The sequence below is a fragment of the Gymnoscopelus microlampas genome (assembly GCF_963454915.1).
Source record: "Gymnoscopelus microlampas genome assembly, chromosome: 23".
NCBI lineage: Eukaryota > Metazoa > Chordata > Actinopteri > Myctophiformes > Myctophidae > Gymnoscopelus > Gymnoscopelus microlampas.
In genome coordinates, this window is record NC_139960.1 from 32,357,476 (window position 1) to 32,418,423 (window position 60,948).

General features: G+C 42.0%; 2 protein-coding genes across 2 annotated transcripts; both read right to left on the reverse strand.

The window, feature by feature from the left end:
* Window positions 1-11,278: 11,278 nt before the first annotated feature.
* LOC311039626 (DNA excision repair protein ERCC-6-like) lies at window positions 11,279-17,803 on the reverse strand (the record flags this gene model as incomplete). The annotated part of the gene is made up of 7 exons (XM_084049564.1): window positions 17,436-17,803; window positions 14,614-15,404; window positions 14,203-14,317; window positions 13,573-13,761; window positions 12,553-12,896; window positions 12,223-12,412; window positions 11,279-11,581 (listed from the first exon to the last, which is right to left on the reverse strand). Exons 1-7 carry the CDS (start codon window positions 17,772-17,774, stop codon window positions 11,279-11,281), a joined length of 2,271 nt encoding a protein of 756 aa, XP_083905690.1. The 5' UTR covers window positions 17,775-17,803.
* A 13,122-nt stretch (window positions 17,804-30,925) lies between these two features.
* LOC311040205 (ATP-binding cassette sub-family D member 2-like) lies at window positions 30,926-60,039 on the reverse strand (the record flags this gene model as incomplete). The annotated part of the gene is given in 13 exon segments (XM_084050329.1): window positions 30,926-30,983; window positions 30,985-31,131; window positions 31,904-32,029; window positions 32,382-32,466; window positions 33,694-33,839; window positions 36,266-36,411; window positions 38,948-39,042; window positions 41,185-41,347; window positions 49,843-49,961; window positions 54,535-54,715; window positions 56,833-57,186; window positions 58,813-59,263; window positions 59,703-60,039. Coding segments are annotated over 13 exon segments (2,220 nt in total). The 5' UTR covers window positions 59,852-60,039.
* Between the last annotated feature and the right edge of the window lie 909 nt (window positions 60,040-60,948).

The window sequence follows — 60,948 nt, forward strand, 5'->3', positions numbered from 1 at the left end:
TAAGATTGCATTGGGAAAACATGTCCACAGGCTGACATTTTAAGCGATTTAAACGCTAAGTAGTTAAGGTTCCGATTGCAGCTAGGCTGAAAGGCACCAAATTAGAAGCCTATTGATGAGCCTCCGTCTTCTTGGGTCCAGTAATTACTGGAACCAGTCCAGACTAGAGACAGGCACATCAGAACTCTGACTGGTCTGAGGCACCAGGACCAAACATTCTTCACATAATTAAAATTATTAAATGCACGTACAGTACATAGACTAACAGACATGCACTCGCTCTGTTCTCTCTTGACGAAATTATCTTTTGAATAACCAAAGGTGCAGATCTTGCAAACAGTAAAATACACAGAAGACATGCTCGCAGGAGAATAACTCCCAAAACTTTAATATGAAAATATCAAAAATATATTTTTCAAACTGTTGTGTGTATAAGGGGTGTGGCCTGAGGTTGTTCATCACTGAAGTGGGAGGGGCTTAGCAGTGCCCGCCTGTCTGCTGGCATGTTCCATCGTTCACCTGCAGCTTTTAGGGGGACAGGGACAAATACATAGAAAAATGAATAGAACTACGATCCACCATTACACAAGTATATTTTTGAGTCTACACTGATCTCATATTTGGCCTCAATGGAATCCAAATGATGGGAATCCATCACCACGACGGAGAACTTTAATCCATTCGGAGGAATTTGCCACTGAAGACGGAAATAGGCATTCTAATGTGCAGTTAAAAAATAAAACCCTTTTTTATATGCAGACAACATGCATTTTATTATTTCAGCCTTTTGTAGAAAAGCGCAGGAGACAGTATAAGGGAGAACAGCTTTGAGAAACTAAAACAAAAGCCACTACACCTGCTACATCATACAATGATATCAGGGTTTATTTATCCATCTGTAATTCTGCACAAAAAGAGTGCACAAATGCAACCAAATGGACCCATAAGGGTCCATTTGGTTTCATTTGTACACTCGGTTAAATTAAAAGGGCAGGATTTTACCATGTACCAATGTCTATTACCTGTGCGTGTGTATCCTTCCGCAGCCTGAGAGAGACACACCTGAACCAGCCGCGACCGGTGGGCATCTCTTCCACAATTTCCCACGTGTTCTTCTCGTCGTCGTACTGCTCGATGGTACGGTCATACCTAATAGCCATGAGAGAAATATCTGGTGACAACGAGCGCAAAAGGTAAAGATCCCACACACCGTCTTGAACTTGTAAACATATCTTTTTATGTATGTATTTTATTAAGCTTGGACAGATACAGGCTTTATTAATAACATTCAAAGAACCTATCACTGATCTGCAGCTACTCAGTCGGGGCGGGGTACTAAATGTTGGATGATTAAGTGTCCTTGAGCTTTATGGGATTACAGTCACATACTGAGGAGGTGTTAGTTCAGCCTCTTCTTAAAGGCATGAATCTCATGATGTTTCGGTCCTCATGCCATGACATGTCATTGTTCTGATGTGTGTAGGATCGTTCCCTTTTGTGTAATTGGACATCCTTTTTGTCCTATGCACCCGTCGTTAATGTTTTTAGGCGTGCATCTGCCTTTAATCATGATGTGAACACCTATTTCCAGGCTTTCATGGAGCAGCCGCCTCTTACCTGAATTCCTTCAGCCCTCCTAGTACATAGATCTTTCCGCACATCACAACCACGGCAGTAATGGAGGTTTTTTTTATCATGGGGCACACATGGTCGATTGGTTGGTCTTCGGGTCGTAACACTCCACCTGACCACCTATAAGATGACCACCTATGAACAGGAATTAACAGGATAGTGACTTGACACCTGCATTTGAAGTGAGTATATTATGGAACTAAGTTTCATTATGAACAGGTATGATACCTATAATGTAAATCTTTCCGTTGAGTGTACAGGCAGCTGAATAACGTCCAACCCCAAGCATACGTCCAACCCCAAGCATAGGAGCAACGTTTCTCCATACAGACGTTTCAGGGTTGTACGAGAATATTTGGTCAGTACCTAGGCCCCAGGAGCACAAAACATTCATTGTCAGATGATGGATTAGTATGTGATAACAAAGGCTTTTTGACATTTTCAGTTAACCATTGCTTTACGTATAAATTACATTTAAAAAAACATAATGAAACATAGCAGGTTGAAGCTGCAGACACATAAGCCATACCAATAGCATAGATAAGTCCATCTAGAACAACCACAGGAAAAAGACGAGGAAGGTGGTTGAATAGTGGCATTCCGACAGACTCCATGAGCTTCCAGGTGTTGGTAATGATGTCATAGCGTTCCACCGAGTCCAAAGTCCCATTCTTGCCCATGCCACCCACAGCAAAGACATATCCACCCAATGTCACCAGATCTATGGACCATAAATAAATACAAATAAACCCTCTTCATTAGAACTGATGCTCTTGGCCCTATGCAGCCTCTCCTTGGGTAGCCAAGGCAACAATCCATAGCGGTTATTCCAAAACAAACATCATTTGACAGCCTTACCGAAGCAACGGCGTGCCTCATTCATGGGAGCCATCTTCAACCATGAGCCATGGGAAGGGTCATAACGCCACATCTCCCTACTGACTGATGCATCAGGTAATTTTCCTCCGGCCAAATACACATTAGAGCCTGAAGTGGGAGAAGGGCAGAATTAGGTCTCCTAACACCTTTTATCCTTTGGTTCAATATTGAACCTGATTATAATTTAATTTTTTTACCATAGTTTCAGGTACTTTGTTGACTACATCCTCCTACTATACTCTGCTAAAGTTGCTGAAACATTTTTGCGCACACTCAGATAAAATCTAGAGGTGCTGGAGAGTAAAAAAAAAAAACAAGTTCAGGGTGGCGTCATTTTGTAGTAATCACCTAACTATCCTGTCCGAGAAAAGTTCAGACTTTGGATGGAGCGTGCATTGGCCGTAAGTTGATTGACCTCTACTCCAGTCGATCTGGTGGTATTCCTCACCTGATACAACCAGACTATGGTCAATTACAGCAATAGACAGCTGTGCCAGGGTGTTCCACTCATTGGTCTGGGGATCAAAGCTCTCAACGGTGTCAAGGAAGTTACGATCGTCATCCAATCCCCCCACGGTCAGTATCACTTCACATACAGAGGAATAGAAGATAAACACAGAACCAGGTGCAAAGCATGATAGTCACAGCAGAATAATGCGCGCGCATGTGAAATGTTATATGTTAGCACAAATTTGCATTCACTGAATGAAGACTTGGTATACATTTTTAGTTAGTTAACTAAAACTTCATATACACGTGCCAAAATTCTAAATCTAAACTTGAACTGTAAAATAAAATAATGAAATAATAATGATTATGCAGCCCGGATAGCAAACTAAGCTCTTGAAATATCCCCAAATACTGCACCGAAGCAAATATTATTGTCGGGTATGTCTGCACTTTTGAGAATTTGTCTCAGCACTGAAAGATGCTTCATGTATTTTTTCCATCATCAGTTACAACATGCATGTGTGAGGCAGGGTACCTGGGGACCTGCGTGGTTGAGCTCTGTGGCAGTCGTCCTTGGCCTCAGAGATGAGCCTCTGACAGCCCTGGGATTCTTTCACCACATCCAGAGTGTCAATCACCTCCTGGAGGTAGGAGGGATTGATAAGACGCAAACGGATCTGCTCGAAGACCTTAAAGACAAAATAAAACAATTTACCAGTCAAACTGGGTATTGGGTGAGCAACATGTAACATCGTCTCCAGTATCTGCCTCAAGATAAGTTGAGGAAACAAACGTACATACTGTACGCCACCTTTTGTGCCCTATACCTTCTCAATAAAGATCTACTTCTATTCACAACTAGTAGTAACAACAACAGGAGTGTTTAATCCTCCAGATTTATGGAGAACTAAATGACTGACAGCCATGTCATTAACCACCTACAGGATATGATAGAAAACGTCAAATAGTAGCCTATTCTACACAATGTCTGTAGAAAATAGTAAACTCCCAGTGCAACCATTTGTTTACAAATGTAACCAAATGGACCGTTAAGGGTAGGTCACTTGTTTAACCACAACATGGCAGCCTCAAACACCATCTCCTCCTTGGGCACAACGAGGTAGTCATTGGAAAGAATCCCTGTCAGTTTTTCCAAGGAGAGAGACAGGAACTCATCCTAGCGGCAGAGAAAATACACTAGATTAGTTCATAGTTTACTAGGCCGGTGCACCCGGGAACGCTGCAAGTCAAGAATGCATGCCTCACCCGGTTATGCAATATCAAGTACTTGTCAGAGACAGTACTCATACCCATTATCAGTTGTGACTTAGGGTCAAACAACACAGCCATTACCATTGGGATGGCGAGACAGAACAAATTACATTTCTTTATTATAATAATGATTATTTTATTAATATATTTGCAATATCAAGTACTTGTCAGAGACAGTACTCATACCCATTATCAGTTGTGACTTAGGGTCAAACAACACAGCCATTACCATTGGGATGGTGGGACGGAACAAGATACATTTCTTCATTATTATAGTTTCGACTGTTATCCCTTCTAAATAGTCAATTTCCTCTGTATGAGATATTTCTGAACCATGACGGCGACCTGGCCTAATTATAGCTCTGCACACACGTCATGCGAAGTCCGGCCTCTCCTCTCCTCTTGTCTCCTCTCCTCCCCCTCTAGTGCCATCTTCCCAACCTTGGTCATGTGATAAAGAGGTCAGACTTCCTGTATCTGGTTGCTATGGTTGCTAGTTTTGACACCTTCATTTTAATCAGCATGGGGGAAAACTTGGGAAATGTATCGTCAGTGTCGGGTGGAAACCTTGCATGTCCAAAACCATTCCTTTTTATTATTGTAAAGAAAAAAAGAGAAAAGGAAAGGAAAATTGTGAAAATATTTGTCACTACTTTTGTGCAACACTCTTGTATAATGGAAGTAGGGCATTCAATTACAGAATTTGTTTTATAAAATAAAATGCTGAAATATGGAGATAGGTTTGTGCCTGACAGCAATGGTATGTATATTCCTCAATCACTGACCTGCTGATAGACATCACTGAAATTTTCCAGGATGTAATCCATGCAGTGTCGCTCCAACGTCGTACAGGAGTGGGCCTCTGCAAAGCAATGAATCCCCACACAGCTCCGCTCATCCATGTTACACTCCAAGAAGCGACAGCAGGCCTCCCGAACAGCCGTGACATCCAGCATGTTTGCTGCTACTAGCAGGGCCTAGACCAAAACAAACAACAAATCAAAAGCACTGTCGGGCAGAAATCTATGTATCCCTCCCCCCGTAAATTAATGCCCTATTTCGTCATACTACAGTGTCACAAAAGTAGCAAAAATAGCAGATCTACATGCTCAAAACGTTTTCCTTTTTTAGTTTTATCCTGAAAAGTAACACGTTTTGGACATTTCCACCCGACTAAAGCAATGCAGGTCATAAAGTGGAGACAATGAATAAGACAATACATCACCTGCACATTTCTCACGGAGATGACCACCTCCAACGTGTAGGCATATTTGACCAACATGCCGATGGCCTCGGGCTCCATTTCCTTCAGCTCAACCGTTTCCTGTCTGGACTCCGCCATGCCACTTGTAAACATTGCCTGTGCAGGTTGAAAGGTTGAATGGTTGGCTTCCAGTGTTGATGGTTTATGCCGTACATCGGCAACCCAGGGGCCACATGGCTCCCACCTTCACTTAAAATCGTCCCACAGGTCAATGTAATACTGATATATTAGTGATTTCAGCTGTTCCCATTTCAAACATGCAAGTTTACCCGTTCTAATTACTACAGTCCATTGTATTAAATTGTATTGTATTTTTGTTTATGTCCACAGCCTGAAAACTGCCATAGATGTTAGCAATCTATGGTTTATCAGAACCACTGCCATAGACGATGACATGGAAAGTTGAGCATCTGCGTTTACCTCAAAGTACGAGCTAAAGGAGGCGAGCACCACACGATGGCAGGGGAACTCCAGCCCCCCACAGAACAGTGTAACATCACACAGTTCCCTTTTGCGCCACAAACCCACCAGACGCTCAAACACCTTGTTCATGTGCGCGGTGGGCTCGCTAAAGATGACATCCATGTTTGTCCTATTAGACAGGAGAGGTGGAATACTTATGGTCAGTCATTGCACGCTATACTGAACGCAAAAATCATGTAGACAAAAGAAAAAGACAGTATCACATTGACGCAATCACATTAGAACAGTGCTTCAGAAAGTGGGGTCCAAGATCCTTGGGGGAGGGGGGCTCCAGCTAAATGATTGCCAGGTAGGAACCAAATAGACCCTTACAGGTCTGTAACTCAGAGAGTGTGCAAAAGGAACCATTTGGTTCTATTTATACTCACTCTTGAGTTGTAGGGGTCCATGAGGGCCTATATGCATAGGCTTATACCCGTCAGTTTGAGAAGCACTGCATTAATTAGACTAATACAGCATTGGTTGATTGAAATTTTGATTAGGCAAAAGAATGTAAAACAACACAGTTACATTTATAATACTTTCGTCTAAAAGGTCCAACCAAAAAAGTCCTTGCGGACTTTCCGTTGGGGTCCTTGAATTAATTTCATAGACATATATAGTAGCAACTAGCCCCTACGGAACCTCTCCCTCCGCTGTACGCTGTATAGCTCCGAGATGAGGTCCCTCGTTAGTTACTGCCGTCTGTTTTCGAAATGGTCGCACGTCTTCCACTTTACATGTTTCTTACCCCTTTCTGCACATCGTATCCAAAAAGTAAAGCATTTCCGCCACTCTCTCAGATGTTTGAAGTTTTAACGCGCCATAAAAGCTATCCAACGGGTTGAAGAAAGTATTTCATTTGCCTCGGTTTTCATCCGGTTCCATAATATTTTGCATTAGAAGATGCAATTCAACATTTGACCAGTAGGGTAATCAGTAATGTTATCTCTACGGGCGCAACTCTTGCGCAATGTCTTAAAAACCATGTAACCGGATGAAAACCGAGGCAAATTAAATACTTTCTTCAACCCGTTGGATAGCTTTTATGGCGCGTTAAAACTTAAAACATCTGAGAGAGTGGCGGAAATGCTTTACCTTTTGGATACGATGTGCAGAAAGGGGTAAGAAACATGTAAAGTGGAAGACGTGCGACCATTTCGAAAACAGACGGCAGTAACTAACGAGGAACCTCATCTCGGAGCTATACAGCGGAGGGAGAGGTTCCGTCGGAGCTAAGTAGCAACCAAACAGTTCAAAAATCAACATAAAAATACAGAGAAAAAATACCACTATGTACAAAAAAAAGCATGAAAAATAAAAAATATATACCAAAAAAAGGGGAGGGGGGTCGCCTGTCTGTCGTCTGCATTAACAAGTCAAATTACTATCTTATAGGCCTATTCTGTTGCAAATGGTCGGTACATTTTTGGAAACGTTACGACCCGTCTTACTAACTCAATGCTCCTGTGTTGCTTGTTTACAGCTTCAAAGCGCCCCAATATAACGCATACCATGTCTCTAAGACTTATATAAACATAATAAATTAAGCACAAGATATGATATAGCCAACATGCACACACCTGTCAAAACAGTTATCATGCATTCACACAATTAACAGTAAGCAATGGTAACGTAGGCCTATAGCAGTGGTTCTCAACCTGTGGGTCACCCATGATTGGGGGGGGATCCCAGATGATAGTGATGTGACAATTTAAGCACTTTCAAGACCTTTTTAATACCTCAAAGAAATAGAAGAAAAAAAAGACCATTACTGCATAAAAGTTATCAACAAACTATACAATAAAAACTGGTCAAACATTGGCCAAATTGTCAATTAATATAAGAAAGAGGCAAAGATTGTGAAAATAGCAGATCTACAGTACAAGCTCACAACGTGGGGTGTTGTGAGCTTGCAGATCTGCTATTTTCACAATATGCATCTGTGGAAGTCAAACTAAATGTTATGCCTCTATTCCTTCATTCCAAGTGCTTGTCAGGGTGGGGGCCTGAGGGGGTCCCCAGTTCAAATATGATTATTTTGGGGGGTCACAGCCTGAAAAAGTTGATAACCACTGGCCTGTAGGGCATAGCAGTGGCCATTTTGTGGTTCTACAAATAGAAACCCTATTCATTTTCCCACAGAGATTTCTGAAAATATTTATATTAATTATTTTAAGCCTGGAACCAAGCCATCCAGGCTCCTGGTAAATCATGATGACCATAAACATATTCAAATAATATAATATATGACATAAATATTCAAAAAAGATTAGAATATTTAATTATACACTATATTTAATAAATACCCTTTTTTTTGCGGTTCAAATATGTTTTGACACAGAATCTCTATGTTTTATCGACATGATTCACCAGGGGGGTAGAGGCAGATGTGACTTATAAGAGCAGGGGTGTATCCTCCCCAAGTGACGGTTGTAATGGAAATAAACAAACTCAAACTATACACACTAATTCTAAACAGCAATCATTAATATATTCAGACATGACTGTAGCAGTAACATGTCTGCAAAATGTCTGGTTCTAAACGGGATCAGACATAAAACTACAGAAGGCGCTGCTAATCCATTCACAACTCAGCAGAAACTTAAACCTGATTCCTGGTTTTCAACGCTATGGACCAGAGCTTAGTTTTCCAACCAACTTCGTCTATGCAGCAATAGCATAGCCTACTGGTGATGGACCTGTTAACCTTTCAAGAGACCAGATTTTAAAACACATTTATCTTATTTAACACAAGCCACCCCTCTCCCTCTCTCAACCTTGTGTCTTCGTTGCAGTTACTGGCCGTCTTCCTCCTCTCGTGTTGTGGATGTGACGACTGATGAGCAGAAGTCCAATCCAGGTGGTACACCGATAGCCTGGTAAACCCTCCCTCCGGAAATCTCATTTCAATTCGATTAAATGAGATTTCCGGAGGGAGGGTTTACCAGGCTAGTACACCGATTGATAACTACCCAATTTTGTGACCACCAGATGTCGCCTTTTTCAGAGGTGTACATTTACTCAAGTACTGTACTTAAGGTAGGGTAAGTGATATTTGAGTTAAAACAAAAAGTATTGTTAAAAGGTTAAAGCACTATATTCTGATAGTAATCATTGCTATAAAGTGTTTGTTCAGTAACCCCGTCTCTCCAGCTCTTTAATAAACAGAAAATACATTTTCCAGTAGGTGTCAAAATCTAGGCCAATCAGGAGAAAGTACCCATTTTAAGCTTCATTTTTATTGTGTTCCAGTTCCAATTTTGCCTGCTCATTTCTTAGTGTCATCACTTCCAATTTCACTTGTTTAATCTATATCCTGATTGAGATCTCTATCCTGATTGGATCAAATTGGAAATTAAACTGAAACAAAAATGCATTTTGTTTTATAAAGAGCTGGAGAGACAAGTTGACTCCTTTTACTGAACAAACACTCTATAGCAATGAGTACTATCAGAATATAGAGCCATTTAACACTTATTTTAACCAAAGAAAATCACTTACCATACCTTTAAGTAGAATATTGAGGTACTTTTACTTTACTGGAGTATTTCCAATCGTCTATACTTAACATCTCAGAGGCAAATATTGTACTTTTACTCTACTACAATTTGAAAACTAGCCACTTTGCAGATATAAATTACTACATTATGAAACATTAACCACTTTAGCCCCATTTTATACCTAGGCCATTTGAAAAAAAGTTGATCAAGTAGATCTACTATTTTCAAACGTTTTAGTACATTTTGATTCCAATACTTTTGCTCAGGTAAAACATTTGAGTACTTTTTCCACCACTGGCAGTTTTGCATTTAAGAGTCACAGCATGTGATGGGAAAGTATTTTTGAAACACTCATGCACATATTTTGTGCCCCCACTGACAAATTTACTAGACGCCTACACTCACACTGTTGGGTTATGTAAAGTGGTTAAATTCTTAATGTTCACAATTTTACCCTCTCAAAAACACTAAGACCTACAAACATAATTACAAAACACGACTTTTGTTTTCGCTTCACAAACAAGACAGAAAAGGACTTAATGCAAATATATTTTATTGCATTAAAACATAGTATTCAAAAAATGTGCAAAATACTTAAACACTTTCACAACCTCGTATCTTGTCGATCAGCCATTTCTGCTGGTTTATGAAAGTTAAAGTGTCGTTATTGACAAAGAATATGGCTGGTTGTTTAGTCCATGTCATCGTCGGAAGCTGATTCTGCCTCAGTGCCTTCATGGTCCTCATTAGAGCCTTCACTTGCATCTTCCCACGAGCCTTCACTTTCATCTTCCTCAGACTCTTCAACCTTTTCTCCTCCAACGCTCTCTTCCTCGCCCTCTGTCGTGCTGCCCTCTTCATCAGCCATGTCTTCCATCAATGACTTCCTCAGAGAGCGCCTTGAGGCCACAGAGGTGTTACCTCCAGAGCTCATCCTGGACGTTGAGGCGAGTGGGGCGGCTCTGAGTGGAGTGGCTCTGAGTGGAGTGGCTCTGAGTGGAGTGGAACTGTAAGCTCCCAGTTCCGGAGCAAACGTGTCATCCAATGGGCCAATAGGGGGCTGGTGTATGTGGTCAGCTTCCTCCTCTTCACTGTCATAAATGACAGCTGCCTTCTTCTTCTTCTTCGTTGTGAAGTCTGCAGAGGTCTCAGAGACACAGGAGCCATTGACAGTCATATTCTTTCTTCCCACATTTAGGGACTTCTCGACATCGAAACTGCCCTCTAACTGAAGACGGGAGAGCAACTTCCTCACCTGGGCTTCAATTTTCTCTTCGCCAGCGAACATGTCGTCGCAGCTGTCCTCCAGCTCAAGGACGAAGTCACCATGCTGGGGGGACTCATCATATGAGGGCAGTTCACGGTCTTCATTCATACACGAAGCAGCAGACAACTGCAGGACAGACAGTCTTTTATTCTTCAGAGAGATGCCAGGGCCGATGTCCTTGGGTCTTGGGGAGTCCATGACCTCACTAATGGAGGCATCTCTTCCCTCTAAGCCACACGGAACCCCATTCAAGGACACATCTCTGGCTGAAACACCGCCAAGGCTAGCATCCTTTGTTATTGAAGTGTCCATGACCTCACTAAAGGACGCTTCCTGTGCCTTGACCCCACACAAGGACGCATCTCTGGGTGAGTCATGTTTCTCTTCAGCCCGGTTCTTCTCAGCAACACTATCATCCAAAGTGAGGTTGACCATCTGCACGCTTCGATTTTGACTGCCGTCATGGTGCTCCACAGCAGGACCAGACTGGAACGCCACATCTGTCGGATCAGTGGAAGAAGACAAACTGTCACCAACAGCCTGATTCTCTTAAACACTGTCGTCGATCATCTGTACACTCCCATCTTGTTGTTCTTCTAGAGATCCAGACTGGTCGAGGTCCACTACAGGAGAGTGTGGCTTTGCCCTCTCGCGTTTGTCATTGGACCTTGCAGCTCCAGTCTGACCCATTTGTCTCAACCACGCTGGCTCTGTGCTTGCACCCATGCTCTCCGCCAGCTGGGCATGCAGCTCAGACTCGACCCTCATCCGTTCCTGTGGCTTCTGGACTCTTGTCTCGATGTATCGCTGGGACTCGTCATCTTCGGGGTCCTCGTCGTCGCAGTTCACCACCTCAAGAATAAAGATAAATAACGTTTATTGTCAGTACCTATACAGGTTCAAGCAGTGACGCGCAAGTGTGGATGTCCACAAATGACCGGGAGACAAACACAATAAAGCAAGTGTGTATGCAAAATTCTGTGCATCATCAAAATAATAAAGCTAGGGTAACAGATGGGGGGCTAGGGTAACAGATGGGGGCTTGTCAAGGATGACAGCAATAGCAACATGAGAATATCAGCTATAAAAATGGTGCGATAAGGAATAACCATTATACAGATACCTTGTACCTTAAACAATTGGTTCGCAAAGTGGCCCTTGGGGGTCCCAGCTAAGTTAGTTAATATAGCGTCATAATCATTTTAACCATATTTTATACTTTGGCCGTTAAAACAAAAAAAAAGAAATCAGATTTACAAGCTCCATAGCGTGGCATCTTTGAATATATTTTTTAAGCAAACATTTTAACTCAAATCTTTGCTTCTGGAGGTCCCTGGCACAAAACATTTTCAGATGGTCCACGGTCAAACATATATCAATTTGGGGGTCCTTGAATTGAAAAAGTTTGCGAACCACGTCCACCGCATTAAACATACGAGTTAAAGCTCCGCATTAAACAGACGAGCTAAAGCAATCTGTACAGGAATAACTACCTGCGAGAACATTAGGTCGTGGTCCGTGATGCCAAACATCTCCATAGCGTGCAGGTGCGCTATGTGTTCATCCAGCTCGGGGTCTGTCATGCGGTGGCTGGAGTGGAGGGTCTGCAGCTGAAGCTGAGTATTGGAGGAGCGTGTCGACTCCAGGGTGAAGAGCTCCTTCAGCTCCTGCTTGCTGAAGTACCTGTGAAGATAAATACATTGAAATGCATTATCTTACTGTGTTATTCAAATGAAGTGCCTGTGAAGGTAATATATCAAAATGAGAACTTGTGATTGGCACTATAATAAAATTGAATATAAACATATAATCCCACAGCATACCTGAATGGGTCCTTCTTGTCACCCGTTGTCTGTCTGATCAGGGAGTCTTTGAAGACCTGACGCCTGTAGATCTTCTCCTCTACTGTGCCACAGGTAATGAGCCGGTATATGACCACATTTTGCGTTTGCCCAATGCGGTACGCGCGGTCCACGGCCTGGGCGTCAGTGGCAGGGTTCCAGCTGGGGTCATAAATGACCACGCGGTTGGCAGAGGTCAGGGTGATGCCGACGCCGCCCACTTGGGTGGTCAGCAGGAAGACTGAGTAGCGTCGGTCTTTCTGGAACTTCTGGATGAGCCCCTCCCTCTCAGCCATCTTGTTAATCGTGCCATCAAGCCTCATAACCTTACAATAGAGGAAGCGGTTGAGTAATTAGACCCGAGCAGTGGTTCTCAGTGGGGACCGCCCAGTGGTCCCCCAATGAGTTTAAATTTCACCATTAGAATTAAAGTTATAAAAATGACTATTCAGACTTCAGAGCTTAATCACTCTACAAGCTGGATCTACAAGCTCGCGTGTCACATTGCAACATATTGTGAGCTTGTAACGCTGCTATTTTAGAAGATTTTATTTTTTAATTTGTTGCATAATAAATCTGTCAGTTAGTGGGTCCTGGACATGAAAATGGTTGAGAACCACTGAATTAGAGTACCAAGAAAACTAGAATAGCCAGTAGACATACAACCTATGGTGAACAAAATACCTAGTACTTATCTAAATAACATGCATCTATAACTATATTTATGAATATCGGGATAAGATATGGGATTTTGGATATCTTAATATGGCATACTATATAAGTTTTCCCTTTCCCTGGTTTTAATCACTTGGGCCTTATATTAAACAGTCAACAATTCTACAAGCCATCAGCTTGTAAATCTTAATTTAACATAATTTTTTACATTATTGCTACAACACAATATTATCGTCACAATACTGATGGAGTTATTAATTTGGTCAAATAGTCATATTTGATTTCGTCCATATAGCCCAGCAACTATCAAAAAAGTCTAGGCCATACCTTGAAGCCACCGTTAGTGAGGACTCGCTGGAGAATGTCCAACACCTTCCGGAAACGAGCAAAGACGAGGGTGCGGTGACCTTCCTCCCTGAGCCTGTGGAGGAGCTGGAGGAGGAACGTCATCTTCCCAGACTCGGAGATGAGTGTTTCATCCGAGATGCCCTCAATGCCGCTTCCTGCAACTTCCTCCTGGTAGGGCCATCGACATCATGACATTTTAGTGGACCATGATTTTTTATTTAATTGTGTTTTTAGCACTGAACTGTAACATTTCCATTTGCTTTGTAAACAGAAGATTGCACAGGGCAGATACAGTATGACAAATAACTTCAATATACATCAAAGCCCATAATAAAATTCACACAAAAAAGACAATGACGATAGAATAATCAAAATAAATAGATAATGTACTATGGAAAAAGCCAACATTTTAATGTTCAATTCGAAATGCCCAAAATAGGGATGCCAGGTTGAAAGTGGTTAAAAGAGCACGGACAAATATGTTGAAATAATGATCATAGGAAATATGACATTTCAGGAAGGTGTTTTATACTGATTAATAGAAACGTGTCTTAATTATGCAAACATGATTGCGACCAGGAGATTATGAAATAATTATGACCGGCATACCTGCTGGTCCTCAGATAAGCATTCCTGCAGGCCCAGCTCAGCCACAGCTTTGGCAGAGAGCAATCTTGGATGGTCACACACCTTCTTCAGGACATTCAGTTCAGCCAGAGGTGACCTGTTAGTAGGGTTGTAGAGTAACTTAGTAAACCCTATATACACATACTGCCCAATGTCCCCCAGGGTCTGCTCCTCTACACAAAAGCTCTTTGGTGAAAATAGCCAGTCTGCAACACAACGTGTGACGGTTCAAGTGGCAAACTGGTTTCCAGCTGGACCAAAATAAGGTGAAAAACTAAATTTAAAACACTTGCTTCTTTTTAGCCTCCAGTGTCACATGATGAATAACCCAAAAATAAACATAAAACTGACACCGTAAAAGTAGCATCAAGATCTCAGTGTGGACAGGCCTACCTGGTTGTTGTGAGCAGCTCTTTGATGTGGTCAAGGGATAAGAACTGGGTGTAGATCTCTTCCTGTACCTTGCTCAGGTACGTCCACACAACCAGGTCATTCTTTCTTGTCAATTTTGGCATGACTGCACCCGAGTCTGTGTGTTCTTCTCCAGTCCTTTCTTCTTTAGGTGCCTGTTTTTTCTGGACCTCCGCTTTCGTCCTCCTTAGAAAATAGGGCTGGATGGTCGTCATGAGGTTCTCAGACATCTTCGCTCCCAGGGCTTTCTCTCCTGGAGTGGCATCCTTCTCCCTGGCCCTGGAGATGGGGTTCTCATACTCTGATTTGAAGGTCTTGGCCGTTCCAAGGAGAGCGCCCTGGATGGCAAAATCAAACAATGCCCACAACTCTGACAGGTTGTTCTGGACAGGGGTTCCTGTGAGAAGAATGCGGTTTTTCGCAGGTATAGCATGGGCACTTTTGGCGGTTTTAGTAGATGATGACTTTATCTTATGTGCCTCATCCAGGATCACATAGTCCCACTTGAACTCACGGCCGTTGTAAGATGCCAGCTGCTCCCAGTTGTTAATCAGCATATTGAACGTGGTGATGACCACGCCGCCACGTCTCTGGACCTTCTCCAAATTCCTGCTGCGCTTCACTTTGCTGGAACCATGGAACTCCTTCACCCTCATTCCAGGGGTCCACTTGGCGAACTCCTTTGTCCAGTTGGTGATAAGGGAAGTGGGCATAACGAGGAGGGTATGTTCGACATGCCCGGCATCGTACATGCCAGATAAGAATGAGATGATCTGGATGTAGGGGTAATAATAATAATAATAATAATACATCAGACTTATATAGCGCTTTTCTGGTACCCAAAGTCGCTTTACAAAGCAGCTTAAAAACAATTTTATTAGGAGCAAAAAGAAAACAAAAGAAAAGAAAACATTAAAAGGCTAAAACAAAAGGCTAAGACTTGTCATAGAGGACGAAAGTGAGGTTTGGTTAGGACTGGGCAGGGAAGGCGAGTCTAAAGAGGTGGGTTTTGAGGGAGGCTTTGAAAACGGCAAGAGTGGGGGCAGCTTTGATGTGGGAAGGGAGTGGATTCCAAAGGGTGGGGGCCGCAACTGAAAATGCCCTGTCACCCCAGGTGCGTTTTTTTATTTTTTTGGGGAAGTCCAGGAGGTTTGCGTCGCCAGACCTGAGGGAGCGGGAGGGTTCGTGGCGTTGGAGGAGGTCAGAGAGGTAGCAGGGGGCCAGGTTATTGAGGGCTTTGTAGGCGGTGATGAGTATTTTGAAGTCTATTCTATGCTTTACTGGGAGCCAATGAAGGTCATGGAGTACTGGGGTGATGTGGTCTCTGGATCTGGTTCTGGTGAGGAGGCGGGCAGCAGAGTTTTGGACATATTGGAGTTTTTTGATATTTTTTGCAGTGGCACCGTAGAGGAGACTATTGCAGTAGTCGAGTCTGGAAGTGATGAATGCGTGGATGAGTGTTTCTGCAGCAGTTTGGGATAGAGTGGGACGGAGGCGGGCGATATTTCTGAGGTGGTAGAAGGCTGTTTTTGTGATGTGATTGACGTGGGATTGGAATGAGAGGGTGGGATCCAGGATGACACCAAGGTTTCGGACTTTGGTGGAGGGGGTGACAGTGCAGCCGTCAATATTGAGGGAGAAGTTATGAGTGGGGCGGGTGAGGGCATCTGGTCCGATGATGAGAATTTCTGATTTATTGCAGTTGAGTTTAAGGAAGTTTTTTTGCATCCAGGACTTTATGTCAGTCAAACAGGAGGTGAGGGTGGAGATGGTGGTGGCAGTGATGGTTTTGGAGGGGAGATAGAGCTGTGTGTCGTCCGCGTAGCAGTGGAAACTGAGGCCGTGGTGGCGGAGGATTTGTCCGAGGGGGAGGATGTACAGGATAAACAGGAGGGGGCCAAGCACTGAGCCCTGAGGGACACCGTGGGTAACAGAGGTTGTGGTGGATTTGGAGTTATTGATAGAAATGAAATGATGTCTGTCGGAGAGGTAGGATGTGAACCAGGAGAGGACGGTACCGGTGATTCCAAGGGTGGTTTTGAGGCGTGAGAGGAGTATGGAGTGGTTGATGGTGTCAAAGGCAGCACTGAGGTCAAGGAGGATGAGGATGTTGAGAGAACCAGAGTCGCAGGAGAGCAGGAGGTCGTTGGTGACTTTGATGAGGGCAGTCTCTGTACTGTGTTTGGAGCGGAAGCCGGATTGGAAATTTTCAAAGAGGTTATTGGATTCAAGGTATGTGGTGATTTGCGTGGCGACAACGCGTTCCAGGACTTTTGACAGAAAAGGTAGGTTGGATATGGGCCGGTAGTTGTTGGGGGAGTCAGGGTCGAGACCGGGTTTTTTTAAAATGGGTGTGACGGCGGCAAGCTTTAGGGGAGCGGGGACAGAACCAGAGGAGAGAGAGGCGTTGACAGTTTTGGTGATGAGTTGGGAGAGAGTGGGGAGGCAGTCCTTGAGGAGGGAAGTGGGGAGGGGGTCCAGTGAGCAGGTTGAGGACTTCATGCTCACTATAACAGAGGAGAGGTCAGATGGGGTTATGGCGAGGAATGTGGAGAAGGAGTGAGGTGATCAAGTGGGGTGATAAGATTACATTTTTTATTTCAGTAATTGAATAATCAGTTCAGTGATGTATCATGTCAACATTTCTGGTAGGCCTATGCATGGAATGCATATGACAGGAAAACATTAAAGTGGTTCAGAAAACTTGTCTTGACATATCAGCATATTAGTATTCTAAATTAATTGTATCGATTACATTTTATTTTTGATTATTCAATTATGAAAATAATTAGTTGCAGCCGTACCTGGATGGTCTTTCCAAGACCCATGTCATCTGCCAGGATGCCGCCTTTAAGTCCATCCCGGTACAGACCGTAGAGGAACGCTATTCCCTCCCTTTGATAGTCGTACAGCTTGTCATGCAGGTCTTTGAACAGCGCAAGGCCATTGATTGTCACAAAAGCGTCATCTTCACTAACATCCCCTTGTTCTGCCAGGACGTCCACTAGTCTATTTATTCTCCCCATGAGCTTTTCACTGGGAAGGATGTTGTGGGCCTTCTTGAACTCCTTCAGGGCTTTGGCCATATCTCCAGCTCTGGCGGCGGCTTTCCCGTCCTTCGTATGCCTGGAAAAGCAAAGCATATTAGTTAAGCATCATCTATTCACCAGCATGTAGTATGAATCAGTGGTTCCCAATTGTTTTCCTTCTTACATCTGACCAACACACACGCACACATGCTTTTCAGACATGTTAACCCCCTACAATCTACAAGCTCAAAACGTGCCGTTTCACAACGTGCTGTGAGCTTGTAGATCTGCAGTTTTTTTTAAATTAGGGTAAAAACAAAAAGACACTTTACGTATCCTACCTGGGTCACGGTTTTGTTTCCCGATAGACGTTTAATATTGCGGCACATAAGAACTGTGTACCAAAAATAAACAAATGAGCTGGCCCGTTTGTTTATTTTTGGACCACAATTCTTGTATGCCGCGATATTAAACACGTCTATAGGAATTCAGAATGGGGAAACAAAGCCGTGACCCAGGGGATGAGTGAGGGACATCAGAAGTTCTGTGCTCTATATTGACATACCCCAAAAAAAGGGATGCCAGGTTTAAAGATTTAGATGCTACTTGAGACCACAGCTGTAATAACGCCCCTCAACTGGGAAAGTCTGGTTCCTTCCGTGACCTCTAACCAGGACACATCCGTACCTTGTGCCACTCTATACCACATTCCCTGGAGACCTGGTTTCCTTTACACTACAGTCATGTTATAGGCAAACTTTTCCAAATATATATTCTAAAATATCATATACAAGCTCAGAATGCATCGCAACACGTGAGCTTGTACATACACACAATTTTTGAAAAATCTACTTTTTTTATTTCTACGTTCTCAAATAGGGGTTTTCAAATTAATTTGACTTTTCACAAAATATTGGTAAGCAGCGGTGGTCTAGAAGACTAGGACTCTCCAAAATCAGGAGCAGACCCAAAAATCTGGTGTCGGTTGGGCTCTAGCCTTAGTTCACAGCTCTTTATGGAGGACAGTTTTCTTCCTAGGTCAGGTATTTATTTCTAGGTTAGAAATGGAAATTGATTTCATAGCTACCGATGATAGGCCTCCTCCATTTTCTCATCCAAATTTAATGACCTGTCAAAACAGAGAAGAAAAACTATAAGAACAATGTCAGTAATATAGTTGAACACAAAGAACCATTCGATTCTGAATACTGCATTTCATCCCGAGATTTTCTTTCATTTTGCTATTTGAAGATCTGGATCCGGATCCGCCGATCCAGTCCGGGTTTTCTACTTGTTAAAAATGGCAAAATCAACAGGAAGTTGACATTTTTATTTAAAAAAAAAAACAGTACTGGGTTTGGTGATGTTCTATATTGTCTGAATCAACTTTGTTTGCGTTCGTTTCTGTGCTAAAAGAATGACTTTGAGAGCAGTTTTACCGTACAATGTAAGTCAATGAGGAGCATATTTTGAATTATCAATTTCTAATCAATGGAGCAATTTTTTTTTATTTCTTGCCCACCTTTGGAGTTACATCATGGCAAGGTAACCACACAACCCAAACCTCTACCAAAGTGGTCTTACCCTTTAAGGCTGTAAAGGTGGTAAGAACATGATAGACAAACTTTTGAAGGAATGCACCTAGTCTATGAGATATGGGTGCTTTTGTCTTTGAATGATGGGACCCATGTAAAATAATAATATCAGGAAAAGACAGCGCTACCAACTGCGCCGCCGTGCCCCCCATAGTGCAGCTTTAAGTGGTTAAGTTGTTCAGTACTACTCACTTCTCCAGCCTGGAAGAAATGCCATCCATGTATGAAGCCATCTCGCTGTCCGTTGGTCTGTTTATCCCGCTTAGCAGTCTGCTTCTGTAAACCCAGAGGCGGCAATAGCTCTACAGTTTATATGCTGTGCGTTTATCACTTAATTTATAGGGTGGGAGACCAAGATGTAATTTATTCAGTTAACTTCCCCAAAATGTTGAACAAACAAGGTTGGTCTTGGAATGGGGGGGGTGGGAACAAATGAGTAGAATAGAATGCATTAAACATTTCATTATTAAGAACAACATCTACAGCAGCAGTGCTGACCAATCATAAGTGGACTTAAGGAGGAGTTCACCCCAAAAAAATGACTTATTTTCTATCAATTGCACACCCCTTGAAGCCTTGAATTCATGGATTTATTTTCGTTTGAGGCATTCCTAAGCCAATAATTTGATGACCGGGTGTGTATCCGGTAGGAGACACAAATAATCACTTTGTGTGTCCTACCGGATACATTAGCCGGTAGGAGACGGGAATCAAATTATTGACTTAGGAATGCCACAAAAACAAAAATAAATCCATGGATTCAAGGCTTCATGGGGTGTGCAATTGATAGAAAATAAGTCATTTTTTGGGGTGAACTACTCCTTTAACCACAGCAACTTGGGGAAACGTTTGCCAAAAATAGCAGATCTGCAAGGCTCGAGTTTGTACATCAGCAATTGAGATTTGGTACAGCGGTTCTCAATCTTTTCAGGCCACGACCCTCCAAAATAAATCATACCCCCACCCCCACCCTGACAAGCAATTGGAATTGTAGGAATTACATTTAGTTTGACTCGCTTCCACAGACATTGTGAAAATAGCAGATCTACATAAGTCCACAAACGTAGATCGGCTATTTTCATTTGTTGTGCCTGCTTATGTTATTTGACAAATTTCTCGAGATATTAAAAGTCTTAAAAAGTCCTTAAAGTCACTTTGTCATCATGGGGACCCTTCAAAAAAAATCTGTGAGGACCACCTGGGGGTCCCGAATCCAGACCCACAGGTTGAGAACCACTGGTTTAATACATACACATTAAGTTTCAACAACAGTTCAACTTTAGCCTTGGATCAAGAGTAACACATATTAGTAACAATTACTTAAATTGACCAAAACAAGTGGTGCAAAGTAACTAAGTACATTTACTCAAGTAGCCTACTGTGCTTAAGTACAATTTTTACTTTACTGGAGTATTTCCAATTTTCAGTAATTTTACTCCACTACATCTCAGAGGCAAATACTGTACTTTTACTCCAAAACTTTAGTTACTAGTTACATTGTAGATTTTGATTATTATTACAAAACATACATTAACCATGCAGCCCTATATACATTTCAATCATTTGAAAATAGTAGATCTAGGCTTACAAGCTCACACAATGCCTTGCAATGCAATGCATTTGTGAGCTTTTAGATCTGCTATTTTCAAATGATTTTTATATATTTCATACATTTGAAAACTACATTTTGATAATAATACTTTTCTACTTTTACTCAAATAAATGTAGAATTCCGGACTTTTTTCTTTCTTTCTACATTGCAGTATTGATACTTTTACTTAAGTAAACAAGGAGTACTTTTCCCACCACTGCATTTACTTACATTGACCAAAACGCACCGTGAAGATAAACTTTGAAGCACTAATAACGTGAGATGATGACCGCTCTGCACAGTGCAGCATAGCATATTTCACAGGTGTTACCAATGATAATAATGAAGGCTCTGTTCCATCCTGGTCAATTTCAAATCATAGACAAACAGAGTCGGTGTTGGCTCACTGGAAACACTTAACCCACCCACGGGTGCTCCTTCCATTCCGACATCTCACCACTCCGACTAGTGGCTTCCGCGTGCGGTTAAGGTTAGGGTTAGGTATAGGGTTAGTCAACGTCGGAAAGGCGACATGTCGGAAAGGAGAAATGCACCCTGCTACGTCACCAGTGGGTCTCAAAGTGTGGTCCACTCTGGTTCCTTGAGGGGGTTCCAAATGGACCCTTATGACAGCTGTGTAACTCTGAGAGTGTACAAATGGGGTCCATTTGGTTCCATCTGTGCACTCAGAGTTATGGGGGTCCTTGAAATTAAAAAGGTTTGAGAACCTCTGTGCTACACTAAAATGGAACAGAGCCTTCATTAGTATCATTGGTAACACCTGTGAGTGTGAAGGATTAAGGAAGAGGCCCAATTTCTTTACAATATGGCTGCTGTGCAGAGAGCCTATTAAGCTTTAAAGACGCACTGAAGTGACATTTTCGGGCATTTTATTTTGAAGGTTCAGCCTGAAACGTCGGCTCAACGACTCTAAACCAATCGGAAGGTCCCATCCCTTCAGGCTATGGGACGTTGGATCTCAATCACTTCAGCCGTGGGCAACACGGCTAGTGTTTGTTTACAAGTGAGAGAGAGACGGCCAGTGAAGCGCGTTTGCTACTACCTGGCTTATTTCTAACCTATAATGTTTTCAGATACATATTTTAGTGTGCAGATGAAGTTTAAAATGAGTAATACACTCATCTTCAATCAGATTCAAAACGGAGTATCTCTGTAATTAAAATCAGCTGTGTTTGAAGAACGTGCAGCTATGGGAATCAAACAGGTGCATGTAATCAAGATTCATTTATATTCACGAAGGTCGAGTTATGTCATCACGCAGCACGTTTTCGTTTACAGGAAGTAATTAAGATTGGCTTTTTAGGGACTTTAGATGTAAAAATACACAAAAATGTTTTTTTTTCATTTTTTTTGGCATCTATTGTTAGGTATGCCCATATGATGACCACGGATATGCTCTAAAAGTGTGAAAAACATATTTTTCATTTCACTACACCTTTAAATATACAGGCGTGCAGCAGGGAATTGGTTCTCAAACGTTTTCATATCAAGGAACCAGTGGTGGAAGAAGCACTATTTATTTTTTTACTTAAAGGGGAAATCCACCCATTTTCAATATTTAACTATGTCATTAATATAGCATAAAGGAGTTGTGTGGAAATAAGAAAAAAGTTCCCCCCTTTTCTTTTTGCCTTGAACTGGAGGATTGATTGTGAGTTTAACATTGCAAATTACAACGTGATGACTCATCATGTTGTAATTTGCAATGTTAAACCCACAATCAATCCTCCAGTTCAAGGCAACACAGAAAGGGGGGAACTTTTTTCTTATTTCCACACAACTCCTTTATGCTATATTAATGACATAGTTAAATATTGAAAATGGGTGGATTTCCCCTTTAAGTATAAGTATCAATACCACAATGTAGAAATAGTCATGTTACATGTAAGAGTTTGGTATTCAAAATTTACTTGAGTATAAGTACAGAAGATATTACAAATGTTTCACATACTTCCAAGATTTTTGAAAAATAGCCTATGTCTATACTATATTGGCTATTTAAAAAAAAACTAGGCTCTATTAACACATTTTGCTGGGGACCCCCTGGAACCCCCTCAAGGACCCCTGGGGGTCCAACCACTGTTGTACAAAATACACGTCATCCATGAATGGCCAAAGTTAAACCACTTTAATAATTGTTTTCCAAAAAAAAAGCTTATCTACAAGCCCATGTACCTGTCAGACTTCAATAGCGTAAAAGACACACACAGGAGGACACCAGAAGGAGCCCCACTGACAAAAATGGGGTCAAATTCGTTCTACTGCTATGCCGCCAGAATGTGGAATGCCCTACCAACAGGCATAACTCTCCTTAAAAAACGCTCTAAAAGAGCACTTACAGGTGGGCTGCAAATTGTAACTGACCCCTGTAAAGTCTAAGCTTATCACTTGAAATGACCCCCCCCCCCCAACTGTTTACTGTACATATATTTCTTAAAACTACTCATATATATGATGTTTCTTTTACATATTATTGTATATTATTGTTTGTCTTTAAATGTCTCGATGAATTGAATACACAGGACCTTAATGGAAACAAGCCCTGAGGGCTTATCTGGGTTATTCTTTTGTATAAATCTGTGCCACCGTGCCTTGTTTTTGCAAACTGCTAATAAAGTATTCAATCAATAAAAAATAAAAAACTACAATGGTCATTTTTTTAGGGCTAGTTCTTTATGTGTTTGTCTATCCATTTTGTATGTCCATGGCAAAAATAAAAAAATCACACCATAAGCCAGCATGGCGATGACCCCTGTGTGATAGCTGTGTGTTGTTAGCATTTCAGCTAACCCTTTCAAGTGGCAAAATAAAAATAATACACATCATCCACTGAGATAAAAATATGAGACACCATACTTTTGAAATCCTATTTTTATTTGAATCAATTTAGTCTCCAGTTCATGTAGAATGATCTTAAAACAATAATAAAACAAATGTACATATTGTTCTTCAGGAGACCGGGGGAGTCTAAAGAATGATATATACTTAGTTGTGCGAGGCTGTGTCACATACCTAAAATAGCAGATCTAAGCTCACAAGGCATCGCGCTGCACACATCTAAGTATAATTTAACCACTTTATCCAATTGTATGTTGGCCATTCAAAATAGCAGATCTACAAGCTCACTGCGCTTAGTGCCGCGCTGCGAGCTTGTACATCTGCTGCGAGAATACTTTTTATTTTATTTTATTTTTTTCACATAAATCTTCTCTTCTGGGAGGGTCCCTGTGAGCCCCATATGAAAAGGTTTTGTGCCAGGGAGTCCCTGGCACAAAATCTTTTCATATGGGGCTCCGTGGAATACATATCAATTTGGGGGCCCTTGACATGAAACGGTTTGAGAACCACAATTAGGCTTAATGGGAGTTCAGCAAATAACTCTCCCGACACAGGAAAATGCTCAGTGTTAATGTATCCCTTTGTACAGTCTCAGAGTTCAATTAACACTTAAGATTTTTTTGCTGTCAAGAAGGGAAACAAGTCTCACACAACATAACTTTCAATCTTAATGGGACCCAAACTAAGAAATAACATGGAGTTGAGTTGAGTCATTCAACCTTGACATGCATGAGCATTTTATACAAGTCTGTACAGCAATTGTAGTTAGATAACTAATTACATATTTAAAACATGACACTTACTGCCTTTCTATTCGTTTGTCTAAAACAAGTGTTTCCCAAACAGTGGGTCGGGACCCATTTTTGGGTCGCGGGCAACAAAAAAAGGAAAAAGAAAAAAATGTTGTTTCAAAAAACGATCCAAATCTTTTTCAAAAGAATTTCATATATAAAAAAAAAATCCAAGAAATTCTATAAATAATCATATTAAATAATAATACAAAAAAAACTTTAAGAAGTAGTGGAAATAGCAGATCTACAAGCTCACAACTCGTCGCATCGTCGCAACTCATTGTGAGCTTGTAGATCAGCTACACTAGGTCGCCGGGTCCCGGAGAGACATGAAATTTCTCTTTTGGGTCTCGAGCGAAAACGTTTGGGATCCACTGATCTAAGACAAGAAACGTTATTGTTGGTTAAATGTATTTGTCAACAGTTCAACCGATATTGCCGCCAAGTGTTCTCCAACACAAGGCAGACACCGTTAAAGCCCCATTTATACTTCGCTGTACGACGGTGTCGCACACAGCGTGATCTCACAGACCACTGATCTACAAGCTCACAACTGCTGTGAGCTTGTAGATCGACTCTTTTTGGTGCAACACCATCGTACGATGGAGTACAAATGAAGCGACAACATGTCAACCCTCTTGTACCATGCTGGGGAGTGTCAGTGACAGAGTCCTACTGTAATATGCAGAACAGGGAACTGTTTTTTTCTTTTTACATGTGTGCGTCCGAGGCCGATTCATCGGAAATCCTTTGAGAGCAGAACGGAGAAGGGCGGCCGTCTGGGAGCCAGAAGGTCCCCGGTTCGATTCCTTCAGGCTTTGTGTCGCCTGGTTAACTGTCCCTGAGCAAGACACTGAACCTGCGACTGCTTCCCTGTGCGCTTACTCTTGTGCGAGAGCCACTGCTGGATCAATGCATTGAAGTCATTTCCACATCTGTTGTAGACTGAGTATGTCCATGTCTGCCCTGAATATCATTACCAGGCAATCTATACAATGATATATGACATATTCAAATTACTGGGATTACAGCAGAAATGAAATGCAACTGATGGAGATTTTGCAAAACAGCTAATTGTAAGAGTTTTTTGTTGTTATCTTTTTTCATGCATCAGCAACTTATTTGGCAATGGAGGATTAGTCTTTCGGGACTTTCGGGGTGCTTTATGAATGAGTTACTTAAATATGACCTGTCTGTCCGGTCTATGTTCAGGACACGACGTCTGAACAACCACAGGAAATACTGTAAAGACACCACAGTAACATGGACACATACCACATTTCTGAAATCAACCTCCTCCCTACTAACTTTGGATACATTTCTGGTAACCGACATACAGCACTATGCTGTTTGTTAACCGCTTAAGTTGACCGGGAGCTCTATTATTTATTTCCCTCTACATCAAACCTTTCATCGAATGTTCAACCCAGAATCGGTACGCTAGGCCGGGTTCAAGTTGATGTGAACATCAGATCCGGTTTCCAATAAACCCAACTATCTTCCAAAACATTAAACCCTGCAACTAAAATATCAAATGCCATGAGTGATTAGCGAGACAATCAAGACAATTCGGTGCCCTACACCAACGATATCCAGGTGTACTAACAGACCACCACATTCGCGCGTCGGCTCATTGTCCAGCACAACGTAACGTGTACGTCTTCTCAATACGTTCAAAAGCAGAGTGTGTTATATCTGTCTACACAACCAAGAGCTGTGTACTGCACTGTATGTGTGTGTGATGTGTGTGTGATGTGTGTGATGTGTGTGTGTGTGTGTGTGTGTGTGTGTGTGTGTGTGTGTGTGTGTGTTGTGTGTGTGCATCTAGAAAGCACACTGTTTGCTATGGTCAGCTTTGCTAGCTCCACTGGACTCATTATATTTGTTCAACAAAGCACAAGGCTATAGTTTTTTTGGTTTAGGTTTGTCACCCACGCCTAACCTGCGACCTGCACTCATATACGCAGATTACGCAACACTAGCACATCTGTCCCCCCCAAAAAACACGCTGGGCGATCACACACTTACGCATGAGAGTACATCTAATTCTTTAGGGTGTTTCTGATTAACACACATCTCCCTGTCAGGCCATCAAGTAAATGCAGGAATAATGGTGTCACTGCAATCGATTGCAATATTGATTCAAAAAAAAACGTTATATACTAAATGTATCCACTAGATGGCAGTACACCACAGAGATGACTCATACTGCACTGTTCCAATATGTTGCCTGAGTGAGCAAACATGGCATCTCTCTTGATACAACTAGAATGTCCTCTTGCACAGATTCAGCCTGTGCAAGAGATGCATTATTTATGAGTTTGAATGTCTGTTTGACGGAACTTTATTTCTTCCCTATGAATACGACACAAATAAAACTATACTGACTGATTTATTGATTGATTGGTTCGTTCGCATGGTTCTGTTAGAAATTAGGTGATGTGTGCATGGGGTCATGTCAGTGGCCCGAATGCCATTGTCCTCCCTAAAGACTTAAGCCCTGAACCCTGGAATGTGCTTGAGTGTGAGAGGGTTCCAAATGGTATCAAAGGAATGGGACAGCACTTTCAAGACGAATGCTTCAGCTTCATCTATGACACTTTCCATTACTTTTAAAACTCTTACTGTCCTTATTTACAGCGCTTTAAAGGCTGTGAGTGTTTGTTATTAGTATTATTCCATGTAGGTTATTCTGCTCATTTTGATTGTATTTAGTTATTGGGTTTGTATAATATACTTACTCTACTCATTTCTTATCTCTTGTCCCTCATTTGTACTAAATAGTAACTGTATATTTCCTCTCTCTTCTTGAGAATGGTGAGAAAGCACTGCTGTTTGTTGTCCAACAGGGCTGCATACTTAATGATTGAAGTTTGGAGGATACCCAGGTATTTTATGTTATAACACTACGAATTGTGGGTAATTCCCTTAAGCAGAGTCTGCATCGATGCAGACTTACGGAAAAGGGTGCATAAAGGGCTCCGCCAGAGCCCTCACAAACTTAATGCTTTGACAATGAACACAGCCCTAGGCTCCCACTGACTTAACGTGAATGCACGTTCAAGTCAGTCTGTAAAGAGGGGACTGTGGAACTGGGCCAGAGTGATCTGTGTGATGGGAACGTTTTCCACTTGCTGAAAACATTCCCACACTTGAGATCTCTTTAAAGGCCAGTCCACACCAATGCGACTCCTTGCATTGGTGTGGTCTGGCCTTTACTCGAAGTCTCCCCCCACCACTAAAAGCTGATGCTTACTGAAAATAAGCATCTTGATACACAAATCCATGTTAACAATCCACAACTATGAGCCACCATGGGTAATGGTCTCTACTCAAGATGTTTTGAAAATAGCAGATATATAAGCTCTATCTACAACGCGCCACATAGTGACGTGTTGTGAGCTTATAGACCGGCTATATTCAGTGAAGAGATTTGGTGTGATTTGGTGTGAGATTTGGTGTGGTCTTCAACACACAGCCATAAAAACATTGCTAGTTCTGAATGTTTTGGTGAGGTGAAATAGATAGATTTGATTTTACAAAACACTACGATGTGATGTGTACCGGGACGAACGCATGATTTATACCTCAAATAGCAGATCTACAAGCTCACAATGCATCACAGCGTGTGAGCTTTGTGAGTTTTTTTTTCCTAAGAAGAGTGCCTTGGACTTTCTTGATCAAAGTAATCCTTTATCTTTTGCAATAGACATCCACAACATGACTGACCTACCCACATCAGGCCGGGAACAAAATGGCAGTGCATCTCGCTTTCCATTTCATATGGAAAGTACAAAACCATACATTGTTAACTTAAGTCTTACAACCCAAAAGTAGCATTAAAAAAAAATCCAATTTACAAGCTCACAATGTGTTGTTGATTAGCTATTTTAGAAAATGTAACAATATGTCATTTCGGAATCCCCCCCCTCCCCCAGATTCATTCAAATCGATTAGTTTGAATAACTGTTCCACCCCTGCCCAGACGTTTTTGGGGAGAAATGTATCGACCATTTCATTCATATCGATTTGCATCAGCGGGGGAACGGTGCCTTGGACCAAAGAGAAATGTCTATTTTGTGTAAATACAATAAATAATGAAGCAGCAAAATTATTATCCGATCTTGAGCAGAACGCACCACTTTCAAACGCACAAACCTCAGCATTGCTATGAAATGTTATTGGACTCAGAACACGTTAACCTCACATTGCATTTACTGTATAATTGTCCCTGCAGCAAAACACGTTAAAACCGGGAAAGCATCTCTGTCATTTTAGCTATATATATAGCGACATAAGTTTTTCAGAGAACTCTTAGGATTTAGAACACTGGTTCTCAAAAATAGCATATACTGTACAAGCTCACAAGCTTGTATATCTGTTCTTTTTTTAAATCGGAAAAGTGAATAATTTTGCATTTTTCAACACAAATCTTCTCTTCTGGGGGTCCCTGGCACAAAACATTTTCAGGTGGGGGTCCGTGGCCATATATATATATATATATATATATATATATATATATATATATATATATATATATATATATATATATATACATTTCGGGGGCCTTGGCACGAAAAAGTTTGAGAACTACTGATTTAGAAAGCCTTTTGTAGAGCCAGCCTCAGGGCTTAACCCATTTAGAACGGAAACCCTTATACGCAGCGGTCTGGTGGCAGGACGGTGTTTTAATGACGTCACGCGCACACACGCGCGCACGGCACGCGCACACCGCGCGCATTTTATTTTACCTTAAATTAGGAAACATGTTTGTAAAGGAAATGTTTTTTGGCTTAGTTTTAGTCTTTTTTAAACTAATACAAATTCAAGGAATGCCATGAATTATAGAGCTGTAACTAAAAGTTTGCTTTGAAGAATATCTTTCTCTTCTTCGACGGTGGCTGAGGCATTGCTGCGTGCAGATATAGGTACAGTAGCAGCCCAACTGAAGCCAACATGCTGTGTTGATTACCGTGTAGCCTATAGATGCGAGGTGTGAGGAATCTGAGGAAACATTTTCACACTCACTTGTAAACCTGTTATGCAAAGTAGCCATTTGGGTACTTAGCTTGTGAATCTACGGGGTTCCAGCATGCACGTGCGTGAACGCGCATGCACTGTACTGTACCGTGCCGTACCTTGCGCGTGAAAAAATGACTGGCCACACGCCGTTCTACTCCGTGTGGCCTCCATGACAGACACCACTGCTTATACGTAACTATACCCTTCAATCCGGGAAATAGCAACATACATTTTTAGTAATTTTTGAATAAATATTTGAAGTTTTTCGAAAACTTAGGTCAGGATTTAGAAGGCGTTCTTAGAACCGGCCTCAGGTCTTAATTTATATAGATCCTTTTGTCGATTTTAGCATAATTTTGTATGGTACACACCCTTCATATATACATTGTATGGCTCCAGGTACTTTGTGATACACCGTTGCTATAAAAAGGATTTCAGTCTAAAATAAATGAAAGTGAAAGTCAAACTGCTGCCTTCACACTGAGGTGACACTGCCATTGTGTACCAGGCTTATGAACTCGTCACTCAAACCACCAACGATGGTTGTTTTCCAACAACCAATTTGCTCCAGCATCTCACGACAAAAAAAACAGACATTTTCAAAAAACACATCTAAATGGTGGCAAGACAAACAATGCTAAACCCTGTACAATCAAAAGAGAAATAAGTAGAGGAATGCCGCATTTGGGACCAATGCAAAATGGTTCCAGATTAAAAGATAACAGTTTCCCCCCGCTAAGATACAGCTAAAATATCATTGTGACCTGAACCACAACAACAACTTAAAACAGCCTTATAATGCCGAGTAAAGTGCTATAAAAATAAACTATTGCGTCGTGTTGTTCAAAATATTAGTGGTTTCTATGAGCCCCTGTGACAAATTGAATGGGAAACACATGTAGGCTAAAAAATAAAAAAAAATAGGAACAATAGGTACAAACTGGGAATGCAGCCAGCAACCTGGTCGCCAAAGAAAAACGGCAACAAAGATGCTGTTGGTTTTTCATTGGTGATATAGTTGCAGCCAGTGTGCGTTACGACGACATGGACATAATACTTGTTGTTCCTCGTTTTCCGCCGCCGATTCTCTCCATGGAGAATACAGAGTGGAAAACGAAGGGATTGAAAAGAGAAGAGGAATATAACGGAAGCCTGTAAAGCTCCACACAGTAAAATCCAGGGTGTTGTTCATTCCACTTTTGATGTGTAAAAACTCTTTTGCATTTAAATGAACCCTCTGGATTTCACTGTGTAGAGAGCTTCATTAACAGGGGCTGAGAAAGGATCTTCCTCTCCTCTCCTTTCCTCTCCTCCGCTCCCCTCTCCCCTGTTCTCCTCTCCTCCCCTCTAATCTCCCCTGTTCTCCTCTCCTCCCCTCTCCTCTCCCCTGTTCTCCTCTCCTCTCCATCACTCCTCCTCGGTGGTCTTGAGGACTGAGTCCTCTCCTAGGATCTTGCAGAGTTCGTAGGCGGTGTTGCATCTTGGGAATGCCGGCCAGCTGGGTCTCCAGCCGCTGTTTCTCCTCGGTGAGGGAGAGGCGGGTGGCCGTGTCCAGCTGCTCGAACCGCCAGCCGCCCTCGCCATCAAATTGGAGCAGGTGGGTGTGGTACTTCCTGTGGTTTTCACAGAGAAAGGAAAATAATGTTCTTGATTTTTTTTTCTTTTTACTTTGATATCAAGTAATTTAATATACCAAGCTCCAATCCAATATATATATATACACACACATACACACACGCACACACGTACACACACACACACACACACACACACACACACACACACACACACACACACACACACACACACACACACACACACACACACACACACACACATATATATATACATACATATATATATATATATATATATATATATATATATATATATATATATATATATATATATATATACATACAACTGCTCAAAATAATGAAGGGAACACTTTGATCCCTTAATTCTTTTGAGCGGTTTGTTAGCAGTATGTACACAGTTCATGAAAACTCAAAATAATTAAGGGATCAAAACACACGTGCTGTATATCGTTGCTGAAACCTATGTATGTCTTAAACTGTTACTTATTTTTCTGAATGTTTAAAAAAAAACGTGATCTACAAGCTCACAACATAATGCTCGGTACATCCCTAGAAAACAAACTGACAGTAGAGGAATGGAAGCAAGTCTGAAAGGATGGGAAGAAATAGTATTGGTTTAGAAGAGAAGTTTAGAGAAGAGAAGTTTAGAGTAGAGGAGAGGAGAGGAGAGGAGAGGAGAGGAGAGGAGAGAGAGAGAGAGAGAGAGAGAGAGAGAGAGAGAGAGAGAGAGAGAGAGAGAGAGAGAGAAGGGGAGAGAGGAGAGAAGATAAGAGAAGAGAAGTTTTACCACAGGGAGGGTCTATGTGTGATGGAGAGGAGGGATATCCCAGCATCCTTAGCAGCCTGGAAGATCTTTCCCTCCACGTCGATGCTGACAGCGCTGGTGCATTCGTCCAGCAGGGCATATGTAGGCCTGTCACACAGAATAATATATATATTCTTTTGTAACGCACTTTATATTTGAACAAAATTTCAAAGTGCTACATATTAAAATAATAATCTAAATAAAACAGTGAAAATGATACACTTTTCATCAATTAAAAACAATTCCAAGATTTTTCAAAAGTATTTCATAAATAAAATCAGAACATTTAATTATTTCCATAATACATTAAAAAAAACGTTGAATAAGTAGTAAAAATGGCTTGTAGATCTGCTATTTTCACTAGTTTGGGTCCTGCGGGCAAACTAATTTCTCTTTTGGGTCTCAAGATAAAAAGTTTGCGAACCACTGGTCTGGAGGACTAGGGTTGTTTCTCACTTACTTGTGGTAAAACATTCGGGCCATTCCCATCCGCTGTTTCTCTCCTCCTGATAGGACATCCTTCCAGTCCAGCTCAGCATTCCAGCCTGGGAACACACAATACACAACCGGTAATACACCGCAATACACAACATTACACGACCACAACAACACAGAGACTGAATCGGTCAGCACCGAGACTAAACCTCACACTAAACTTTTAAAATAAGAGCGTACTCTTGATCTGTACTATGCTCCAGGTCTTCACTGTTGATACACTTAAAACTAATTATTAAATAAGTCATGTTGTATACTGTATCGCTGTTGAGATATTTGGCATAACTAAAGATGGTAGACTACTGACGGTGAAAAAGTACTAATTTACTAAGATTTTTTCTTTCTTTCTCCAAACACAGACATTATCAAATGTAACTCAATATCATAAACGACACAGAGTCACATACCTGACAAAATCGCCCGGATAGTTTGTTTATTTTTGGAACACAGTTCTTATCTTTCACTGCTATCCGGTTACATGTCGGGAAGACGACATGTCGCCTTTCCGACGGTTACTAACCCTATACCTAACCCTAACCCTAACCGCACGCGGAAGCCACGTAGTCGGAGTAGTGGGATGTCGGAATTATGAGCGGTACCCCTACTATCCATGTTGAAATAGCATGAGAGCGTGTAGCATGTTAGCTATATTTACTATTTAGCTATAGCAACATAAGCTAAGCACAATTACTCTGCTTTATAGCACTGCTTCTCAAAGCCGGGTCCTTGGTGGGTGGGATTCCAGGGGGTTCCCAGCTAAATGATTGATAGTCAGGAGCCAAATGGACCCTTACAGCTCTGTAACTCTGAAGATTTCACAGTGTAGATTGGGGGTCCCAGAGATAACAATGGTATCAAATGGGGATCCGTGGGCTAATGCATATCAAACTGGGGGGTCTGTGACACTAAAAGGCTTGAGAATAACCGCTCGCTAGATCAGTGATTCTCAACCTTTTCAGGCCGTGACCCCCCCAAAATAATCCTATTTGAACTGGGTTTGACTCGTTTCCACAGATAAATATTGTGAAAATAGCTGATCTACAAGTCGTTTTTGCCCAGTCTTTATCGTATAGTTCTTTTTTTTTGGTATTAAAAGGTATTAAAAAGGTCTTAACATTTTTCACTTTACTGTCATCTGGGGACTCTGCCCCAAAATCACGTGGGGACCCCCCTGGGGGTCCTGACCCACAGGTTAAGAACCACTGAACTAGATAATCATGACAATAATTGTTTTTTTTCCCCCAGCAGTTTATTTGGTGACAGGTTCACAGTCTTACCTCCCTCCCTGGTGACGATGTGGTTCAGGTTGACTATGTTCAAGATGGCCTCCAAGTCCTTGTCTCTGAGGCCCCTGGAGGACATGTCCTCTACTGTGTCAGGATAGATCACCTGGTCCCTCAGAGATCCAATAGACATGTAGGGCCTGAAAACACAATCACACATGCACACGCGCACACACACACACACACACACACACACACACACACACACACACACACACACACACTTTTTTTACCATACATGTTGAGAGTTCAAAACAACAATGTACTGTGACACATTATAGATTCATAACTGACAACATATGCACTACAGTATATCGTTGCTGTAGGAATCTTATCGCTGCTGTAGAAAACTTTTTAATGTTTGTTGGTCAAATAAATCACTACTTTGTCATGCTACAGTGTCAGACAAAGGTTGCAAAAGATTGCTTAAATACAAGCTCACAACGCGGCTAAAACCGACATATCGGTCTGGCTCTGAAAAGCAACATATGATACATGGCCGAGACTGTGAATAGATAATGGCGGTATGGACCTTTAAGCCTGGACACACTGTCTTTCTTTTTTTGTCTAGCTTTGTTGCTGTTATATGTTACAGTTTGTGTTGCAACTAATGTGTTTTGGTTCAAAAATGTCACTATTGTTGTTCATGATGTATGTGATGCTACATATAATACTGCAACACAACTGACAATAAAAAAAAGCCTGGACACACTGTGGAATCAACAATTGACCTCCTCCATCCATTAGGGGCTGTTCTTCTCACACCCCACCCTGACCCTCTCATTATCTGAAGTGTTTCAGACCAGAGGGAAGCTCTGACAGCAGGTCAGTGTGTTGGTGTAGAAAGGAACTCTTCCTCCAGTAACTGGAGAAGAAAAGCCACTGTTGTACTGGTGTTTGTATCCGCTGAGTGTCGTATGGACCCAGTTACGTCCTACAGATGGCTCACTCCATACATTAAATATTAACCACTTAAACCCTGTATGGTTGAGCAGAGTCCCTCAGGGCTCTATACTGGTGTGCTTTCTGTTTTCTGTTATTGTGGGGAAAGCTTTCGCTGAAAATAGTCGATCTGCTATTTTCTTCGAAAGCTTTCCCCACAATACGGGTGCTGGGGTCTAAGTGGTTAACTGCACACCTAGGCTAATGTCACTATTTTATATGTTGATATAAACTTAACTGGGGTTTAGCTCTGCCCTGTTCATGTTAATTTGAGTCCAGTTCAGATGAATTTGGTATACTTTACTTTGGATCAGTGTATTTATAGGGATGCATACCAATACCGATGTTAAAAATTATAAATTGTCCAATAGCCGATAGCCAATCAATCTCACTATGTTTTAATGAGCACAAATTCAATTAACTCGTTCAGTGCCAAGTAAATAAATAAATAATTGCCTATAAGCGATTTTTCATTTTTCTTACCTTTTCAAGTAGTCACAGAATATTTATCTCCAGTATGATCGATCCCCCCAACGTTGCTAAACACGGAGGCTTTCACTGTGCTTCCGCGAAAAAAAAGAAAATGTCATCACAACCTCTCGTTCGCTTGTTATATGCCGTTGAAAATGGCATGTCTCGTCAAAAAATGCAGGGGAAAAAAGAACTCAAGATACAGCCGTTTCCCCAAATACACCAACCAGGCAGTGGATGGAGCATTAAATCTTGTGATCACGTGATCTCCTAGATCTCTCAGTGACTCAGCCTGAAATAGTGGCTCATAGGTTGCGGAACAGCGCCATCTAGTGGTAAACACTGAAAACACGGTTTGGACATGTTACACGTCTTTGGCACTCTGGGCCTTGGAAAAAAATAGAAGTGTACACGTCAATGGCACCAAATGAGTTAAGTAGACTTATGAGAACACAGAAGTGTGTGTGTGGGGAGGAATCATTTAGCATAACGACTAAATTGGGGAGAAAAATGCAAAAGAAAACTGACAGAAGCCATCGCACATCTGCCGAAAGTGTCCCACCCATCTGGCACTTCAGGAAGGATAAAACAAACGTCCTAAGTCATTCAAAGGACTTGGATTGCGGGTCTGTGTGGTAAATATTTCACTGAGGACACTGCTTTGGTTTCACACACACACACACACACACACACACACACACACACACACACACACACACACACACACACACACACACACACAGCTCCTGTTACAGTGGATTAGATTACGTTCACTGTTCACTGAACAATTGAACGCACTGGTTTTAATCCACTGCACCACTGTGAGATAGATACTGGGATATGGGTTGTCTGATGTACTGTATGTTGGTGTGTGTGTGTGTGTGTGTGTGTGTGTGTGTGTGTGTGTGTGTGTGTGTGTGTGTGGTCGCACAGCATGCACACGCGCGCATGCACCCTCACAATTTTCAACTGCACCCTCAGTCATTTCATCCTGGCACCGGGCCTGGTGTGTGTGTGTGTGTGTGTGTGTGTGTGTGTGTGTGTGTGTGTGTGTGTGTGTGTGTGTGTGTGTGTGTGTGTGTGTGTGTGTGTGTGTGTGTGTGTGTGTGTGTGTGTGTGTGTGTGTGTGTGTGTGTGTGCGCGTGTACTGTACCTCTGGGGGATGTAGAACATGTGTTGAGGTGAAGGTTTGTGCAGTGATCCGCTGTAGACGGGCCACAGTCCGCTCAGGATCCTGAACAGAGAGCTCTTCCCACAGCCGTTGGGCCCTGTGATGAGCAGGTGCATGCCCTCGTCTACCTGCAACGCACACACACAGCAGGCCTGGGATCAGTTTCACTCACATTGTATTTGACATTTCAATAGAGATCGACAAAATCGACTCAGAACCTGAGCACACTGTGCGATCACGATTTTAACCACTTAGGCCATGTTAGATACTTCGTCGTACTGTGGCGTTGCATGGTGAAAAGAGCAGATCTACGCGCTTGCAAGCAACAGCTCGTTCTGTGAGCTTGTAGATCCGCTATTTTGGGAACTGTGCGCCTATAATGAGAGCTTAACAACAAAAGAAAATTAGGAATTTAGGAAAGAAACATTAAGAAAAGGCCAACACTAAGGAATAAACACAATAAAAACTGTGGAATACTGAGACAGGGGGGTGTGCAGTTAGCTGGGGAAAGACATATTGAAGAGGTGGGGTTTGAAAGCCGTTTTGAAGGTTTGGAGGTTGGGGGGCTTCTCTGAGCGTATTGGGGAGTGCATTCTACAGGGTTGGGGCAGCAAAAGCCCCGTCGCCCCAGGTACGGTACTTGGTCTTGGGGACCGCAAGGAGGTTGGCATCACCAGGCGGCACAGGGGCCGGTTGACACACCCAGGAGATGTGTGTGTGTGTGTGTGTGTGTGTGTGTGTTTGTTTCCTAATGAGCCCACACGAGACTATAGGCCTAAACACTGACAAACAGCAAAGCCCCCAGGACTCTAATGGTGATGCATGGCTCAGGGAATAGTCTGTGCATGTGTTCCCCTCAGTGTATTAAAAAGGCTGTCCACACCAAGCACTATACTGTAACCAGAACTATAATTATAGTTGTTCACCACTGGCACCATTATTGGTTGTGGCGTGGACTCTGCCATCCACTTGAGTTAGAACGATTTTTTAAGCCGATATCTTTGTAATGTTATAGTTAAAACCGGGAGAGCATCAGTTTCATTTTAGATTTTTGCTATATATATATACTGTATTATAGCAACACAAGTTTTTCAGATAACTCTTTAGAACAGTAGTGGTTCTCAAAAATAGCAGATCGACAAGCTTGCCAATCGGCTATTTTCAGCAAAAGCTTTCCCCACCATAACAGAAGAGAGACTAACATTGAGCCCTTAAACCATACAGGGTTTAAGTGGTTAACCCATTCAATCAGGGAACGCATCTGTGTCATTTTAGATTTCTTTGGCTATTCAAAAATAGCAGATGTACAAGCTCATAGCGCGGCACTCGGTGCCGCGCTATGAGCTTGTATATCTGCTATTTTTGAATAGCCCAAAGTGTAAAATAATGCTTTTTAGCTCAAATCTAAAAATGACACAGTTCCAGGTCTTAATGGGTTAACAACAAAAGAAAATCAACTTTTTTAGGAAAAAAAACACTAAGAAAAGGCCAACACTAAGGAATAAAATCAATAAAAACTGTGGAATACTGAGACAGGGGGGTGTGCAGTTAGCTGGGGAAAGACATATTGAAGAGGTGGGGTTTGAAAGCCGTTTTGAAGGTTTGGAGGTTGGGGGGCTTCTCTGAGCGTATTGGGGAGTGCATTCTACAGGGTTGGGGCAGCAAAAGCCCCGTCGCCCCAGGTACGGTACTTGGTCTTGGGGACCGCAAGGAGGTTGGCATCACCAGGCGGCACAGGGGCTGGTTGACACACCCAGGAGATGTGTGTGTGTGTGTGTGTGTGTGTGTGTTTGTTTCCTAATGAGCCCACACGAGACTATAGGCCTAAACACTGACAAACAGCAAAGCCCCCAGGACTCTAATGGTGATGCATGGCTCAGGGAATAGTCTGTGCATGTGTTCCCCTCAGTGTATTAAAAAGGCTGTCCACACCAAGCACTATACTGTAACCAGAACTATAATTATAGTTGTTCACCACTGGCACCATTATTGGTTGTGGAGTGGACTCTGCCATCCACTTGAGTTAGAACGATATCTTTGTAATGTTATAGTTAAAACCCGGGAGAGCATCAGTTTCATTTTAGATTTTTTTAGCAACACAAGTTTTTCAGATAACTCTTAGGATTTAGAACAGTAGTTTAGAACAGTGGTTCTCAAAAATAGCAGATCGACAAGCTTGCCAATCGGCTATTTTCAGCAAAAGCTTTCCCCACCATAACAGAAGAGAGACTAGCATAGAGCCCTTAAACCATATAGGGTTTAAGTGGTTAACCCATTCAATCAGGGAACGCATCTGTGTCATTTTAGATTTCTTTGGCTATTCAAAAATAGCAGATATGCTTGAAGATCTGCTATTTTTTGAAAAATCTTATTTTTGTGCAAATCTTTGAATACATATATTTTTGGAAAAAACGTTTTTAACTCAAATCTTTGCTTCTGGGTGTCCCTGGAACAACATACTTCGAGATTGGGGTCCGCGGCCAAATACATATCATTTTGGGGGTCCTTGACACGTTTTTGCAAAAAAACATTAGTCGACATTTGTAGAATCGGCCAAATTTCACAAATGTTCACGATTTAAAAGAAATCTACAAGCTCATAGCACGGCACACACCACAAATTGTTGACAGCAGACAAAAAGCAGATAGAGCAGTGCAGGCTCACCTTGAGGTTGAGGCAGGAGACCACCACGTCTCCATTAGGTGTAATGATGGGGACATTCTCACATACTATACCCTTATCCACGTCTATCACCTGACCTACAGACACACACAGAGAGGGAGAGAGAGAGAGAGAGAAAGAGTAAACAAACAGTACAGTAGAGCAGTGTTTCTCAAACTTTTTCATGTCATGGACCCCCAAATTGATAGGTATTTGGCTGCGGACCCCCATCTCAAAAATTGACCTGGCCAGGGACCTCCTCCAGAAGCTTTGATATGAGTAAAAAAAAATAATTGCTTTAGATATATTCAAAGATGTACAAGGATGTAAGCTCATAGCACGGCACGTAGTAACGCACTATGAGCTTGTAAATCTGCTATTTTTGAATAGTATAAAATATGGATAGAGTGGTTAAAATTGTGATACTATATTAACTAATTTAGCCCGCGCCCCCCAGACCTCACTTTGAGAACCAGTGCAGTAAAGATAAAGAACCATCCTGGTTACAGAAACAGGATGACATATTGGATCCTGGCCAGCAACAGAGATGGTAAACATTGAACTGCTGGTGATAAACATTACACAACAAGGTCAAGTTTACTAAGTATTGACAGTTTAAGTGGTTAAATGTGTTGAATGAATCCAACATACACTGATGACAGTGCTGTCAAACGAGTCTATGATGCTATCTATGAAATCTATGAAAAATTTTAATCTGCAACACAATTTTATACAACATGTAGTGGGGGCTCCTCTCAGCATTCATCTCTCTCAGCAAAGGGGTCCTGGGCTAAACATGTTGAAGAACCCTGGTGGAGAACATTGGTTTTCAAAGTGGGGTCTGGGGACCACCAGGGGTCCTGGAGGAGGGTATATTACTTAATATAGCATAAAAATAAGTTTTGATGCTATATTAAGTATTATATTAATTAACTATTTAAAAATATCTTCTCTTGAAAAATCTTGAATTGTGAACATCTTTTTTTTTTATCATTTTGAAATGTTTTAACAAAAAACAAATCATATCAGATATGATACTGTACATATTGTTTGTTTTTTTTTGGGGGGGGGGGGGGGGTCCTTGACATTAAAAAGAGAACCACTGTACTATTAGGGTCCACTCTGGCATCGTCCATCAACTGTGCTGGTGGTGAGTTAGTGACACAGCTCTACTGGCGCTACCAGTTTAAAGATGCTAGCTAAATGTGTGTGTGTGTGTGTGTGTGTGTGTGTGTGTGTGTGTGTGTGTGTGTGTGTGTGTGTGTGTGTGTGTGTGTGTGTGTGTGTGTGTGTGTGTGTGTGTGTGTGTGTGTATGTATTGACCCGTCGCTCAGTGGTCCTTCTGGCCGTTCTACCCGTCACATCTTTTTTTCTGTTCTGGCCCCACAGTTGTGGAATGAATTCCCCACTGATGTCAGGACAGCAGAGTCACTGCCCATCTTTCGCCGCAGGCTGAAAACCCACCTCTTCAGGAAACACTACCCTGACCCTTCCTCTTACTGTAGCCTTGCCTACTTGTTGTCAATTACTTGTACGAGCTCTTGTTTTATTGGATCTTGTTTATTTGATACACTTATTTGCTTTAGCTCTTGCTCATTTGATTTTCCTATTTGTCTCATCTGTTTAACCCATTAAGACCTGGAACTGTCTCATTTTTAGATTTGAGCTAAAAAGCATTATTTTACACTTTGGGCTATTCAAAAATAGCAGATCTACAAGCTCGTAGCGCGGCACCGAGTGCCGCGCTACGAGCTTGTAGATCTGCTATTTTTGAAAAATCGGGGAAATGTGTGCAAATCTTTGAATAATATATTTTTAAAGCGAACATTTTTAACTCAAATCTTTGCTTCTGGGGGTCCCTGGAACAACATATTTTGATGGGGGTCTGCGGCCAAATACATATAGTTTTGGGGGTCCTTGACATGAAAAAGATTGAGCACCACTGATATAGAAACATACGTTTTTCAGAAAACTGTTGAGATTTAGGAGACATGTAGAATCGACTTCAGGTCTCAATGGGTTAAGAAAGTAGGTAGCTGATACAGTATATTGCACTTTTACCTTAGCGCTAGGTATACTCTTAGTTGCCTGTTTTAGAAGAGAATGCACTTAAGACTTCTGGTGATTAGACTAGTTTTCTTGCCTACCTATGTTGAATGCACTTATTGTAAGTCGCTTTGGATAAAAGCGTCTGCTACTGTAAATGACTGTAATGTAATGTAATGTGTGTGTGTGTGTACCTCTTATCTCCAGCGGTCCGTCTATGTGCATGTCCAGTCTGCTCTTCTTGTCCCCAGCAGGGGTCGCTGTCACGGAGGAGCGCTTGTACATGCCCTTCTGCACCTCCGCAAACACCAAAAACATGTTGTGCACCCGCGCCGTGTAGCCAGCCAGCTCTGTGATCTGCGCGCGCACACGCACACACGCACACGCACACACACACACACACACACACACACACACAGAGGGTTCATTTCTCTGGACTAATTGAAAGTCGTATGCCTGTGACTGTCACTTGCTAAAAATAGCCGAACTACAAGAGCACAGAGCGCACAGTAGATCGGCTGTCCGAGTCTGTCTGACAACGTCGTACAACAAAGTATTAGAATGAAGCATTACATCTGCAACGTGTCAAGGAGGGGAGTCTGTTCAATGTGGGTCATCAGAGCAATAGGCTCTATGCACAGCAGCCATATTGGACAGAAATTGGGCCCCTTCCTCGCTTCCTTCACAGGTGTTACCAATGACACTAATGAAGGCTCTGTTCCATTCTGGTCAAACAGAGTCAGGGTGCTGATATTGTGCATGTTGGCTCACTGGAAACACTAGTGGGTCTCAAAGTGTGGTCCAGGGACCCTCATGGTTCCTTGAGAGGGTGTAACTCTGAGAGAGTACAAATGGAACCAAATGGACCCTCCCGGGTCCATTTGGTTCCATTTGTACACTCTCAGAGTTATGGGGGTCCTTGAAATTAAAAAGTCTGAGAACCACTGTGCTACACTAAATGGAACAGAGCCTTCATTAGTGTCATTGGTAACACCTGTGAAGGAAGCGAGGAAGGGGCCCAATTTCTGTCCAATATGGCTGCTGTGCATAGAGCCTATTAAAAATGTAATGATCATTTCGTCTCTGTCGGGTGGAAACCTCATACCTCATACATACATTCAAAAATATCAAAAGTAGCAGATGGACAAGCTCAAAACGTGTCGCTTTGCGGCGCGCTTCGAGCTTGCGGATGTGCTACTTTTGATGCTTTTGCGTGACGCTGTAGTGTGATAAAAGAAATACACACAAAGTTAAAATGTGGAGATAAGCGGGGATACGCAGCAAATGTACCGTCCATATTCAGTCTGGGACAGCTGTTCATCATTGCTCTGTCGCTCGGTTGTAAATGTAATGAATTACTGTTTTGCATTATTGTTTGGTGGATTACTGTTTTAATGGTTCAAGCACGTTGTAACATTGTCTAAAAAAGTGCTATGAAAATAAAGTTGTATTATTATTACATATGAAACTCATTGAGCACAATATCCTACACATGAAACTCAGTGGTGGAAAGTAACTAAGTACATTTACTTAAGTACTGTACTTAAGTAACATTTTTAGGTATTTGCACTTTACTTGAGTATTTCCAATTTCCAATACTTTTACTTCTACTCCACTACATCTCAGAGGCAAATATTGTACTTTTACTCCACTACATTTATTTGAAAACTTTAGTTACTAGTTACTTTTCGGATATAAATTATGATATAATGAAAAATACATTAACCACTTCAGCCCTATTTTATACCTAGGCTATTTGAAAATAGCCGATCTACAAGCTCACAACGCGTCGCGATGCGACGCGTTGTGAGCTTGTAGATCTGCTATTGTCAAATATTTAGTACTTTTACTTTTGGTACTTTAAGTACATTTTGATGCCAATACTTTTGTACTTTTACTCAAGTACATTTTTTATTCTGGACTTTTACTTGTAACGGAGTATTTCTATATTGCAGTATTGGTACTTTTACTTGAGTAAAGAATTTGAGTACTTTTTCCACCACTGAGTAGCAGACGCCTGAGCATAAACATCAGTCTGAGCAACTCGCGGGTATTTCCTTCACCATAGCTACTAGCTAAAAGGAGCACGAGCCGTATCAGCCCTCGGGGGTTGTATGGCAGGACGTAATGCCCTCAACTCGCAGTGCCAGGTCAGAGTGTGCCAGTAAAACAAAAACTTAATTCAAAGCTGTATTTGTTATCTCAGTCTTTGCTGAAGCTGAACATGTGATGTCCCATAAACTTTGTGCTGCTTGTAACCGAGTTAGTGACAAATAAACCCATCTTGATTCTTGGTAAACTAGTTATTCTAATGCCTTAAAGCCTCATCTAGCCCAAGGGTTCCCAAACTTTTCAGGCCGCGACCCCCCCAAAATAATCATATTTGAACTGGGGACCCCCCACCCTGACAAGCACTTGGAATTGTAGGCATTACATTTAGTTTAACTCGGTTCCACAGGTAAACAATATATAATATAAGTATATATATAATAGAAAAATATAATAATAATAATTTGGGGACCCCCCTGAGGGTCCCGACCCCCAGTTTGGGAAACCACTGACCTAGCCTATAATCTGTAGTACGATGGTGTTGCACAGATCTACCAGCTAACAACGTGTCACAATCGGGATGTGTCGTTAGCTTGTAGATCCCACAGACGCATCCATTTCCCTGCTACAGTGCAGCCATGATGATTCATAGTTAATTTAAAATAGATATTACATGTATTACATTGTTACGTCTAAAGCAGTGGTTCTCAAACTTTTTCATGTCAAGGGCCCCCAAAATGATATGTCTTTGGCCGTGGACCCCCATGTCAAAATACTTTGGTCCAGGGACCCCCAGAAGCAAAGATTTGAGTTAAAAATGTTCACTTTAAAAATATATATATTCAAAGATTTGCACACATTTTCACGATTTTTCAAAAATAGCAGATCTACAAGCTCGTAGCGCGGCACTCGTAGCGCGGCACTCGGTGCCGCGCTACGAGCTTGTATATCTGCTATTTTTGAATAGCCCAAAGTGTAAAATAATGCTTTTTAGCTCAAATCTAAAAATGACACAGTTCCAGGTCTTAATGGGTTAAAAAAGTATTATATTCAAAGATGTGCACAAATGTTTTAAATGTTTCAAAGATCTACAAGCTCATAGCGCGGACCCCACTTTGAGAACCAACAATCTAAAGGGATGACAGGCTTTGTGGACGATTCTTCAAGTTACTTTCTGATTCATCCAATCCCAACGGGAATCATTTTATGGTCTGTCCTTTATATTCATAACTTTTTGCCATGGCGTTGTAATCCTGCCGCAGACCTCCGGGAGCGTGTTCACTCATCAGCTGAGCATGTTCACTTTATAATTGGCTGCTCACAGGTGAATTAAACCTTATCTATGCTGCTGTAGTGCTGAAAATAGCCGGTCTACAAGCTCACAACAGTATAAGTAATTAAGCCTCTGGGGTCAACACTGGCACTGGCTGGCAGAGGATCTCATTGGTCAATGCTTGCCTCAACTAACGTGTTTTGAGCTTGTAGATCAGCTATTCTCATTAGTTTGGGTCCCGGGGAGACATCAAATGACTCTTTCGGGTCTCGAGCTAAAAGGTGGATAATCACAGTCTTTCATTTCCGAATGAAAAACACACAAAACTGTTTATTTTGTGTGTTTGCAACCCCCGCATGTTATGTTAATATTACACAGATACTGTTTGGGTCAGTTTGACACACACACACACACACACACACACACACACACACACACACACACACACACACACACACACACACACACACACACACACACACACTCTTTCTCTCTCTGTTCTACAGAAAAACTGTTACACTTCTTTTTTTAAATGAAAAATGAGTGAACTATGGACTATGAGCAGTGAGAAACACCACAACATATTGTTTGAATTGTTAGTAATTGAGGTGAGAACATGTTTATGAGGCTTCTCGTTGATTCTGACAACTTGTAGATGATTAAACGTGATGCACCAGGTCATTCTGACCCGGGAACATTTCTTGCCGTTCCTGACAGTTGAACAAAAACAGTGAAGGTATCTCCCTTTAACCCTTTAAGACCTGAGGCCCATTCTACAAATGCCTTTTAACCCTTTAAGACCCGAGGCCCATTCTACAAATGCGTTTTAAATCAGTGGTTCTCAAACTTTTTCTTCGTGCCAAGGACCCCCAAATTTATATGTATTTGGCCGCAGCCACCCATCTGAAAATGTTTTGTGCCAGGGACCCCCTAGAAGAGAAAATTTGTGTTAAGAAGTAAAAGTATCGATACTGCAATGTAGAATTACTCTGTTACAAGTGAAAGGTCTGTGTTCAGAATGTTACTTGAGTAGAAGTCCAAAAGTATTAGCATCAAAATATACTTGAAGTACCAAAAGTAAAAGTACTACGCGATGCGACGCGTTGTGAGCTTGTAGATCTGCTATTTACAAATAGCCTATATATAAAATAGGGCTAAAGGGGTTAATGTATGTTTTATGATATAATCATTTATATCTGCAAAGTAACTAGCAACTTAAGTTGTCAAATAATTGTAGTGGAGTAAAAGTACAATATTTGCCTCTGAGATGTAGTGGAGTAGAAGTAATAGTATAGACAATTCCGGTAAAGTAAAAGTACCTCAAAATTGTACTTAAGTACAGTACTTGAGTAAATGTACTTAGTTGGTAGTTACTTTCCACCACTGAATACAATATCACTAATACATCTGCAGTGGATAGAGGTGGTCACCCTACTCTTCCATTGAGACATCTAGACCCTGGTGTCTGGCAGGACACATACTACATTAGACCCTGGTGTCTGGCACGACACATACTACATTAGACCCTGGTGTCTGGTAGGACACATACTACATTAGACCCTGGTGTCTGGTAGGACACATACTACATTAGACCCTGGTGTCTGGTAGGACACAGACTACATTAGACCCTGGTGTCTGGCAGGACACATACTACATTTGACCCTGGTGTCTGGTAGTACACATACTACATTAGACCCTGGTGTCTGGTAGGACACATACTACATTAGACCCTGGTGTCTGGTAGGACACATACTACATTAGACCCTGGTGTCTGGTAGGACACATACTACATTAGACCCTGGTGTCTGGTAGTACACATACTGGTGGACAAGGAGCTCATAATAAGCCCTATTATCTCCCCTGGTCAAGCGGGGATTGCCTCTTAGGTGAGCAGTAGATCTCAGTGGTTCTCAAAGTGGGGTCCTTAACCCATTAAGACCTGAGGCCGCATCTAAAAAAATCTAAATCCTAACAATTTTTCGGAAAAAAATATAAAAAAATAATTTTCACGATTTTTCAAAAATAGCAGATCTACAAGCTCGTAGCGCGGCACTCGGTGCCGCGCTACGAGCTTGTATATCTGCTATTTTTGAATAGCCAATGAAATCTAAAGTGACACAGATGCGTTCCAGGTATCAATGGGTTATGGTTAACGATTGAGTTCCGTTCCATACCGGTTCCATTTCTACATGCAGTAGATGTCTCTCTCGCCAAAGAGACCGGGGGTTTGAATACCGGGCAGGAACATGATTGTTACAAATTGCAGCGTTGACAAAGCTTCAGAGACATACTGCATGACATGTTCTTCTAAGAGGCCGTTGTGTCGTTAGGGTCACAAGTGGATCATCATCAGAGGCTTATAATCATGTAAAGAGACAAACCTTTCCTTGTCTAACAGCATGACTGCACTGTGTTGTGGTTAAACTCCTAACAGCCTGTTGCGTGGCGCGTGTGTGTGCGTGTGTGTGTGTGTGTGTGTGTGTGTGTGTGTGTGTGTGTGTGTGTGTGTGTGTGTGTGTGTGTGTGTGTGTGTGTGTGTGTGTGTGTGTGTGTGTGTGTGTGTGTGTGTGTGTGTGTGTGTGTGTGTGTGTGATAAGTGTGTGTGTGTGTGTGTGATAAAGAAGTGCTTGGCGAGAGGATCAACAGATGGAGGATTATTCACAGCTATGCTTAGCCCTGGATATGCACACACACGCGCACACACCCCCACACACACACACACACACACACACACACACACACACACACACACACACACAGCAGTAAAATGTGTACCGTATTAGGAGTAATACATACAGACGGGTGACAAATTAAAATCTGAAGAACCGAGTGAAGAAACATAAATGTGTCTGCTTCCATACAGGTGTATAGATTTTGATATCAAATAGATTTTGATATCAAATCTTGTTTATCTCTAAATGAGCCTGATTTGGCTAAAGGTCACAGATAACAGAAGATAACTGCGTGAAATGTGAATGATTGATTTTCTACATCCAGGTATCGCACGCCGTCTGCCCTCGCAACGAGAGCTCGTATCAGTCAATCATTCGGAAGCAAGATAAAGTATTTTCAAACAAAAAGCTGACAATGCCGATATCATGGATCAAAGCTAAATGAAATCTCACGCCTGAACACGTTTGTATGACCATGTCATGATGTGTGATTTGTGCGAACAGTATGAAAGGATCCCCCCACACTAGCGCTGATTCCTAAACATTAAACAATTAACATTAATATGTCAAATTATGATGTTTTAGTAATATTGTTCTACATGCTGCAGGTGAAGAAAAAAAATCCCAGATTGAGGCCCTAACCTTTGCTTTTATATGAAATATCAGAGACTGTGATTTTATGGAGGATGCTTCTGAACATATCGCTAGTTTGACCACTTCAAATGTTATAATTTCAAAATAATCACCGAAAATAGCCTGTCACGCATTGAGAGCTTGTAAATCGGCTATTTTCGCTGCGACAACACGCTTCCATAGAAGACAGGCTTGGCTTCTATGGAATCCAAATGGCGTGGCGAGTCGACTGAGAACTTTAATCCATGCCAATACAGCAGAATAGTTGCATACAGACACCTCACCAGACTAACACAAGCTGGGACATGTTATAAGGCCACCGGACCGTTCACACAAACACAGCACAGATATGCACACAAATGCGCTATAATCACACGCCATGATACTGTATATCAGCAGGTTTTTGAGGTGTGAGCAGATCGTACCAGTTAAAGTTGCCACAGACGTGCACGTTACCAAGGCCCTGCAACAAGCAGAGGCTTGCTGAAGTGCTTTACATCTATCACACATGCAACAGTAAACACCCTCATCGATTGATGTCACTAAAGCCAGGCTAAAAACACAAACATAGTGACCTGTTTGCCTGTGGAGTGATTACAGACTTACGTGTATGTATGCACCTACAATGTTGTTACAGCCACTTAGTACATTGATTCTCAAAGTACATTGATTCTCAAAGAGCCCCAGGGGTCCTTGGGGGGGGGTTCCAGGGGGTCCCCAGCAAAAGTAGTTAATACAGCATCACAATCATTTTAACCACTTTATCCATTTATATGTTGGCTATTAAAAAATAGCAGAGCTCACATCTGCTATTTTTGAACATTTATGAAAAATCTTGAAAGGGCAAAACATTTTCAGATGGGGGTCCGACCAAATATATATATATATATCAATGTGGGGGTCCTTGACACGAAGAAGTTTGAGAACTGCTGACATAGTATGTCTGTAACATTCAGCCCCAATGACCACACCATGTGGCACACATTGATATTCCTCTCTAAAACCAGTGTTTTTATTATAAATATATAATAATAATTATTATTATTATTAAATATATAATAATAATTATTATTATTATTATTATTATTATTATTATTATTATTATTCGCTTGCAGAGGCATTGTTTTCTGTCACCATCCCATTGAAAAACAATGAATATCCTGTGTTGCCGTCAACTGCATGCTAGTGCTGCCATGTGAACGTCCCATTAGTGGCGGTGTTATAATAAGAAACACTCATTTACAGCCCAGCAACAACACCGAGAAACAGCTGAACCAAATGGCCCTTTCCTGCAAAATCCTCTTACAGAATCAATCCTAAGAGTGAATGAATGCATGAACTGGGTTGCACCGTATTTCTGGATTAAAAAAGCAAAGAGGGAGAAGTGTAGGGCCTCAACGAACAAAGCCATTCATTCCGCTGATGTGTGTCTTCACGGTCAAAGGCAGATTGTTGTGAACGTAAAACTATGAGCCAATGGCAGATTGTTGTGAACGTGACACTATATACTATATGAGCCGATGCAGGACGCCAGTGTGTGTGTGTGTGTGTGTGTGTGTGTGTGTGTGTGTGTGTGTGTGTGTGTGTGTGTGTGTGTGTGTGTGTGTGTGTGAATACAGCCCGACTGATGCCAGATTTCTGGGTCTGATGCTGATCCCGTTGTGAGCTTGTACAGCTGCTATTTTTATTTTAGTTAACTAAAATGTTTTTTCCAATTCTAGTTTTAGTTATTTTGTTAGTTTTCATAAGCGACTTTGGGCTTGTTTTTCTGTAAAGTCGCTTGTAATAATTGGTAGTTGGGAGTTGCGTTTTTTTGGGCTTGTTTCTAAAGTGTAGTTGCTTATTTGGGCTTGCTGTCTAATGTTTTCTAAACATTTTCATGTCAAGGACCCCCAAATTAATATGTATGTGTCCGCGGACCCCACATAAGAGAATGTTTTGTGACCCCTGTACCAGATTTGTGTTGTTAAAATGTTTAAAAAAATATTCAAAATGTGTCACTTTTTTCACAATTTCTTTTGAAAATAGCAGATCGACAAGCTAACAACGCAGCGCGACGCGTTGTGAGCTTGTAGATCGGGAATTTTCAAATAGCCGATGTAGTATATAGGTTTAAAGTGCTCGTGTGGCCTATAGTCGCTTCTTTTGGGCTTGTTTTTATAGACCCGGTTGCTTATTTCTCTCGCAAAATCTGTATGTGCGAACAGACAGGAAGGAGCCTTCACCTCTTTGTAGGAGGACATGATCCTCTCGATGGCGTCGGCTCCTGAGGCCAAGAGGTTGCGGGCCGTGGTGAACGCCTCCGTCCTCTCGCTCACCATCGAGACCTGACCGTCTGCCGATTCTAGAGAGAGAGAGAGAGAGAGAGAGAGACAGACAGAGAGAGAGAGAGGGAGAGAGGAGGCATGTGTTAGAGAAAAGCGCCATCTAGTGGAAAAAGCGAAAAAACACAAAAAGTCGTAAAAGCGTCCCTGGCAGGCTGAGCATTTGGGGAAAAAAGTCATATAAAGTCATCCTTGGCAGTGAAAGAGTTAACCCTTTAAGACCTGAGGCCGATTCTACATGTCTCCTAAATCCCAACAGTTTTCTGAAAAACCTATGTTTCTATATCAGTGGGGATCAATCTTTTTCATGTCAAGGACCCCCAAAGTTTTATGTATTTGGCCGCGGACCCCCATCAAAATGTTTTGTTCCAGGGACCCCCAGAAGCAAAGATTTGAGTTAAAATGTTTAGCTTTAAAACGATATATTCAAAGATTTGCACACATTTTGACGATTTTTCAAAAATAGCAGATATACAAGCTCATAGCGCGGCACTCGGTGCCGCGCTATGAGCTTGTATATCTGCTATTTTTGAATAGCCCAAAGTGTAAAATAATGATTTTTAGCTCAAATCTAAAAATGACACAGTTCCAGGTCTTAATGGGTTAAAAGTCCTCAAATTGTCACACTAGAAATGTCCAGATACCCTGAATACACTTATACTGTATGTTGGTTTGTTACTGTTGAGTGAGAAAACAACGTTGCACATTAAGCTAATCATCTGGGGCCCCCCCAAAATCATTTTGGGACCCCCCTCCCCTTTGGGGGTCCCGGCCCCCACTTTGAGAACCACTGAACTAACACTCCATTTTGCACTTGCGTCCCGAGCCTGGATGTCTGCTTTACATTATTTCCATTCCTTGGACTGGTGGTTGTCAGGTACTGATGACAACTTTGCATCCCTTTGTGTATGTGAGAGAGTAGGATAAGATCAAGAGACATGTTGTTGTGAGGTCATTGGTAAAGACGGTGGTGTTCAAATGTGTCATCAGCATAGCAAAGACAAGCTTCTTTTTATCCAAGCCGGAAGGCTATGTCTAACACACACGCACACGCGCACACACACACACACACACACACACACACACACACACACACACACACACACACACACACACACACACACACACACACACACACACACACACACACACACACACACACACACAGCATGTTTTATTATGTACAGACTGGTGACACATTAAAGGAAGAACCAACATAAAGTGTCTTAGTCAGGTGCTGGGACACCACGAGCCTTCAATGCACTTAACCCATTAAGACCTCTTAGGCTGATTCTACAAATGTCTTCTAAATCAATGGTTCTCGAACTTTTTCACGCCAAGGACCCCCAATATGATATGTATTTGGGCGCGGACCCCCCCCCCCCCCCCCCCCCCCATCTGAAAATGTTTTGTGCCAGGGAACCCCAAGAAGAGAAGATTTGTGTTCAATCAAAAATATTCAACATTTTTCAAACCCTTTTTTCAGATGTACAAGCTCGCAGGTGACGCGCTGTGAGCTGGTATATCTGCTATTTTTGAATAGCCAACGTATAGAATATGGAAAAAATGTGTTAAAATGATTGTGTCTTAACAAATTTAGCTGGGGAAACCCCTGTCAAGGACCCCCAAATTGACACTTAAAAAGCCTGCGGAAACCAATTGGAAAAGATATGCCAGGGACCCCTGGCTATAGCTGTGATTCTGAACCATTTTAATTTCAAGGACATGATTTGACATGCATTAGGCTACAGACCCCCATGCATTTCTATCTCTGGGACCCCAATTTATATTGTAAAATCAATGCTAATGTAACAGTATGCAAACCATTCGTATACTGTCACAGAGTTACAGACCCATAAGGGTCCATTTGGGTCCTAACTATCTATCATTTAGCTGGGGACCCCCTGGAACTCACTCAAGGACCCCTGGGGGTCCCCGGATCACACTTTGAGAACCAATGGTCTAAAAAGCCCAGTGCACACCAAAGATTTGCAATGCATTGAGTTGCAACGTGTAACCACTTGCAATCACTTGCATTCAACCACAATGCAACAGAATCCACCAGACTGCGCCGACATGCAATGGGGCAATTCAAGAACGATGCAATTTTCTCTCTGCAACGACGTATTGCAATAGTTTTGTTGCATCGTAAAACATTTGTGTGGAACTGGGCTCAAAGAGCATCCTTTGAGTCTCCTACCGGAGAGACCGCTGGTCATCAAATTATTGGCTTAGGATTGCAACAAAAACAACAAACTTCTCCATGAATTCAATGCTTCATGGGGTGTGTAATTGATAGAAAATATATTTTTTTTTACTTTAACCCATTGAGACCTGAAGCCGATTCTACATGTCTCCTAAATCCCAACAGTTTTATGAAAAACCTATGTTTCTATATCAGTGGTGCTCAATCTCTTTCATGTCAAGGAGCCCCAAAATTATATGTACTTGGCCGCGGACCCCCATCAAAACATTTTGTTCCAGGGACCCCCAGAAGCAAAGATTTGAGTTAAACATGTTCGCTTTAAAAATATATATATTCAAAGATTTGCACACATTTTCACGATTTTTCAAAAATAGCAGATCTACAAGCTCGTATATCTGCTATTTTTGAATAGCCCAAAGTGTAAAAGAATGCTTTTTAGCTCATATCTAAAAATGACACAGTTCCAGGTGGGTTAAAGGTGTGTTTACACAGGAGGCAAAGATATTTTTCCCATGCAGCGTGATTACATGCAAAGAAGACACGATTTTCATCAAGAAATAGAACATGCAGTTGCTCAATTGTGAGCGACTGCATTTCACACCTACAGCCGCTAGTTTAAAACTATGTTATTACTGTTTCCATACTATGTGCACTGACTGTACAGTGACTGACAGCATGCGAATAGGCAAACACGCAAATTAACACATTTGTCTCAGTGACAAAAAAATAGAAAAATATCTTTGCCTCCTGTGTGAACACACTTGAACATAATTGTCGGTTCCCGAAACATGTGAACGTTGTTTTGAGCGCTAGCTCTATGATTACAAACCACTGATTAGATTACATTTATGTTATATAGAGAGAATATTCCTTCTGTTGTAGTGTAACAATGTCCTTGTTTAGTTAGCTCCTATAATAACCACATTTCTACTTAGAGATAAATAAAGTATTTTGGGGGAAGTTGTGGTGTTAACTGGTGGCGTGTCCAGCAACTGTCCAAGCACCCTTGAGCAAGGCACCGGGCCCCTAGCAGCTCAGAATATGAACATCACCTTATACCTTATACCAGGTGTCTTCAACAGGGGGTGCGGGACCCCTAGGGGGTCCTCAGAGCTACTATAGGGGGTCCGCCAAATCTTTGTGTGATAGGATTTTGTTTTTTTTTACATTAACCACTTGAACCCTAGAATTCCTTTTCTGAGGGGAACATTAGCCGAAAATAGCAGATCTACAAGCTCTCAACGCCTCGCACTGCAAGGCGTTGAGAGCTTGTAGATCGGCTATTTTTGGCAAAGAGGCTAGGTGTAGAGGGAAAAAATAGCAGACTAAGTAAAAATAAATGTTTTTATCTGAAACACAATTGTATACAATATAGAGGGGGTCCCTGCTTCATCTCTCTCTCAGCTAGGGGGTCCCTGGCCTGAAAACGTTGAAGACCCCTGCCTTATACAACAAGACAGGGTCTAATAACGGTTATAAAACTGATTGAAAAAAGCGTACTATAGTACTATTTTCTTTTTTGAGTTCTGTTTCCCAAACCTCACGTTAGTAATACGTCCTGAGCAGGGCCCAAATTAGGCTCTGAGAACCTTATCTGAAACCGTGCCGGAGCGTAACGGAAACAAGACCAACATCATGTGAGATACACGGCACAGTTCACTTAGTTCTTGTAAGTCTTACATCCCATTAAATCCGGGAAAGCATCTCTGTCAAAAAAAAGCTTGCAGCCGTGACAAGCGCTGCAAGCTTGTACATTTTCTAAAAAAAAGAATTACCGTAAGTGTTTGAAAAATGTTGAATCATTTAGCATTTTTTTATCACAAATCTTCTCTTCTGGGGGTCCCTGTCACAAAACATTTTCAGATGGGAGGGTCCGCGGCCAAATATATATCATTTCGGGGGTCCTTGGCACGAAAAGGTTTTGTGCACTACTGATTTAGAAGACATTTGTAGAATGTAGATTTGAGCTAAAAAGCATTATTTTACACTTTGGGCTATTCAAAAACAGCAGATATACAAGCTCGTAGCGCGGCACCGAGTGCCGCGCTACGAGCTTGTAGATCTGCTATCTTTGAAAAATCGTGAAAATGGGTGCAAATCTTTGAATATATATATATTTTAAAGCGAACATTTTTAACTCAAATCTTTGCTTCTGGGGGGGTCCCTGGAACAAAATATTTTGATGAGGGTCCGCGGCCAAATACATATAATTTTGGGGGTCCTTGACATGAAAAAGATTGAGCACCACTGATATAGAAACATACGTTTTTTCAGAATACTGTTGGGATTTAGGAGACGGGTGGGTTAAATGTGCCACAACAAGGAAGGCAGCATGTCTTGATTCAGTGATTCTAAAGGAAATGAAAAGAGGATATATATACTGTTACCGTTGTCGGCAAAGCCGGTGGCTGTGATGATGGGCACGGCCACCATGACCAGGCCACTGCCGCTCCACACGTACTTCATGAGGAACTGCTCTATCATGATGTACCACAGACGCTTGGACAGGATGAGGTTCATCTGGTCCGCCAGAGCCCTGTAGCACTTCTGCAGCTGCCGCATCTCCACCTGGTACCGCACACACACACACACACACACACACACACACACACACACACACGTTTGTATTACTATACTTGTGAGGACATCAACAGCCATTTTATGAATGTCATTTAAAAACGTATATATTATTTTGCCATTTTTAACCGTAAGCCTAAAGCCGAAAAACAGCCGATCTATAAGCTCACAACGCGTCGCAGCGAGCTTATAGATCGGCTGTTTTTCGGTGCATGACACTGGCGCGCAACTAAGTATATAAATCATGTTTAACTCTTAATTCCAATCCCTAAACCTAACCTCTAAATGACTAATCCTGACCTGAATGTTTTACTAATTGTAAATGTATCTCTAAAAATGTTTTTTTTAACTATAAAAAAAACATTTGTCTTGTGAGGACCAGGAAAACTGTCCTCACAATGTACATTTCTTCAAATTCTACTATACTTGGTCCTCGCAAGTATAGTAATACAAACACACGCACGCACACACACGCACACACATTTGAATTATTGTATTTGGATCTGCACAAAATACATATTAGTATAATTAGTACAATACATATTAATACATATTACAGTCAAACCAGATACAACTGCTGCACATGCTTATTAACAAAAGAAGATAACACATTGATGACATACGTACTACATACAGAAAGTGACAGATTATTATTAATATTATAATCATAATTATTTATTTTCTCCCCCCTTTATAGCTACTCAAGGATATATAAACTAACAGCAAACACCAAGAGATGTTGCGTTATTGTATCGTACATATATTATAGTATATAGAAGGGGTCTTCAACAGGAGGGTCTGGGACCCCTAGGGGGTCCTCACAGTTACTACAGGGGGGGGGAAACCTTCAGCCCTAGCATCCCTATTCTGAGGGATTGGGGCGAAAACAGCAGATCTACAGTACAAACTCGTGAGCTTGTAGATTTGCTATTTTCGGCAAGGAGGTTTGATGTAGAGGGCAGAAAAAATGAGCAGACCAAGTACAGAGCCAACGGTCAACTGTACTAAGTATGGAGGGTTTAAGTGGTTAAATGTCTGAAACACACACATTAACATGAATCCAACATATTAATAAAAAAAAGATAATGTGCAAACAAATGAACAAACAAACGCAAACCTTTCATTTTCACAACGCTGATGACAGCGCTGGCAAACGAAGCTATCAATGAAATCTATGAAAAAGTTTAATCTGCGACACAGTTTTATACAATTTGTAGTGGGGGGAGGGGGGTCCCTGCTTCATCTCTCTCTCAGCTAAGGGGTCCTTGCTTGGCCTGAAAAACGTTGAAGACCCCTGGTATAGTTTAGCAAAGCATCGTTACATAACGTCTCTGTACTTCCCATGACATTCACATTTCACAAATGGAAACTGTTGTACTTGGACAGCTTCCAATTCTTCTGCAGTAGATTGCCTGTGTTTGCACAGCAGTCTCTCCTCTAATTACATTATTAGTATAAAAAATGAAGAAAAACATAGCACTGTAATCGTTTTAGTTTGTCAATACTGTGTTGTGTTGGACTATCATAGGATTTAAAGGACTATACCAACCTTTTTTGACATGTGTCTTGTGCCTAATTTATGTTTCGTTGTACGATGGTTAGGGCTGTCACAATTATTACATAATCGCCTAATTGCAATTATTTGAGATAATCGCAATTATTTTGCATAATCGTATCAATCGTTTTCATGTTGAAAAATGTTCATAAATTATTTTTTTTTCCAAAGATAGCAGAAATAGCAGATCTACACACTTACAACATGTCACTTTGGTAAGTATACAATTATTAAATATGTCAGTAATTTCTTTGTATATTTAAGTTATTTTCCCATCTCTACCTTGTGCAATTTTTAATTACGAAGCCTAAAGGGCCAAACAGAAATGTAACATTTATTCAAATGTTCCAATGTTCAACAATGCCAAAAACACAATTAAATCATTAATCGCAATTATTTGTATGACAATTAAAAGGCAACTTAAAATCTGTAGGCCTAATCGTGACAGCCCAACTCCTGGTCATCCTATAGGAACAGAACAGAACAGAACAGAACAGAACAGAACAGAACAGAACAGAACAGAACAGAGGTGTATTGTAATACTGTATAATACCTTGTGTCCTCTGTAGAAGGCTATCTCCTCGGCGTTGGCGATGATCCGGGAGTGCACGTAGCGCAGGTAGCCCTTCCGGTGCGCCTCCTCCGCCACCAGCTTGCCGAAGCGGGGCGAGCAGGCGCGCAGCACCTTGGCCGTGGCGAACACCACCAGGCCCGCCAGCAGCGTGGGCCCCGTGGCGTTGGCGCCGCGCGAGCGCGCCGTCTGGATCAGCGTGTAGGAGGTGAGCAGCACGTCCAGGATGGGCTTGGTGAGGTTGGAGTAGAGGTGCGCCACGGACTGGGAGAACATCATCACGTCCTCCGTGAGCGACTGGTCCGGGTTGGCCAGGCGGCCGTCCATGTTACTGACCTTGTTATTACACAGGGGGAGGGGAGCGGGGGGGGGGACAAGTATTCAGAGTCAGACTCTTAATATGCTCTGTGCACAGCAGCAGAGAAGAGAATTTGGGCCTCTTCTTACTTCCTTCACAGGTTTTACCAATGATACTAATGAAGGCTCTGTTCCATTCTGGTCAAACAGAGTCAGGGTGCTGATATTGTGCATGTTGGCTCACTGGAAACACTCTGCTACAGCAGTGGGTCTCAAAGTGTGGTCCAGGTACCCTCATGGTTCCTTGAGGGGGTTCCAAATGGCCCCTTAAAAGTAAAAGGTGTGTAACTGAGAGTGTACAAATGGAACCAAATGTAAGGGTCCATTTGGTTCCATTTGTAGAGTTATGTTCCATTTGTAGAGTCTCAGAGTTATGGGGGTCCTTGAAATGAAAAGGTTTGAGAACCACTGTGCTACATGAAATGGAACAAAGCCTTCATTAGTGTCATTGATAACACCTGTGAAGGAAGTAGGGAAGAGGCCAAATTTCTTTCCAATATGGCTGCTGTGCTTAGAGCATGTTAGGGCTGGCCAAATACAGTATAACAATATTATTATAACGTTGCTGTCGGGCAATAGTCTCCTATCTCCATATTCTAAATTAACGCACTGCACTACAGCGTCACTCAAAAGTAGCAGATCTGGGGGCGTCCGCTGGCCTAGCGGTCCAGGCGCATACCACATACGCTGGTAATCCAGCTTGACAGTGTCGCAGGTTCGATTTCCGATCCTTACGACCTTTGCTGTGTGTCACCCCCCCCCCCATCTCTCTCCCCATTTCCTGTCAGCCTACTTTCCTATCAATAAAGGCAGAAAAAGCCCCCAAAAAAAAATCTTTAAAAAAAAAAAAGAATAGCAGATCTGGCAAGCTTTGCTCTGAGCTTGTAAGTCTGCTACTTTTGCTATTTGAATACAGAAAAGTAACAGATTTGGACATGAGGTTTCCACACAACATAGATGATATCTATCTTGGTATGAGATTAAATGTAGCGGAGTACAACATGAATATTGTACACTATATTACCCACCGAATTGTAAACATCAGAGTAAACGTTTTAAAGTTGCATGAATCTGACATACAACGGTAAAGTACAAGTACTTCAAATTTCTACTTAAATACTTGAGTAAATGTACTTAGATATGTAGATAACTTGTTTTTCTGCTGTTCTCTTGTTTGATCTCCTTCCCACTTACCCCCCACCCCTCTTCTTCTTCTCCCTCCCCCGCTCTTCTTTCTATGGAAATTAACGTTGCGATGGGAATGATGTAAAAAAAAACGAATTTTACATTAGAAAGAGGCAAACATTGTGAAAAAAGTCGATCTACAAATGTGAGCTTGTAGTTCGGCTCTTTTCACAATATTCATCTGTGGAATCGAGTCAAACTTTAAATGTATTGCATACAATTCCAAGCGCTTGTCGGGGTGGGGGGGGGGTCCCCACTCCCCAGTTCAAATATGATTATTTTGGGGGGTCCGGGGGTCCCCAGTTCAAATATGATTATTTTTGGGGGTTCCTAGTTCAAATATGATTATTTTGGGGGGGTCCCCAGTTGAATTATGATTTTCAACTGGAACCCTTGCTGTAATAACTGAATAGTTCATACCTTATAGTAGGTGAGGTCGGTGAAGTAGGTGCGGTAGGCGTGGTTGACCAGCCGGGTCCTGAAGGCCAGGGCCAGCTTGCCCTCCAGGTAGCGGATGGCGCTGTTGACGAAGGTGGCCGGGATGGCGATGAGGAGCCACTTGACCAGCTGCAGCACGAAGCGGCGGGGCTCCTTCTCCACGATGGTCTTCACGATCTTGCCGTCCAGGCTGGCGACGTAGATGGACAGGAAGGTCCGGGAGACCAGCGCCACGGAGTGCAGCGACAGCAGGGCCAGCTCCTTGGACACCAGCCGGGGGAAGAGGATCTTCAGGAGATCCAGCATCTGGTGGAAGAACTCGGCGTTCACCTCGAGAGACGTGGATCTCTTCTGCTGCTGCTGGAGATGGGGTCTGACGACCACCGGACCCGCTCCGTTCTTCTCCGCCTCCTCCTCCTCCTCCTCCGGACCTCTGGTTTGATTGATTGATTGATTGATATTAGACAGCAAATGCAAAACAGCACGAGTACAGTCAAACACTTGGTCTAAAACAGAGGTCTTCAACGTCTTTCAGGCCAAGGACCCCTTAGGTGAGAGAGAGATGAAGCAGAGGGACCCCCACTATATATTGTATTCATGTTAAATTTGTGTTTTCAGACATATAACGACTTATAGCTTGGTACTTGGTCTGCTCTTTTTCCCAGTACACCAAACCACTTAGTTGAAAATAGCCGATCTACAAGCTGGCATTGTGGGCTAGTAGATCTGCTATTTTCGGCTATGTTCCCCTTTTTCTCATTTCATTCTTTTTTTAAATGAAATTGTCACTTCACTGTCATCTGCCCCCCCTGGTGGTCCCAGCCCACAGGTTGAGAACCACCGTTCTAAGGGAGAAGTGATTATTTAATTACCTCCTGGTTCTCCTCCTACGGTGGATGTATCTGCTGATGACCGGGTACAGGGCTCTGGCGCCGGCGGCGGCGGCGGCCAGGACCACGGCTCTCTTGGCCACGGCGGTCCGGTCCCATCTCACCCCCCTGGCGAGGATAATACTGGACATGTTTTAGATTAGATCTAGTCTAGTCCTCTATGAGACCAACCGGATCCATTCCGAACCGAACCGGTCCCAACCAGAACATGCGTGATGTTATTGTTATAACGGCATTAGGAAGCAAAGAGGGGAAAAAAGAGGAGTTCCTGTGTGATGGTTGTGAATGTGATGTGAAAGAACCTCCGCCGCCGCTACATCCTCCTGCTGCTGTTTCCGTTGTTACGCGCAAACGTGTTGTCCTATCGAATTGTTGTAACAATCGCGTCACCCAGGCTTTCTGCAGGACGTGTGGGGAATCCCGGCCGGGTTCTATTTGGTTTGCTATTCGATATCCCTTCTATAGCCCGCCTACTGTATCCGGTGATTTACACGTACCAACACATCGCACCATAGCGCGCCCACAAACTGTTTCCCTATCCGATCTAGACCGGATATGCACACTGTAAAGCACAGTTGATCCCAGTCAAAGTCTTATCGAATTCTGACCAGGTCGCTGTTTTCCACTGGGTTAATGTTTGGAATACCAAAACGCTCGCCCCAAAACAGAGTCGCCCCGGGGAAAATCCGGCGGTATTCACCTGGTATTCCTAAACTTAACCTCATTAAAACTATGTCTGACTAAACCTAATCTTACAAGCTTGTGGATCTGCTATTTTCATGCTTTTGTGTGACACTGTAGTACCTATGATCAAGTAGGGCGTTAATTAAGAAAAACACAAAAAGTCAAATTATGGAGATAAGAGGTTACTGCCCGAGAGCAACGATATATTTATACATAGACCTACCTGTCAAAATGATAAAACACAAAAAAAGCTTGTTTCCATTGTGGTCCTTTGAGTGCAAATATGTGTAAACTGAGTGCCATGTGTTTTGGGGGGATTATAGCAGAGACATACAGAAACATATAAACAATAATGAATACATTCATGCATACTAGAAAGTAAAATAGCAAAGAAAAATATGGTTTATTCATTAGATGTTTAAGGATACTTGGGAAGCTAATGTACCAGGCTGATGACACAGTGAGATGTATTCAGTCACGTTTCAAAAGGCTAAATGAGACTTCAGCCTACATTACATATCATTACTAAAACCCCAATGACTAC